This window comes from Rhipicephalus microplus, chromosome 5, assembly GCF_043290135.1.
Source record: "Rhipicephalus microplus isolate Deutch F79 chromosome 5, USDA_Rmic, whole genome shotgun sequence".
Classification (NCBI taxonomy): domain Eukaryota; kingdom Metazoa; phylum Arthropoda; class Arachnida; order Ixodida; family Ixodidae; genus Rhipicephalus; species Rhipicephalus microplus.
In genome coordinates this window covers 166,240,607-166,312,695 of record NC_134704.1, presented here as the reverse complement: position 1 = coordinate 166,312,695, position 72,089 = coordinate 166,240,607, and the positions used below count along the sequence as shown (strand labels likewise).

Here is a 72,089-nt window from a genome sequence, read left to right as displayed (position 1 = left end):
ATTCATCAACCCAGGGAACCACCAACGTTCCATGGCTCATCGTTTGAAGACCCGGAAACCTGGCTAGAAACATACGACCGTGTGGCCGCCCTCAACCACTGGGACAACGAAGAAAAGCTCCGTCGTGTGTACTTCTACCTGGAAGACACCGCAAGGACCTGGATAGAGAATCGGGAGTCCACGCTCCGAACGTGGGATGTCTTCTGCGGCGCATTTCTGCAAACGTTCGCAAGCGTCGCTAGCAAAGAGAGGGCCGCTGCTCTACTCGAGACCAGGGTTCAGCTACCAAATGAAAAGGTTGGAATTTTAACAGAGGAGATTACCCGCCTATTCCGTCACGCTGACCCAGACATGCCTGAGGAAACAAATGTTCGTTTTCTCATGCGAGGGGTCAAACAGGAGCTCTTCGAGGGACTAATGAGGAATCCACCGAACACCGTCCAAGAATTTGTATCCGAGGCGACCACCATCGAAAAAACGCTGGACATGCGCACCAGACAGTATAATCGTCGCCTGACTCCCGAATGCGCTGCTGCTCAAGCCAGTGACTCCGACGACCTGCGTGAAACGATCCGAGCGATCGTGCGGGAAGAGCTGCGCAAACTGTTGCCTTCGGCGCAGCCTCAAGTGGATTCGATCGCCGACATTGTGCGAGAAGAAGTCCGGCAATCGCTTCGAATTCCCGAAACACCGCCGCCCGAGCCAGAAACTATGAGCTACGATGCTGCAGTGCGCCACAACGCTCCTCCCCGTCCACGCCAAAACGCCACCCAGTCACACTTCTGTCGCCAGACGCCACTGCCGCCACCACCCCAACCGACGTCCTACCGTTCCCCAGCGGGCCAGCGAAGTGCACCGAGGAAAAAGGACGTTTGGCGTGCACCTGACAACCGCCCGCTCTACTACCACTGCGGCGAGGCCGGGCACACATACCGCCGTTGCCAGTACCGACAGAAGGGACTGCGTGGCTTCGCCGTCAATGCACCGCGTCCGCAGCCAGGAGATCGGCCACGTGACATCGCCGACTACCTGGCAGGAACTCAATGGACACCAAGAAGTCCTTACCGTTCGCCGCCGCCCAGCCGCCGCATGTCACCGCACCCCCGGCAGTTCTCTGGCCCAACGCGGGGCCGGTCTCCTAGCTCGTATCGGGGAAACTAAGGGCAGCAACCGATGGAGGTGCGGTTGCTGTGCGACGAACTACCGAAGATCCTTCGACGACGACGCCGACGCGACGGAGCTTTTTGAACACAACACCAACCAGGCAAAGCCCTGAAGGCAGAAGCTCACTTACCGAAGGTGGCCGGACGACGCAACAAGGAAGCAGCGGAACAAGCCGACGCAGCCGTGACCCGACCCCACGCCCTAACTGTAATGCGAGACGGCGAACTAGCGACCTCGACGTTCTTATCGACGGCCACAGTGTGACCGCTCTCGTCGATACTGGAGCTGACTATTCTGTCATCAGTGGGTCGTTCGCCACGAAGCTAAAGAAAGTTAGGACAGCTTGGAAAGGCCCTGAAATCCGCACAGCCGGAGGTCATCTCATAACGCCTGCAGAAATCTGCACAGCGAGAGTCACCATTAACGGCCGTGTTTATCCTACAGACTTCGTAGTCCTACAGCGTTGCTCGAGAGATGTCATCCTTGGCATGGACTTCTTATGCCTCCATGGTGCTGTAATCAACCTAAAAACAAAGTCGATAACGTTATCCACAGAAGATGCACTACCGCCACGCACGCCGTCAGGACACCATGCCTCTAATGTGCTGGAAGAACAAGTCACCATTCCGCCTCGGTCAAGCGTCATTATTTCAGTCGGCGCTCCTAATTCACCTGACTTGGAAGGCGTCATTGAAGGCAGTCAGCATCTGCTGGTCACCCGAAATATTTGCGTCGCAAGAGAAATTGCAGAGCTGCGGGGAGGCAAAGCAATGGTTATGCTCACAAATTTCAGCAATGAGTACAAACATGTGAACAAAGGAAGAACGGTCGCATACATCGAAGAAATTGTCGAAGCCACCAGTGTTTCGCCCTCGCCGATTCTGCGGAACCTGCGCAGAGGAACGAAGCCCCTCCCATAGCTTTCGACGTCAATCCCAGACTTCCGAACGATAAGCAAGAACAGCTCAAGGCCCTGCTCCTGCAATACAAAGATTGATTTTCATCGTCATCAAAAATTCGGCCGACCCCAATCACGAAACATCGCATCATAACCGAAGAAAATGTCAGACCATTCCGTCAGAGTCCGTACAGGGTTTCGACGCGAGAACGTGAGGCCATGAAGAGACAAGTTGATGAAATGCTGCGGGATGACATTATCCAGCTGTCCAAGAGTCCATGGGCATCCCCCGTGGTGTTATTGAAGAAAAAGAATGGGACCCTACGTTTCTGCGTCGATTATCACCGCCTGAACAAAATCACAAGAAAGGACGTGTATCATCTCCCACGAATAGATGACGCACTTGATCGGCTCCATAACGCCAAGTACTTTTCGTCAATGGACCTCAAGACTGGCTATTGGCAAATCGAAGTCGACGAAAGAGACCGAGAGAAGACGGCGTTTATAACACCGGACGGCCTCTTCGAGTTTAAGGTGATGCCCTTCGGCCTTTGCTCAGCGCCTGCAACTTTTCAACGCGTTATGGATACATTACTGGCAGGATTGAAGTGGCAGACTTGCCTTGTGCACTTGGATGACGTCGTCGTGTTTTCCTCGAGTTTCGACGAGCATCTTCAGCGCCTTGAAGCTGTACTTCAAGCCATCAAGACGTCCGGACTCACACTGAAGCCAGAAAAGTGCAGATTTGCGTATGAGGAGCTCTTGTTTCTGGGGCACGTTATCAGCAAGTCTGGAGTTCGTCCCGATCCACGGAAAACAGCCGCCATCACCGACTTCCCGCCGCCCACTGACAAGAAAGCCGTACGCCGATTTCTGGGCCTGTGCGCCTATTATGGGCGGTTCGTGAAAAACTTCGCCCGCATCGCCGATCCTCTCACTAACCTTACCAAGGCCGACGTGGATTTCAAGTGGGAAACGCCAAAGGAACACGCTTTCCAGGAGCTTAAACATCGCCTCCAGACGCCTTCGTTACTTGCCCATTTCGACAAATTCGCCGAGACAGAAATACATACTGACGCAAGCAGCGTAGGTCTTGGCGCCGTTCTTGTGCAGAGGGCTGACGGACTTGAAAGGGTTATTAGTTACGCAAGCCGATCGCTATCCAAAGCAGAAGCAAATTATTCCACAACAGAAAAGGAGTGCCTCGCCATCATCTGGGCTACGTCGAAATTTCGCCCCTACCTCTACGGCAGGCCCTTCAAAGTTGTGAGCGACCACCACGCCTTGTGTTGGCTAGCCACCTTGAAAGACCCTTCAGGTCGCCTCGCACGATGGAGCCTGAGACTTCAAGAATATGACATAACTGTCATTTATAAGTCCGACAAAAAACACTCCGACGCCGACTGTCTCTCTCGTGCGCCTGTCGACCAACCGCTACCCGACGACCCGGATGACGACTACTTCATGGGAACGATAACTACCGACGACTTCGCTGAACGACAGCGGGCTGACCCGGAACTTAAGGCCCTAATAGAATACCTCGAAGGCAGGACTGCCGAAGTACCGAAGGTATTCAAGCGCGCACTTGCGTCGTTCTTTCTACGAAACGGTCTTCTACAAAAGAAAAAATTTTCACCGCTTCGAGCTAAGTATTTCCTTGTGGTGCCTTCAGCTCTGCTACCAGAACTCCTGCAGGCCCTGCACGACGATCCGACGGCAGGGCACCTTGGTGTGTCTCGCACGCTCGCGAGAATACAAGAAAGGTACTACTGGCCACGTCTTACCACCGACGTCACTCGTTATGTGAGAACATGCCGGGACTGTCAGCGACGCAAGACACCGCCGACAAGGCCAGCGGGACTTCTGCAGCCCATTGATCCACCTTGCCGACCTTTCCAGCAGATTGGTATGGACCTACTGGGGCCGTTCCCGACGTCGGCTTTCGGAAACAAGTGGATCGTGGTAGCTACCGACTACCTCACCCGCTACGCCGAGACAAAAGCCCTGCCAAAAGGCAGTGCATCCGAGGTAGCTAAGTTCTTCGTCGAAAATATCGTCCTACGTCACGGCGCCCCGGAGGTCCTTATCACCGACAGAGGAACGGCATTCACTGCCGACCTAACTCAAGCGATCTTGACATACAGCCAAACAAACCACCGCCGGACGACAGCGTACCACCCACAGACCAACGGCCTCACCGAGCGGCTTAACAAGACGATCGCCGACATGCTGTCGATGTACGTCGATGTCGAACACAAAACGTGGGACGCCATTCTTCCGTATGTGACCTTCGCATACAACATGGCGATGCAGGAGACGACGCAGATATCTCCATACAAATTGGTCTACGGAAGGAGCCCGGCAACGACGCTCGATGCCATGTTACCCAACGTCACCGACGAAGAAAACCTCGATGTGAGCGAGTACCTTCAACGCGCCGAAGAAGCCCGACAACTTGCCCGTCTCCGTATCAAGAATCAACAGACGACCGACAGCCACCGTTACAACCTTCAACGACGCTTCGTGGAATACCAACCCGGTGAACGTGTTTGGGTGTGGACGCCGATACGCCGACGTGGACTAAGTGAAAAGCTTCTGCGACGGTACTTCGGACCGTACAGGGTGGTTCGACGTCTCGGCCCACTTGATTACGAGGTTGTCCCCGACGGCATCACGAACTCCCAACGACGCCGATCGCGATCTGAAGTCGTGCATGTCGCGCGCGTCAAGCCGTTTCATGCGCGTTAACAAACTGAAACAGTGTTTTTTGTATTATTGTTGTATTGTAATTTATTCACTGTACTTTCTTGCATTATTACTTTACCTTCATTTTTACTTAAAGCATCGGGACGATGCCTTTTTTTAGAGGGGGGCAATGCCACGTTCCATTTCCCAAGTTTTTGTTATCGTCCCAAAACACCACACGATTCTCAGCGCAAACCGCGCCTGCAGTTTTCCAGAAGGTTCCGGACTGTAGTAGATCATTTCGATAAGATCACGCCCACTATGCGAACGGTACAGATTGTTCTGGAACCTACGCCACCGCCAGCGATAACGCTAGAACATTCGACGGCAAGAGTATAAATGCCGACGCGCTTCACCGCTTGTCATTAGTTGATCGTAGGCCGACGCTCCGTTCGCCGCTATCAGTCCGAGACTGCTATCTGTGCGAGACTGCTGCTGTAATTGGACTTTCCGTTTAGCGGGCACAGGTTCGCCCAAATAAACAGTTAAATCTCAACCCGAAGTCTCCTGTCTTCGGCCACGTCACGACCCCGTGACAATACGGAACTACATTAGGGTCCACGTCAAATCCCTCTGCAAGGACTCACGTAGCATTCGCAACGGTGTTCTCAAACTCCTGACATACACAAACTCTGCAGGGCTAAAACCAGTGCTCTCATGAGGAGCTGATCTCAAAGCCAACCTAGCGGGAGGAATACACGCTTCCCAGTCGCATTTCTGCTGGTAGCAAAGAGCTCTCAGCATCCGTTTCAGAACGGAATGCATACGCTTTACAGGATTAAATTGTGGGTGACAGATCAAGCTGTGCACTACTTTTATTCCGCATTTATCCAAAAAGGTAGAGGCAAGGCAGCTGGTGAAAACACTACCGTTGTCGCATGGCATTTCAGAAGAAAATCTGACGTGTGCAAATATAGATAGCAGTGCATCCACAAAATGAGCGGAATTGAGCTTCTTAAAGAATATCTCTTCCGGAAACTTTGTGGCTACACAGAGGGCCGTCAGGATGTACCAACAACCTTGCTTTGACTCTGGCGATGGCCGGACGATATCAATTATTAGGTGCCGAAATGGTTGTGTGATAATTGGTACAAGCTTCATGGGCGCCTTCCACTTGTCTGTAAATTTCCTCGCCCTCTGACAAGTGTCGCATGAGCGTACAAACTCTTTGATATCCTTCCATCATTTTAGCCAAAAAAATTCAAGGGAAGTTCTAGCCTTGGTCTTCTTTATGCCGAGATGCCCTGGCCATGCATTTTCATGTGCCAATTCCAAACGTTCGTGATGATACATTTGTGGCATCAAGAGCTGCTCATGCTCGCGACCTTGCACATTTGTGTAGCTTCGATACAGGAACCCTGCCTTCGCAAAAAAAAGAAACTACCCTTTTCTTTTTTTCCAACTTTACGCTTTCCATTAGCGCTTTAATCGAAAGGTGCTCACGCTGCTGCCGAATGAGCATTTCTCGACTAACCCGCGACAACTCTCTCCAACATTCCACTACAGGCGAGAGCGTTGCACCCCTCTCGCTCTGACTCAATGGAGCCATGTCGTCTCCTCCACCGACAGAGACCACGCCAGTCGCTTCGGTGACGGGCCGCTCGAGTGACGGCTCAAATGGCTCACACGAGAAATTTCCTGTCTGAGGTTCCGTCGACTCGCCACCAAGGTCACGCAGATCTGCAGCTTTTGCAGGTGGTGTTTGACCACATTGAACAAATTAAGATACTGCGAAAGCTTCCGCGTTTTCGATCGCGTGAGGGCCATGTACACCCTGCTCTTTGAGAAGGTGCTCTGAGTTATTAGAGAAAAGATAAGGAAAACAATCGGGAAGCGCGGCAGACAAAGCCGCTTCGGTGCGAAGCTTACCGAACGGGCCTTCAATGACAACCATAGCACTCTGCTCCTCGGCGACTTGTCTGATCCACGCGCATTCTCCTGTAAAGTCATCCGGAGACACCAACGAAGGATGGACGACGTCCATAGTTGCTGCTGAGTCTGGAAGTGCTCGACACGTATACCAATTAACACTAATTTCTTGGAAATATGGTTCTAATAACCGCATGTTCTTTTCCGATTCTCGGATTATTGTGAAAGTGAACTTTTGCTTAGAGTTTATCGTGATGTGACCTTCCTTTTTGCAGTTGTAGCAGATTAGTGGCTTCCGTGATTCAAAAGCCCGTGTGGTAACAGTGCGTTGTTGAAGAACCTCACTCAATTTCTCCGCTTCCGTTTGCCCTTCGTAAAAGACAGGTCCTTCGTTAAATTATGGTGCGGAGTGTGTTTCCGTTGGTCAGGTGTTTTTTGAAAAGCTCTCTATCTTTTCATCCTTTTCAACGCGCACTGCCCTGCTATGCAACTTTCGGTGTGTGTAATACTCCTCAGCTAACTCTGCTGCCTTGTTTAGCTGTACTTCGCCAAGCTTGTCCTGCAGCCAAAGCTTGACATCCTCCTCGAATCAGCGGTAGAATTTCTCCAATGCAATGCATTATACCACTTTGTCGCGATCGTCATAAACACCTTTGCCCTTGAGCCATTCAATTAAATCGGCTTTAACACGAAACGCGCAGTCAACGTGTGACTCATTCCCCTTTTTAGCATACCGGAACCTTTGCCTGAAAGCCTCGGGTGACAACTTATAACTTCTCAAGAGCACTTCCTTAACCTCGTCATAGCTCTCGAACGATTCCCTCGACAAGCACGTTATCACGTCGGACACATCGCTGGGAAGAAGAGCTAACAGGTTCTGCGCCAAAAGAGACCACTGCAAAGCATTTATTTCACAGACGCGTTAAAACTTGGCGAGACACTTCGCCATGTACTCTACTAGGAACGGCGGCAGTTGGTCACGAATTCTCTGACCGCTGACCTGAACTGTCGCAGAAGCTACGCTAGGCGCCTGCAAACACTGTGATGGCGCCGCGACCCCGCAGCTGCCATCCACTGTTACGAAGGCGCGACGCTAACACGGTCCCGAAGGCGCCACTGCTCTGAACTACGCTGCCAAAGTCACCAGCCATTTAGTAGGGTGTGTTACTCAGCTCGCGACTGCACTGCGCAGAGCTGATAGACGAGCGGACGAGACGACGGTGAGTGAAGGCAAGTTTTTTGTACAGCATAGAAATTTAGGCGTTATATATTCAGCACTGGAGCAGACAGCTTAGGGTCTCGAAGAGCCGAGATGTCTTCTCTCACACATAAGTCAACTGCTGGCGACGCGCCGCTTGGCTTTCTTTATAGGCACCGGATGGATCTTTTGCGTCACCATCGTTCAACCAGAAGCGCCGCTGGCCGTAATGTCTGAGTCATTCAATGGGGACCCGCCACTGGGCTGCGTCGTGATAATCAATTCCAGAGCCGCTGAGCGTGGTTGCACCCAGGGACGAGTCGCGTTGCCTCGCGTTGCGTAAGGGTCGCCAGACTGGAAGGCGCTCATTGCTTCATCGGGCTCGTGGGCTGAGGGAGATTGTTGTGCGTTGCGTAAGACAAACCGGTGCCACCGCTTGATGACGCCATCGAGTTGATCGTGTCAGGCGGTCTCGATCACTGGCCTTGATACAGATATCCTTTGCAGAGGCATTGACGTTGGGTGTGGACTCCCAGGCGTAACAACACACAAGGGGAGATTTTGGAAGATCAGGCTAACACCCTCGGAGAACACTTCAAGCAGGTCTCCAGCTCATGACAATACAGTGAGGCGTTTCGACGACACAAAACCAGAATAGAAAAGCTTTGATTAGAGCGCAAACACACAACACATGAGGCATGCAATGAAACTTTCTGTTTGAGTGAGCTATAAGCCTCACTTATCTGCTGCAATATATATACCCTCAACCCGGACCGTGTGGCATATGAAATGTTTAAACTCCTGCCCACTGAAACCCAGAAAGCTCTCTTCTCCCTGTATAATGCGATATGATCTTCCGACGAGCTACGCTCTGCCTGGAAGGAAGCTATTGCTATCCCAATTATAAAACAAGGCAAGGACCCGTTCTCAGTTTCTAGCATACAGGCCAATAGCGTTAACCAGCTGTCTATGCAAGGTCTTTGGGATAATGATTAACCGGCGCCTGATGCACTTACTTGAAACTAATGGCCTACTTGACTCATACCAGTGTGTGTTTTGAGAGGCTCGGTCCACCACTGACCACCTTGTCCGTATCGAGGAACCAATTCCCGACTCTTTTTTATAAGCAGTTTTTTCTGTGTTCCTGAATATGGAAAAGGCATGTGATAGTACGTGGGACTTCGGCATATTGCGAGACCTGTCCCATTTAGGGGTGCGTGGTAGAATGCTGACAATCATTGCAAGCTACCTGTCTAACCGGACATGGCGTGTCCGAGCTGGCACTGTGTTAACTAAAATATTTGTCCGAGAAACGGTGGTGCCACAAGGAGGTGTTTTGTCTTAGCGGATACGCCATGTCCGGTCAGACTGGTAACTCAATGATTGTCAGCACACTTTCCATAGTTATTTATTTGCACTTGTCTTTCCCACGCAACGTTTTTTACTGTATATACGTCGATGATCTACAGGCTGGTTTCAAATGGTGCCACATCTCAATGTGCCAACATCGGGTTCAACTAGGGTGGAACAAGGTATCTAAAGGGGCAGACGAGAATGGTATTACAATCAACCTGCAAAAGAGCACTTGCGTCTTGTTCTGCCGAAAGAGAGGCCTTCATTCTGACCCCGACTTTGACCTGCATGGTCAACGTCTCTCTGTGAAGACCGAACACAAGTTTCTTGGACTGATATTAGAAACAAAACTAACCTTCATCCCACACATCAAGTATATAAAAGACAGGTGCCTAAAAACAATGATTATTTTAAAAGTGTTGTCACGCTCTACGTGAGGTAGTGAAGGGAAATGTCTGATGAGTTTTTATAAAAGCCTCGTACGCACGCGCTTAGATTACGGTGCTACAATCTGCCAGTCTGCGACACCATCAGCCTTAAAAATTCTCGACCCTGTCCACCATCTAGGCATTGACCTCTCGACGGGTGCTTTTCAAACTAGCCCCGTGAAAAGCCCGTACGTGGATTCGAATTAATGGTCACTCCGCCTACAAAGATGTTACTTGTCTTTTGTGTAATATCTGAAGGTGGCGGCAGACAAGCAGCACCCCTCTCATTTCGCGATCAATGATTTGTCTAGTTCTGGCTTGTTCAAGAACCATTCTTCGTTGAAGGAACCCTACTAACTCCGTGTAAGGGGCCCCGCTGAAAAAACAGGCGTACCTCTTCTCGAACACAGTTTGATGGCTGCTGCTGCATATCTGCCGCCATGGTAGTGGCAGTTTATAGACTGTGATTTCTTTTTTGTGAAAGTCACAAAGCACGCGCCACTGGCACACGTCCATACATACTTCCTCGAACTACAACATAAGTTTACGCGCCCTGGGTTCTTTACCGATGCCTCAAAGTCCAACATTTCTGTGGCATATGCAGCACGGTAGGCACATTCTATTCGTAGGCCGGCATTCTTCACCCTGATTCAAGCATTTTCACAGGAGAAGCTTATGTAATACTGGTGGTCGCAAAACACATCAAACAGAAAAAACTACAAAGGGTGATATTATACACAGATTCCTTAAGTGCGGTAAAAGCTCTGGAAACTCTTAACAACACAATAACCTCGTGCTGGTGTCGCTTTACTCACTTTTGTGCACACTGTACACATAAAAACAACATGTCGTCGTCTGCTAGGTGCACTGTGACATACAAGGAACGTTTTGGCAGACTAGCTGGCTGCTTTCGCCAACGACACCACTTCCAATGCATCAATACTGATTCCTGCACTTCACCTGAAATTTTTTTTTAAAAAGAAAGCTCAGGGTGTGTCGGCAGAGCACGTGGGATAGACACACAGATAATAAGCTACATGCTATTAAGCCGCAACTAGGTAATTGGCCGCTTAAGCTTTACGAATGGTTTAGCGCACTTTACAACTGACACCCGACGCTCACGGTGGCTAATAATTTATTTAACCGCGAGAGAACGGCCAAAGTTTCCTTTCCAACCTCGGGGAAGAATGAACAAGTTGGGACATTTGCAAGCGCGAACTCATCGACATCTTTGGCAATCTCATTGGGCGTCGTTGTTCGGCACGGAAAGAACTCGCGTGCAGAGAGCAGTCCTGAACCGAGTCATACGTGACGCACATTCAGGATGTGCTCGCCCTCTGCAGCGTGGCTGACAACAAGATGCCGGAATTAGAAATGGTCGCGCATATCCTCAAAGGAATCGCAGATAATGCCTTCCTTCTCCTCGTGTTCCACAACTCTGTCAATAATGAATGGCAATGCTGTCATTATTCGATGACAATGATTTGTAGAAGGAAAAAGTTGTCGTATTACTACCCAACTTTTGCGTCTTCCAAACACGGCTGCCACATTTACCTACGAAGACGCCCGTCTCTCTTCAGCCGCTGCTACTTGCGACAACAATGTGCGCATAGTCCACCATTAAATCGAGGCTGGACCTCCTATTGGTGAATATGCCCGTGCCACTGACAATTCTCGTGCAGAGTTTTTTAATCCAGACCGTCGTGCACCAGGAACTGGAGAACGCCCGGCTACAGACGCTCTGCACAGTTAACAGACCCGACCGGCTACCTAGTGTACCTGATATATCCCCTGGCGCGTACAACCATCAGGTTACCAGAACATGGCTTAATGGTGAACCTCCGATGACAAAAACTGCTTCTGCTGCGGACGAGTAGGCCATATTTCCCCTCATAGCCATAATTCCTGGATTTGGCAGCCATGGCCGCACTACGCCAACACCCGGCGCCCACCAAATGGTTCCCGCATGCCAATACACGTTGATCACGACAACGCTTCACTGCCCATGCCCGCTCAGCCAAACCACTCGACGTCGCCATCCGGATGCCTGTCCCGCTTACCTAACTTTTGCCGCTCCCCTCTCTTTCGTACCAACATCAGTCCTCAGAAAACTAACGGCACAGCTCCTAGAGGTAAGCCTGCCTTGACGACCCTACTCGCAACTCCTCGGCACATGCTACCCGGACGCAATAACTTGATCAACGTAAATGTAGACAGCACACCTGCAATAGCACTCACTGACACTGGCGCTCACATATCAGTAATGAACCCCAGCCCTCGTGCGCGGCTAAACAAAGTGCTCACTCCTGCTCCATTCACTGCAGTCCGAGTAGCCGATGGAGCAACGTCAGCTGTCACTAGGATGTGTACCGCCCACGTAACTGTGGCTGGATGTAATACTTCTCTTCTGGTTTACGTCCTAGACCACTGCCCACATGAAAACATTCTGGGATTAGACTTTCTGTCGCAACATTGCGCCCTAATTGACTGTTCTGTTGGTGTTTTAGCTCCCTATACCACACGCTGTTGACCCTTTTGCTTCCGCACCGCCAAGGCTATACTCCGTCGACTACGTTCGCGTGTTCTGTCAAGCTGTGAATTATATAAACGTATCTTTCGAATTTCGTGTGGGCGACGGATATTATGTTGTATCACCTAACGCTGCCGTCCTGTGTTCGCTCCATGTAGCGTTCCCGCTCACGATTATAATTATGAAGAGCAACGTGGCTCGTATCCCGATTGTGAACTTTGGACTTTGCTCGCAAGTACTGCCCCGAAAAATATGCCTTGTAACACTTGCCCAGACAGGCGACTACCATATTTCCGCCTTAACAGAGGATACTCCGTCACCTGCCAGTATTGAGTTGGGCACTCCACGAGATGGCATAACGAAAATGCTCGCCTCTGATCTCCCGGCCGAGCAAGGGCACGCGCTTCGTGGCCTTCTTGCGTCGTATCGAGACATCTTTGATCTCGATGACCAACCACTAGGCCAAACTACCTTCGTAAAGCATTGGATTAAAACCGACGATGCGAATCTAGTACAACGGCACCCCTATCAGATATCCTTCACCGAACGCCTCGTGACCAAGAAAGAAGTCGGCCAGATGTTTGCTCGGAACATCATTTAGTCTTTTTCTAGCCCTCGTGCTTTACCTGTCTTCCTTGTCAATAAGAAATATAAGAGCTGGCGTTTCTCTGTCGACTACAGGAGTCGTAACAAGGTAACAAAAAAGGCGTGTATACCCTATCACAGATAAATGATGCTCTTCACTGTCTTAGTGGAGCAAATTATTTTTCTTCCATCGACCTCCGTCTGCTGGCAGAAAGCAGTTGATGACATGGACCGTAAAAATACAGTGTTTATAACTTCCGATGACCTCCATCAGTTTAATGTAATGCCGTTCGGGTTTCGCAAAGCCTCAGCTACACTCAAACGAATGATGGACGCTTTTCTGCACGGTTTTAAATAGCTGATCTGCTTGTGCTGCCTTGATGACCTCATTCTCTCCTCACCGACTTTTGACACGCACCTGGAGCGTCTCTCGACCATTCTTTCTGTTTTCCGCAAGGCAGAGCTTCAGCTAAACTTGTCGAAATGTCACTTCGGCCACTGCCAACTCACTGTCCTCGGTCACTTTCTTGACTCCACTGGTTTTTTTTTGGCCTTGAAAACATCCATGCAGTCAAAGATTTCTCTCTGCTGACCTCCGCGAGCGACGTTCAAAGCTTTCTGGGCCTCTGCTCCTATATTCGCAGATTTGTGCGGAACTTCGTGACGTCGCACGCCCACTCACAGAAGAAAGGTGTGAATTTTGCGTGGGGACACGAACAAGGTTGAGCATTCGCTGAACTGACCACCAGACTTACGACGCCACCGATTCTCGGCCACTTTAATATGTCCGCTCTAACTGAAGTGCGCACCGATGCAAGTGGCCATGGAATCGGAGCAGATTTGGCACAAAAACAGCAAGGCTGCGAGCACGTCATCGCATACGCTGACCATCTGTTATCATCAGCGGAACGAAATTACTCAATCACAGAACGCGAATGCCTTGCCCTCGTGTGGGTAGTGGGTTCTCACAAGTCCAGTTAATTAGGGAGGCGATCGCCGGGCTAATTCCAAGGGCCAAAATATCGGCCCCCCGAACCGCACCACAAAAGCGTGGACAATTTAGAAGTGGTCCTTTTTGGCGCGCCAGCGGACGCCGGCTGTGGCCCAAAGAACAAGTCAGAGCCGAGAGTTGATAAACAAACAAAATTATATTCTCAATAATGGCAGATCAAAAACAATACACAAGTATGCACACTCCACAATAGTTGAGTACAATATCTCCCCAAACAAACAACGTACTACACAGTACAATCAGCCACACTCGAAACAACGGACACAGACAACAATACGCACTACAATGCAGTCGCATGCATTGAACAACCAAGACACTTAAAGACTAAAGAGATAAAAAACCTATTCAGTCCAAAGTTCTTGGAACCAAAGTCTAGATGATACTCTTCCGAGAATCACTCACTCAAAGTCCAGCGTTGTTGTCGTTCCGCTGCCCTCGAAGTTTCTCTTCCAGGAAAGCTCGCCGAAGTTTCTCTTCTAGGAAACCTCACGTCTTCAATAGGCCACTCTCCAAGCTTCAAACTTCTTCGCCCGAACACGTCGGCTTCACACACGCAGCTGTTGCCACGCGTTTTCGCTCGATAGTGGTAAACACACACTCTTGCCTGTAGCTCAAGTCGTCACCCCTCAGGTGGAAATCATCTTCTTATCCCGCTTTGTCGCTATGGACAAAACCTTCGCCGACTACACGGCGGAATCCCTGCGCGCTCTGGCGCTAACTTCCGTCTTCTCCTGATCTCTCGTCTCCGCTGCTCGGTTAAATACCTTCCGCACGACATTCCAGAAGGTTCTCCTCATTTTGTCGGCGCGATGCGCAGCGAAGGCTGGGGGATAGCGCGAGACTGTACGAGGGCCGTCCCCGACAGATGACTCAACCCGGCATAACACGTCCCTTTCCTTCTAGAAATTTCCAGTGCTTGCTCGGCCACCTATGTGGGGTCAGGAGGTTCGTCGGCGAAGCCACGCTTCCGAGAGGAGAGGCTCGCGTGCCCGGAGAGCCTTTAGATGTTCGTTTTCTTTTTCTTTTGACCTCACGGCGTCACTCCGGCGTTTCGTCGCGACAATTTGGCGGCGCGCCCATTTTTAGCGCTCGTTCTGTGACATGGGTAAATTTTGGCTATATCTGTATGGACGTCTATTATCAGTTGTCACTAACCATCTCGCCCTACGCTGGCTATCGTGCTTAAAAAATCCTAGTAGACGTGTCGGCCAGTGTGCTCTACGGCTACATGAATTCGTATGCAGTCGCTTACAAATCGGGCTGTCATCACGAAGGTGCCGGCTGTTCGTCGCGTAATCCAGTCGACCCACCAAACATTCCTGAGCATGGCAAGTGTACTTGCGTGTTGGCACTAACCGCCTTCAACAACATCGAATACTTGCAACGTGGTGATCTTCACTTGAGAGATATCATTCTTCATCATCCTTGGGCTGACTGGTCCCACACCTCCTTTGTCTCTGCGTATGTTCCTGCTCCGAGACGGTGTAGTATAACGCTACAGCATGCATCCTGATGGACCTGAGCTACTACTGCTATCCCAACATGTGCGTCAGACTGTCTTCGCGCATTTACAAGACATTTGAATGGCCGGTCACTTCGGGGTCTCAAAAACTTATGACCGCGTTAGGCGTCACTTCTTTTGGCCTGGTATGTACCGATTCAGCCACCGTTACGTCGATTGTTGTAAATCCTGTCCGCACCGCAAAAAGTCAACACCGTTTCTAGCGGGATGCCTTGAGCCCATTGAGATACCATCGGAACCATTTTAAAGGGTAGTTTCTGACCTACTTGGAGCTTTTCCTTTATTGGCCAGTAGGAACAAGTGGATATCTGTTGCCACGGACTACACCACTCGGTATGCCACCACACGGGCCCTTCCTACCACTGTGCAACCGACGTCACCAAATTTCCCCTAGAAGACGTCATACTACATCACGGTGCCCCTCGACAACTACTCACCAATCGATTCACTACTTCCTATCCCAGGTTATACAAGACATATTGCATTCTTGCGCTATAAAACGATTTCAGTTCTACCGACGAGAGCCTAGGCTACCTTTAGGCACGCTTTTTTCTACCGTTACTCACACATCGGACTACGCCCGCGATGTTAACTCTAGACCTCTACAGGCACGTGAAATTGGTCGATTGCGCCTTAGTCATTCGCAAGAACGCCAACGACTGCTCTACAATGCCCGCCACCGCGATGTCAACTTCTAAAGTGATGACACGGTTCTTCTTAGCACGCCATCACGGTAAGTTGACCTGTGCGAAGAGCTGAATTCGCCGCACTCGGGACCGTACCGTGTCGTGCGCCAAGTAACCGAAGTGACCTGTGAAATTGAACCACTTCACAGCGCCACCACGCGCTCGTATTCTCACATTGTCCACGTCTCTCAACTGATCGATGCCACTCGAAGCAACCGAGCACCGAGACGGTGCCTTCGCCACCGGGGGTAATGCTTCGTGGCGCCACACATGAACTCGACAGGGTAGAAGACGATGTTTTAGCTTTCGTGCAGACTGGGTTCTATTTGGTATGCCTGAGTGTATATCCGTAGTAAACATAATCTTCAGACACTTTTAGCCCGTAACAATATATATATATATATATATATATATTATATATATATATATATATATATATATTATATATATATATATATATATATATATATATATATATATATATATATATATATATATATATATATGTGTGTGTGTGTGTGTGTGTGTGTGTGTACACGTGAGCCAAAGCTTCGAGCCATACAGCTGATCTTAGTGTGTCCATTTCTGCTCGTTTAAACCGGTACAACTTTTTGCTTGTAAGCTCATTCGAAATACCCGCTTGAAACTCTAGCGGCAGCGTTATTTCTGCTTTCAATTACGCTGCAAATTGATCATGCGTCAATCGGTGGCCATTTGTGACATTTGCGTTTTACTTCTGACGGAAGGTTTTTTTGGGGTCCTTTCAAAAGCAGTATGGCTCCCCACCATTCCTTGAATGATTAGTGCACGTGGCTCACAACACATGGGATGGAAACCTAAGTATAGCGAGTGCATAACGCTCAAAAGAAACGAGCACTGACTGGACAACGACATGCAGGGCACGCGCAAGCGACCGCGCGAAGGCGTCAACATGGCGCGGAAGCTACCATCCAAGCCGACGAGGCGGCAGCTTCAATTCCAAAAGCAAACGTCACTCAGATTAGTGCGCTTGCACATCGATGTGGCAATACTTCTTCAAAAACTAGTAAGTGGTCTGCACTCTTTCCTGTCTTCCTTCCTCGTTTTCCCTTCAGCTTCTACAGCAAGTCGAAATTTCAAGCATCTATGCACTTTTATCTGCTCTCCTCCCCCCTACACCTTCCCTCTGTAGTCAGGCAGTTCTGGTGTGAATAGTTTGTTTTCTTCACCATGGCATGACGTATTCAGTTGCTTCCATCATTGGTTTCTTTAATATTCATGAACGCTAGAGTGGCAGCACATTTTACACTGCTTCCCCTCAGATATACGAGTATATCGCACATGCACTAACTTCGCTCATCATTGTTTGATCTGAAAGAGTTGTTTTCGGTACGAGTATAAGTGTTTCGCTCATTCAGAGTTGAGCTCATAGCTCATGATCTAACTCGGACTTGGCGCGTTCAAACAAAGCTCTCTATTTCAAGTTCCTTTGCCTAGTGTGTCTTGCGAGGTCTGTATAACCGATACTACTTACTTTTGCGCAAGGCGTTTGTTCTATAAGGCCTAATCGCCGTGCAACCTTCAGAGCACTCGAGTCTTACATGTGCTTCATCATAAGTTCCTCCACCGCGGTGCACACTGACGACAGCGAGCTGATTACTCAAGCATTGTCATGGAGATGAGGCACTCAGAGAATCCACAGAGAGCGACCTTTTCAACACGATAACGCATAGCTTGCTGCAGTAAGTGAATGCACAAACGTATTCAAAATGTCCTGCATCTTACCTGAGGTTGCGTAGTCATTAACACAACTGCATCTTCGAAAATTTCCCGGTCTTGAGCGTTCGGTTGAGCTGTTTTTCTACTTAAGGGGCACTTAGCATGACGTGGAGAAAGCTGCCGGGTCCTCTAGTATAGCTGAGAAACCAGTGAGAACACTATGTATGGACGCACCGTGAAGATGTGAAGCATTTTAGGTAGGCTGCGAAAATCTGAGCCAACTGGCGCTATCAGAGAAATGAAAAGCCGGCGAACTCGTCATGTAGTCAGCGTAACACTATGAAGGAAACAGGCTCAAGGTGACCAGTAAGGCAATTTTCACCATTAAACATGGTTTGCCATGTCGATAACTATCTCGCTACAATACGGGTCTTAATTATAGACAATATAAACACCCTAAGGTTAAACTTATTCACTGTGGGGGGGGGGTGGCAAAGCTTCGAAAAAATCTTAGAATGAAAACACATAAAAGTATTTCATTACTTTTTTCGAAGTTTATTTAAGCTTTGTGCATCATCCTGCAACAGACATATACTAAGGTCTTTCACTCCGGTGGCCACACATTGTGTTCATTTCTTTCTGTAAAAATTAAACATGAAATATTCACTTAAGAGTCATCATATCTTAAAGTGTCTTGCGCGGTCTCATCTAGTTTCAACAAGGTATGTTAGCTTTACAAGTACAATAAGAAACAACGGCTTGGCACAATATCTTCCTAATGAATACAGAAGAGCTTTTCAGGCAATGATAATGCCCTTCTTTCTCTTTCCCGATTTAACAGTATCGCAGTGTCAACACCTCTGGGTGTGAAAAGCACCAGTTGAAAAGAGAGCATTCATGGTTATTAATTTTTTATTTGCACGCAAGCGGCATCACTTGTGACTCTTTATACCTGCTTCAATATGTGGATTTAGGTTTTGATAAACATCGTTTTCATTAAAATAACACTTCGCCCATAAACTTCACGTATGACACCACTTATGATGCGTGACTATGTACCCTTCATTCTTCTTATCTGAGAGCTGTAAGATGAATCGAGGACTCACAATGATGATGCAGATAGGATACCGAATCAGGCTTTGGGATGTAAACCCTGCAAGCTTATTAGTGTACTAATAATAGATCAACCAAGAAGCGGAGCTGAGGATTTGTCCATAATACACATTTATTAATTTATTCCTCTGTCGGTATTCTAACCGAGGCACATGCACTAATTGGAATCTTGAACCAGCAGGCTTGAACAGAGCTTTGAAAAGGCAATGTGCGTAAGCTGCGACGCTACTGTACGCCCATATTTTACACTACAACAATTAGTTTCATTGGTGTCCAAGGCACGCACCGGGAAATATTGTCCACCCAACGATACAAGTTTTAGACGTAAAAGCCTTTCTTACGTCGATGGTTCACCTCTGCTTCCATTATGCACTTACGTATCTGTCTATAAATGAAACCATACTGACGAGCCAGTTGAGTCGTAATGTGTATGAAAAGCGCCATGCAAGCGCAGCTGTTTGATATGGTTTAATTGAGGCGCATCAGTGCAGCTATTTGGAAGCGCAGTGCGGTGGCGATCGTCATTCTTATGAGCCAGTATATTTAGAGCCTGCGCATTAACTTGAAGAATTCAGATTTTTACCAGACACGTTGGACCATATTGATAAAAATTGCTTCTTTTGTGAAACTATTTTAGCCCTGAAGCATAAATGTGCACATTCCGATAGTTCTTAAATATTTGTGGGATTTAGGATTGGTGCTTGAGTTAAAAAATATGCAACTTCCTATGACCATATTTTTAACGAAGGAAGGCGATTCATCAAAGCCACTTTATTTTTGTCGAACGCAAATGAATGAAACCAGCAGGCAAGTAAATAAGAAAGGCAAATGACCCATTTTTTTTATTCAGTAGGTGTTGTGTATCAATTACAATAAGCATGTAATAAAACTTAACTGAACGAAAATACAACATCGTGACGAGCTACTTCGGGGAATAATGGTCTTAGGGTTACAATGAAGAAAACAAAAAGAAAGCCCAGCGAAACGAATGGACGGATCACTGCCGCTTCTGCTCAATGGGCAGAGCATCAAATGCGTCATCCAGAGTTCCCTTCAAAAGCATGTTTTGTTTTTGGTAATTCTACTTTTCTTGCTTTTATGTTATAGTTACTGTCCCACGGTTAAGGAGAACAAATATATACTCTTGTACGATCTTTCCCTTGAGTGCCTGTAGGTCTCACCAAGTTATGTAAATATGAATATAGAATTGCATTGAATATATATTTATATTAAAACTAGATAACCGTCAATTATATTTGCTAGTACAGCAGCTAATTGCTTTCTAAGAGTTCAGCGCACACGTCCACATGACAATGCGGAACATAATTGTGGAATGCATCATGCAATGCCCAAAGTATAAGATTATCGCACAAGCTGAGTGAAATATCGAAGCTTCATCTGCGTTGAATACAACGCCTTTATATGATTACCTCCAAAGCATGCATCACCATTCAGCGACTTCATCGTCACTGCAAAGTGCTTTCCCGTAAAGTGGTATGCCAGCACCACAATATTTCTCAAACTCATCCAGGCACTTCTGAGGTAGAGAGTTCTTGCTTTTTTCCGTGCTCCACAAAATGCACTCTGAGAAGACAAGCGGTACACAATTATAGTAGTCGTTTTGCACCGTTAAAGCAGACGAATATTAATGACACCCATTTTTTAAAAGCAATCAATTACAATCATTATCAAAGAATCGGCCAACTATCAATATAATGCCCTTTACATCTTACGTCAGAGCTAGACGCGTTGTTTGAGGATTGAGATTATTTTCTGATGAAGCCGTGGCCCGTCGCGCCATGTACACCAGCTAAGCGGAACCTCAGACTACGAGCTTGTCGATTGTTTCTCCTACTTCTCCATTCTAGAGGTGCAACAAATTGCATGGGCATTTTCCACACTATGCTGAATTGAATTTAGATTATTTTCTCCTGTTTGCGACAGAAAAGAAGAAGAAGCTAAAAGCAATTTGGCCTGACGAAGGCCAAATCGCCTGCAACAGCTCGACACGCAGGCCGTATACGTAACACACACATCAATGCAAAAATATACTGTACGAACGAGATCAACGGAAATTCTCACCACAAAAAAGACATTTGTACACACAAAAAATTTGAAACATTTGACAGTCCATGAACGTAAAGTTGTGTTTACAGGATTACTTGAAAAAAATTCACATAATTCAGTGAAAAAATATTTTGCTTTAGACAAATTAAATCTAGATTTAAGACAAAGGAATTGACAATATATAATGGACTTTTCCCACACAAACTCTTTGCTGTGAAAAATGAGAGATGTTTTGAACGAGTCATACGACCCTCCATAACCTCGCCGTGAAATTCGCGTAGTCCAATAAGTAGTGAGTGCGCTTGATAACTGTGTAACTGTTTCCCGTAGTTTCTTCTTATTTTCGTTGTTCTCAAATGATTTTGCCGAAAGCTAAGGCGAGGATTAGAGGGTACAATTATAACCTAATATGTTTTGTTTTGTTTTATGTGTTGCATTAACTGTTAGTAGTACATCTTAATGGTTTTTAACAAAGAGTACGCCATAAAGAAAGACTTCGTTTTCAAGTTTTGTAAAGGTCCATGATAACGCTCAAAGGCACGTAGGAGTATTTTTCGCAGTACTGTCATCTTGTATTTCCTTTGCTTCGTAGTGCCCCAAATATTATAAAATAGGTTAATTGATAGTAAAATACGGTGCAGTATAACGTGATTTTCAACGAAAAGAAACAGGGGTACTAAACTTATATAAGCAATCAACAGCTCAATTCTGTTGCAATTTTATCCATTTGTGTGTTGCAGGCCAAGACCATCTGAAACCACACCCAAAGAATTTTGCACTCTTTATCTTCTCAACTACACTATCTTCTAAAAAATAGTGGAGTTGTGATTTCGCGGTTTATTAGTCGGAGTAAATATCAACCATTTTGTTTTGCAAGTACTTATTTGCGCCTTATTGCGTCATAACCAGGAAGAGAGCTGCTTCATGTTGTTGTTAACCTTTACCATGAGATCTGTTTTAGTGCTCGCTCTAAAGAACAATATATAAAGCAGTGCTTTTTACTATTGCGCTAAGAGGCATACATGCGCTTACAGCTTGAATTTAGATAGTTCCACAAATGAAAAGAATGCCTGTCGCGTTTTCTAAAGCGAGACTTGTTTCTTTTCGCATAAGACGCGAATTTATACTTTAATATACAACGGCGTTTCTCCCCGAAGAGGAGAAAAGCGAAGATGTACATCATACGAACTACGGGATCCTTCACTAGTTTGCGTGGTTATTGAGAGCTCTAAAGGTGTTAAAATTGACTAAAATTTTTAATGTAATTTTCGCGAACCTAAAATGCACCGATCCACCTTCATTTGTAGAGCACTCCTAACCCAAGCATGGCGTCATACATCATGGTTTGGGGTTAATGTCCAGCAGCAAGTGGCCTCCGCGATTAGTTCCGGCAACTTGCCGTAGGCGGAGGTCGCCGCGGACACCACGGGCATCGTGGAGCATTTGCCGAGGGACTAGCGACCCCTGCTGACTGGTCAAAGTATTACCAGGAGTGGCAGGCTCGAGACGTGAAAAAGGAATTTCACTGGAAGACGAGAGTTGAGAAAACCTATCATACCGGCTTTTTATATTAGCAAATGATCGAAAAGGGCAAAACAAAAGTTGTCAACCACAAATGCCCCAATTCAAGGGAAAGTTCAATGTTGAGCGTAAAATGGCTCGCCTGTATAGGGCTATCAAAGTATATATCTCTTGTCAGCGAAGCATGGAAGGGGACTTTTATTTATTTCTCAGTAGATTCTCAGGTCACAAGAAGTCAACTAAAAACAGGTCATGCATTTTAGGGGCGAAGCTCCTTATGTCAAGACCTAGCTGTTTGTGGAGCGGCGTCGGTCCTCAATTGTCAACCATGCTCTTTACCTAGTAGCGTCTTCCTGGTCATACAATAGAGAGTGCTGTTCCATAGACATCCATGCAAACTGCAGTTGGGTGACGCTATACTCGATGGAACTGTACGCATGCTATTTATTGTCTCGTTTCCCAGAGGGCTCTATTTCATAGACATGCGTACAATATGGCGGTGCGCTGAAAGTACGCTAAACGGCGTTGGCGGTGCAACTCCTCTCCAATTCGCGAATGTGCAGACTGCACTGCACATGCACATGCACGCCCGTTATTTATCAATTTCCTGGATCATAGCCGTACGAGTGTGCTTGCCAGATTTTGTTGCTTGGAGGACCATGAACAATGAGGTCCGAAAGCCCACTGGGAAACGCGCTCGTCGGTAGGATCCTGAGGTGCGGGTGGACGCATGCATGGACGTACAGGCCGAAACACGGACAGACTCGTGAACGACAAACGCAATGATGAACGCCCCACTCATCATTATTTATTCCGTTGAAGTGCTGCAATTTTTTTAATCTGGTACTATATATTTATAACTACCTGGAGAAAATTTTCGTGGCGCCCTAAAAAACTGGGTCAAAGTAATATTGTTTTCCAGTCCTTTTATACTGAGCCTAATACAAAAAAGGGAGATTTCAAATGACTAGGTGCGTCTGAAAGAAAAGACGATACGTACTTTTTTGATAGTCAGTTTCTGAGTGCCATTGAGGAAGCGCTGTGTGACGACTGACAACAAGGAAAGGCAAAAAAAAGCGCTAGAGGTAACAGAAATGAGGATGTTTGTTTTTAATGTCTTTCCTCTGAATATGGGGTCATCCTCAAATGCATTCTTCGTATTTCTCTACACTTTCAGTCATGGTCATATAAACTTGTGAAAACGAGGTGATAAGTTATTCCTTGTATTGTCAATTCATAAAATAAGCTATTGCTCAACTAACAGCACACGTTTTACTTTTGTTTTCAACTGACTGCTGTGACGGAGCGATCAACCAAGTTGTTTGTTCTATCATTCGTGCTAAATGCTTTTGAGTTGTATCTGAATCCCCTGTTTTAGTTAAAATCCAGTTTACAATAGTCCCTAAACCTGACTATTTTTCGTCATTCTTCTGAAAAGCGTAGAATTTTGTGCCAGTTGTTCATGCAGTGGCTGAAGACGGCGAGGACCTATGCATGAACTGGGAACTAACCTATGTGCAGTTTGCAATGAACCGAAACAATAGATCACTTTCTTCTCGCATGCCGCCGTTTCGCCTTACTCCACCAAATAATTCTTGAGAGACCAATTGGTATGCTGGGATTGGCAGGTAATACATGTACCCTTTTATCGCTTGGAACCAATCAGTTGGGTACGGGCCGCAGTGCTAATCTGTCAGCGCTACATAAATTCATTCAGGTAACGTGAAGGATATGCTGTTAGCGCTACCGCCATATAAACATAAATTTTAAAGACGATAGCCTTTTGGGGACCTTCGACGAAAAAATTTTGGTCTGTCTATCTGTACTTTTGTCTGTTTTTCCGCCCTTAACCATGTCTCAAACGGCACCAAACAGCCAACCTCATCCGCAGTGCCCATCAATATTGCTCAAGGTTTAGCGTTCATGGTTGTGGGATTGTCAATTAAAAAGCAATTATTGGGCATATATGAGGCGCCATAACAACACGTCTATGTTTTGCATGTCTGCCTTTATACTAGAAGAGGTACACACAAGTAACTAGGAGGACTGTAGCGTTTATCGTGCTGCGCTGACAGTGCAACATGATGTTCAAAAAGGTAAGAGTTTCCAATGCTTTGCTACGACGACATGGTGGTGTACCTGCCCGTCGCTTTGCGTTCTACACCTTATCACCTCCGAGACTGGTGCGCATCTTTCTCCGCGGGCGCGCCAGCCTTCATTTCCGAAGATAATTGCCAGATAGTGCTCGTGTCTAACGTGCTTCGATGCGCTCGTTCGTCTCTGCTAAATGCTCTAGCACTCTAACGCTGCGCCTCCAGAATGCCTTTCGTCGATTTTCTTGCGCAGAACATCAAATAAACGTTTTGTTCACTCGCTCCAGACGCAAGACTATCGTCTTTCGACGACATTTGAAATGCAACATGCAGATTCGGGCCAATTTTTGTTCCCCTTCTTGTTTTTTGCAAATTTTTTATGAATTTTGGTTTATTGATTTCTTGTGCCCTTTTCGCCTTTTTAAGGAACGTTATTATTGTTCATATTTGATTTTTTTCTCTTTAAGCAAGCATTTTATAAAAAAAATTACAATATATTGTACAGTCTGGTCAATCCCCCTAGTGGATCTTAGCCAAGATCTTGTAAGTAACAAGTCAAGACAATTGAGTATGCACCACAGTTAACTGCTGAACGAAAAGAAGCTTTTGCAATGAGTTGGATCATTGGACGTCCCCCCCCTCGTTGGGCTATTCGCAATGTGTGATGACTACTTGTTCTTCGCTGTTTTAGAACGCTTTATATATCGTATTATCGCGATTGCTTGTTCAACATCATGTTTGCCTAAGACAACTTTGCCAGAAGTCCGAAGCACCGGCATGGCTCAGTAGTAGAATACTGGGCTGGCGCACAACGGAACCGGGTGTGAGCCAGACTGGGTCAATGGTACTAGGTGCTTTTTTTCTAATTTCGCGTGATGCGTTAACAGAAACCAGCACTCCGTAAATAAAGTTAGAAGCCGCAACATGGGGCCACGGGTGAATGCAGACAACGCCGCCGAAGCCGAATTGCTACTCGAGAAATTTCCGCCGTAAGCATACGTCAACCGCGGCAAACCCGTTTCTGCCATCGCCATGTTGACGCTACTCTGCCTCTAACGCTGTGTATCGGCTCGCCGTTGTCGCTTCGTGTTGGCTCAGAAGGCTGCCGGATCCTCCATGCAAAGTTGCTGCTTGCGCATCACCACCCGGGCCTGTTTTTGTTCCCTAACTGCTACATAGGCCCGGGGAAAAAGAATACTCTGACCAGGCCTCTTCTTGTTACCGGACTGCGACATCAGCCCGGGGAACAACAATACTCTGACGAGACAATTGTCGGCCCTGTTTTTTGAACGTTGTCTGCTGTTCGGGTGCCCGTACGGACCCTGTGCTCCCCATTTTCAAATAGTAAGTTGAACCTTATTGTAACCTTCATTATATTCAATGCTGCTCAACGTTTTGCTTAATTTTAGGTATTTCGCAGGTACGTATACTGATGACCTTTTACATCAATGGTCTTTTAGCTAATGCTATGTTTCTTTTCATCTAGCATGTACAGCGCTCAGCTTGACTGTCTATAACGACGGAGCGTCACGCGTGTAACAGCACGAGCAACATCTGCAGTCGCGAATACGCCATATCTGAGCTTGCGCGGCGCCTATAATGTGCCGGCCCTGCAGTTTTCATCTTTCTTTATCTCAGCGGCCGTGATGACTCTTTTCGCCGTCGAAACGCTGTCAACATTACAAAATCGAAATTAACAATAACAAAAAAAAGAAATATTCTTGCTTCGTGATGTCACATCACAGCAACAACGGTTTTACTACGTCTTTCTTGTTTTTTCATCAAATTGCTTAGAGCGCTTTTGACGACCCAAGCGGTAGTTGCATACGCGGCGATAAACAGGGATGAGCATTGCAAGGCAGGCACATAACTGGCACCGCGCATGCTAACATGTGGCGTATTTGCGACTGCAGATGTCACCCGTGCTGTTTCGCGCACGATGCTACGTCGTTGTTGACAGCCGAGTTTAGCACTGTATGTAATGGTGACACTGTACATAATAGTTTTTTTTTGCGCTTCCGTGTATCGCCACTCCGCGCTCTTTTGCGCACAGACCTTTTAAGGGTGACAGACTCCAGCACAAGTCCCCGACAAGGTGAACCAGCAGGAAGCCGTCACGGCAACCTTGCCATCGGTGTCCACTCATCAGCAGCAGGCACCGTCAAAGCCTGCGCGCGGGAAGCGCAAACCCCGGCCTCAGAAAAACCACAGCCAAGTCGCTACGACCCTCTCCCAGGCTCTGAGAGAAGGGAAGGTGACTCCCGGTTTTCGTCCTGTCCTGCCCCGACCGTGGCTTCCTGCAAGGGACGAACCTTTCGCAGCAACAACGAGACGAAAATATCCTCCACCTCTAGCTCCTCATGGGAACATCGCACTCCAGCCTCATCGACGTCCAACACCCTGGACATGACGTGGGAAGAAGTCAGAAGTCCCAACTTCCACTTCCACGTCTTCAACCCACTCGCTCTTCACCTGGACGCCGACAAAAACCAGCTGTACTCCTACCACAGCTCCTAACCCTTCTGCTGCTGCAGGAGAGAGCGGTTGCACTATGCCTCAGCTTGAAGCTGTCGCACCAGCGGTGTCCTCTCTTATTCTCCTCTCCTTTAAAGTCGCTTCGTTCTTTCCAAGATTTGCTTATCTTTCACTGAGGTGACCTCCACCGCCGTCACTGTCTGTCGCGTTGAGAAGTCGTCCACTGGTAGAAATGGTTGCGCGCTGCACAATGAAAAAAGATATTCTGTATTTAGTATTTCAACGCGCAAATTTTAATTTGTTTGTCTTTCTGTTTGTGTGTCTGCTGCACAATTCAGCCACGCGGCGAGATTTTAAGCCCTTCATCAACGTCTTGCCGTCTTGATTTTCTGGCTGCGTTGCTACTTGTTAACAATGTCAAACAAAAAGCAAATATAACACATACCTGAGGTGCGACAGCAATTCGTAAGTATTACTCTGTTTCTTTAATAAAAAATGCACAAAGACGTAATTCTAAACACCGTATTGTTTCTCGAGACGCGTTAACATCAGAATGAAACGGCAATTAAATGACACCAACTTTGGTCTGCCGACTGCTTTTGTGAGCATTTTTTGTTTTGTCGTCGTAGTGTTTAAGGCGCGTTTCCACTAGAAAAACACAACACCATATTTAGTCTACCGACTGTCTTTAGGAGTGTATTTTGTCTTGTCTTAATGTTATTTACACAGCGACGATACAAACAGTCCGCAGCTTCTCTCTGGAAGACTCCACCCGCGCCTTGCCGTGCTCACAGACTTTCACTGGCCAATTCTCTAACTACACTGTAGGCACGCAGGGAAACACCGACTAAACTGCAACACCGGTACCTCATTTTAAGACCATGCTCCCTCGCTGCCGTTGTCCCTCTCTAGCTAAAAAGGCAAAGCCCCCCCCTCCCCATAATCCACAGCGTAGAGAAACGGGGGTTGGGAAACAAAAATCGGAACCGAAGAAAAGACTTCCGTGGGGTACGCAAGATAGCAATTCAAACGCCGTAGAAACATTGGATAAGGCATTGTTATTTCACCAAGATTTCCACCTTCGTGGACGTTTGAACCAAAGCCATTGAAAATTTTTGCTCCCCCGTGGTTCTCCTGACGATGACACGACAACAGGTCTGCAGATGTGTTTCGACGGTGTTTTCGGTCGGTCATCATGTTAAACTACAACGCCATGCTGTCTTTTAAGGCAGCGTCGTCGACGTCAGCGTAGTGTGACCATGTGGTCTGGCGACTTCGTCGATAATGAGAGGTTGGCCAACCGCCTGCGTCTACCTCGTTTCTTCGTTGGGGTCGTGCCAGCGTCGTGTCTCTCTAGTGTAACTGTGTCTTTACACTGCAATGCCGCCAATAGTCAGCCTATCGGCTCTCGAACACTCCGTCTGTGCCTTGTCTTGCTTACAGCTATTCGTCGGTAATTCTTTGGTCAGATTGGATGCACGTTTGGCGACACCAGCTAAAATTTTGTGAAGAAAGTGAAACAGGACACCACCTGCCCTTCACATTCAGCCAACCTCCCTGCTCTGTCGTTGTACCTCTCGGGCTACGCAGCACAGTCTCACCACCCCCCCCCCCCCCGACTTCGAGAGACTGGGGTGGAAACTGACCAAAAAGAATCGAGAAAACGTGGGTTGCGCAAGATGACCGTTGAGTACCGTGCTGGGCCTCCTTATTTGTATACAGGTTCTCACCTTCGTTGTTTGAAGCAACGACAAGGAAAATTTTCGCTCGGCCATGGATCTCCCAGTGACCTGCCGATGACAAGTCTGTCGACACGTTTTGCTGGTGCTTTGGCTCGGTCATTCCGCAGCACTATGGCCTTGTACTGTCTTTCGAGGCGTCATCATCGGCCTAGTGTGACTAATCAGTCTGGTGGCTTCATCGACTTACCATCAGTGTATGCCTCGTGTCTGTAACGGTGTCGTGTCACTCCAGTGCAAACGCGCTTTACGTTGCCTTGACAGTTCGACGCTACAGAGGAAAAAGCGGCTCTTTCCAACACTTTGTTAAGATAGCACGGTGCTTCCCCCTACCAGGGGCTCTGTTTCCTGGATTTAATTGTGAAGCAAAGCTAAACGCACGATAAAAGGGAGTGGAAAGAGACACACGAGCCCTGAACTAACAACTGTTTATTTCCAACGAGGCTGGAAATCATGAAAACCAGCATGAATGAGCAGTGACATGAAGTTTTTAGTTTTGTGCCAGAGTTATTGCGTTTAGCAATTTCAGGCACCAATTGGCGCATTAATGAATTTTTCTTCAGTGTCTTTGCGTTCTACAGGAGCTTTCGTTTCCAGACATTCCTGCCAGATGGCGTCTATATGTCACGCAGCGCCAACTGAGACAACGACATTTCCTGCAAAGCACCCAAATACGCGGGCAATTTTACTTTATGCTTTTCTTTAATGCCACTCCGTTGCAGGTGATAAGCACGGGCTGGGCGCAATGACTGTGAAGAGTCACTAGTGGCAGTGCTTATGGCGTGCGCACTGGGACGTTCAGAACGACTAGCTCAAACAACTAGGCCCGAAAGCAGTTTTACTGAAGTTCCTTTTGAGTGCAGTGGGTTCCTCTTTCTGCGTGTCTTCCCCGTGCGTTTCTCCTTCTGCTGTCGTCAATGCACTCCTTTGCCACATTTGACGTGCCGATCTAGACTGTGTGGATTATGGATTCTGCCTTCGTAAGGGGTATGTGCCGACAGATGTGAGAGTGTTTATCGGCTCTGTGGCCACGTCCTAGACCCATGTCAAGAGACTGTGCAAATTAATACGTTCGGAAATATGGCGGCAACTGCGATTTTCCCCGGACTGGCTTTGGATGCTATGCCATGCAACTGATCCTGAGTGGCTGGCTCTTAAGAAGTACCACTCTTGTATCCCACTGCCGGCCCAACTAACGGGAGCGAATTGAAACTGTATGGTGAGAATTCTGCGCCGTTCTGGTGAAAAATCTGCTACTGGTGTAAAGAGAAGTGTCAAGGTGACTGGAAATACTAACTTGTCTGTTGAGCTAGAACACTTGTTGCCGAAAAGACGAAACTTTTGTATACCTTCGCAGGTTTCTGCACATGCTGTAATTGCAATAAAAGGAAAAATTGCTTTGAAAGCGAAGCAAGCGTTTCGCGATCAATTCCTACTTGAGAGCGTTGAAAGATTAGACAAATCGGTGCCAAAAGGCCCAGCCCGGCCTTCAGATTGTATTTTTAGGCGCATATTATCCCTTTTGAGAACTGAAGACCTCTGCTTTATGCAGGCTGATAAAGAGCAATGCTTTGTTGTAGTGGAAAAGTGAATTTTCAGCGAGAAAGCACTGCAGGCATTGCCAAAAACTGTGTTCGTGTTGGAAAGCGGGAGGTTCGTGTGAAATCAAAGTTTTTGAATTTTTTCGTAAAAAATTTAAATTACTATCGCTTGCGAAAACCATAGAGAATAGTAGAGGCAACACTTTTGTTGTGTTTTTCATGGCCAAGGCCCATAAGACATAAATACCATTTAGAACCATCGTCAGTAAATAGGGATGCTGGCAACAAACTGGTTGCCAGCTTTTGCAGAAGACAATGAAGTCGCTAGTGTAGAATGATCCATTTTGTACGAAAAATGCAGATGGTGTGGTGCAGTTCTTGAGTGGAAATACTAATGTGAGTTATGATTCCTCATTTGAAATCGAAAGTTTGTTTATTCTCTACCTCAGCATGAGCTCATGTTTTAAGGGCGAGCGTGCATAGGAATTTGGGGCTCTGCCTTTTCAGAAGAATTTTGTTAGTGTTTCTTTGAGCTATTACTTGATTCTTTTAGAGTTTTATCTTAAGGTCACTTTTATCGTTTATAATGTCAAGCCATATTTGCAGCGTAACGGCATATGTATGGGCTCCTGTCTGTCACCTCTACTTGTCGATATTTTTTTAGCAAACGGGGGTGATTCTTTAGGCAAATGCTTTAGCGTGGGAAAAATTCTAAAGAATTTTAGGTGCGTTGATTATTTTTTGGTTTATTATCTCCAGACTCCTCCTAAGAAGACTGCGTGACTAAGATTTTAGATGATTTTAGCCGACACGGACAAGGTTTTGTTTTTACAATTTAGCTCTCATGGAAGGGCGTTCTACAGATTTTAGAATTAGGGCTCTAGCTTTGTAAACCTCACGTGTGATGGTACTACCAACCACGGGCAAACAAAGACTTGCTACCTTTTAGGTCAGTTTATTTGAAAATTGTGAAAAGCGGAATTACGGTGTAGGCCATCGAAGCGGATCTTAGAATATCATGCACTCACAAAATGCAAGATAGCTTCGCAAATCATGCCAGCCGACTTTTGGCTCCTGGGTTCCCCAAGTCGCTCTTGAATGCAGCGGTGGAAACGCTCACTTAGGAAAAAAGATCCACCATGCACGTGGACGCTGTACAAGACAAATGGAGGCCTGTGGTGGTCCCGTATATGCGTCGGATCTCCCATCAGATCAAGAAAGTGGCAGACAGACATGGTGTAATTTTCGCGCTGTTGGCACCGAACAAGCTTTCTAAGCTATGCTCCCACTCCTGCGGTATGAGTAGAGGAGGGTGCAAAACTAGACACGGTGTGACCTGTGTCGTGTGCTGCCGGGTAGTTTACGCCGTCCCACTATCGTGTGGCAAGTTCTTTATCGGAAAAACTGAAATATACATAAACGAGCGGCTCAGGTAACACTCGCAAAAGGTTAGCAGGAATGCCTTCAAAGGAGCCTATCTTGTGATACTTATTAACACTTGCTGCATTTGTGAGGCAAGTTTTGAAGGGACGTGGTCTTTGGCAGAAGAAACGAAGAGCATGCGCTGCTGGCTTTTGAAGCTTACCATATTAGGAATAGTGCTAATTTTTGCAAAAGTGACAACTCTTTGTCATTGCACCAATCCGAGTTTGATTTTATTTCTTCGCGTATGTAATACACTGCTTCATTTATCAACTCAGATTATAATTTTTGTGTGTGATATTTGTCGATTGCATGACGCATGTGTGGTATGGCTTTCTTGGAAGTATATATGCAATGACGTTCAAGAAATCAAATCAGCTCTTAGTAAGAAAAAAACAGTGCTTGTGAGTGCCATCTCTTTCTTTGCGGTGTGTCTGTGTTTGCGCTGTAAAAGTTCCTTCATCACTAAGGGACCAAGAAATACTCTCTGGTGGACTAGTCGGTTCATGATTTTGTACTGGCTACAAAAACATGGCTGTTTGTGAGCTCCACTTAAACCCTTCGCATGCCGTTTCGTCGGGCAATAACAGTCATGTTTCTGTGGCCTATGCAGGAACTAACAGAGCCACCACTGGAGGCCTTTGTCGCTCCTCGGGGCGAACGATTTTTCATTTTAGCTAACCGTATAACGCTTTCGCTTTAAAACTACTACAAGAATTGTCGTTGAGACGAATGACCTGGAGGTCGAAGACACTTAGTTTCAAGTTGATACGTGCAGGAAACGCTACCCACTGCTGAAAGTTGAATGACGGGTTTTGGAATGGGCATGCTACCCACTTTTAAACCCACCATTCACCTTTCACACGTCTCCATTTCAATGCGCTCTTTGATGCCAAGGGTGACGTTGTCAAGTGGGGAAATGAAGTACTATAGCATGGCACTAACGAACGCCTATACAGTGCTCTTTCGTAGTTTCTGTGTAGAGTAGACTGCCAGCCCGTTTTCTACTGCCATTCTGTTGCAATGCACATTCATCTCCCTCCTCCAGCACGCGCCAACCCGGCTGTCAGTGCAACGCGAGAAACGAGCTTACTCGATTCTGTGTGAGTGCAATTACAGGATATGTCTTTTGTGTAGAGTCAGCGCGTATCATCTTACTCTAGCCCAATAAAGGTTCCGGAAACACAAACACGGTTTATCTGTCATCTGAATCTGTTAGTGTGATGGCACAGAATAAAAACGCATGAGGAGCCGCAGAAAGGCAACAAAGTCGTTAGGAAAATGTCAACCGTGTCAGTGCTTTGGTTCAGCTTGAGAAGAACGCTTTCGCGCATTCGACGCTGAAGCGACATGCTCTCCCACTCACGTTCCTAAACAGTTGTGTTGTATCTTTGACCAGTGGTGTAGGTTAGCCATATGCTGAGCCTCACACATTATTAACAATCTCCTGAAATAAAGGCGTTTTCCGCAATAGCATAATCAAGTAAGTACCAGTGTGTAGATGGTTTCATGATTGCAAGCGTTGTGCGTAAAAAAAAGCTTCCGGTCACCCCATTTACCAACTCATAACGTGGAACCTAAAAGACATTTAGCGTTTTTTTTTCAATGATAATACTAGTTTATTATTAGTTTTTGAGAATAAAAAAACGTCGGTAATGTTCTAGGCAATTTCTCGCAGTCTTTGTGTAGCTCAAAAAACATATATTTTAACATAATTTGCCAACTATGGAAAGGAAAGTATGTAAAATCAGCGGGCTATTTTTTAACGATCTTGTTACCCACCGTTGCTATTGAGGCACATGGGTGGACAAAACGAGATGTCATCAAAGCCCTGTGTTTGTAAACATCTTAAATGTCTATATGATACGCTTGTGGATGTCATATTTGCGTAGTATTTATAGTATGTAATAATGCGTCCTCGTGTAAGTCTAGCTAAGCTGCTTTTATTGATGACTGCTGTTAGTCTACAGGATGTAGTTGTGCTACCAGGCATAGGTGTAGGTGCGCCTATACTAAACAGTGCTTTATCAGTCGAACAAAAGATCACGTGCAAGCTATTATTCGTAAATGTAGATTAGGCACTCAATCGCTTTTGTACAAACTCGTTTAGCGTTCACGCTACACTAGGTGGTAGATAGAGAAATGAACCATGTTTTTTTTTCTACTCACGGCGTCCGTTGTATGGAAGGTCTAGGACCGCACAGTTCTCGTAGTCTGTGTAGTGGAACTTTGCTTTGCTTGAAAGTGCCTCATCTGAAGAAAGAAGTATACGCAATGTACGCGCTATATCGAAAATACCAGACCTCGTTATGTCGTGGAGTACATAATGTTCAATCGTACATATTGCACACAGCGTCATGTAATGCTAGAACACTTTTATAGAACGGTTGCTAATAGCAAGTCGCGCGTTCTAAGCTTAATAAGTGCATGCTAACATGGGTCGAACAAAAGATTCCTTTATAAAAAATTGTGTAAGCACATGAAAAATAACCACATTGAGAAACCACAAAACACCCAAACACTACAATATCTAGTTTAGCCAGTGCACTGGTTTCAGAATTTTCACCGCATAAAGCCGTCTGTTCATACTGACCTTTCTTGGAAACAAGAAATGAGGTAAATTTTAAAAGTATACTGCCATACGTAGGACGTGCACAAGGTGAGTCGCCTGAAACCAATAGACGAAGACATGAGCCCTTCAGTCGCAGTAATGCTTTCTTTATTTCTATGTTTCTCGCCATTTATATTCACTGTATAACCAAGTGGTTCATCTACACGTATGTTCCTTCAAAACCCTAACGTTGAATAATTAGACACTACCGTTATTAGTTTAAGACAAGGCATTATGAATCAGATGATCACGACCAATTGCGACAGCCTGTGATAAGCTGAGAAGTGTGAAACCGAAGCAAATGCTTTTTGTTATTTTCGCGTCAATAAAGTCTGACCATCGGGGTCATGGCTCTGTCCTTGAATTTGTATTCAGGACGTCAAGGCCGTACTGTAGGGCAAAATATATTCGCGGTATTACGCAGTATCTTGTTACTTTTATTGCAACTCTTGTTACCCAATGTTTTGCTAGTAAAGCTACGGAAGTACTAGATGACGGTGAATGTGAAAGCAGAGTTCACCAAAAAGTATTTAGCATAAATCACAATTAACTAGAATTGACATTTTAAGTGGTTCAAGGAATGTGTCTTAAATTTAAAACAAAACTAGTGAAATTCCATATTTGGTTCGTGTCTTCACAATTGGTTTTTAGGAACGAAGCTCCTTCTGTGGGTTGTTGCTTCTCCCTTATTCATCTAGTATGTATGTAGCCACATCTAGTTTATCAATTAGTCACAAGATTGCTATGTGTACATAGGTCATTGAAAATATTATCGCTAGAGTACACTAGTGGTTTATGTAAAGTTAACGATGAGAGAGGATAGATGGTGCTGTCAGAATAAAAATTGCACGGCTTATCCAAAGACTGAAGGATGAATGGAGCGTAACGTTCGTCTGTCGGATGCGTGCTCTAGTGTGGTAAGAGCGGACCGACGGATGGACTGACAGATGGACGGAGAGACACAGGCCAACGGACGGGCAGGCGGACATCAAAACAGACAGTTGGACGAAAGCACAGACCGACAGACAGACGGTCAAAACGACGGATTGATTTGTCACCCCACTCGTCATCAATCACTTTGTGGATATGCTGTGAAATTTTTTCGGTAGTAGGAGAGATATTGTGATAGTTAAAAATGTCATTTTGTATATTAAAAAAGAACGTTAGCTATATGTAACTTCTAGTATTCAAAACCACGTAATGATTATGGGAGACATCGTAGCGTCGGATTACGAAAACTTGATCATAACGTGTTCGTTATCAAGCACAAACATTTAAATAACAATTTCAACGCTTATGTCTAATGAGAAAAAAACGACGTTTATGCCAAAAGCCGATCGGTGCTTTGAGATAGAGCAAAAGTCATGTTTCACCGCAAGAGTGAAGCAATGAATGCCATAGCAACGAATTGTAATGTCACGCGAAGAACAGAAACCAGATTGAAACGTGCAGCGCGCAACTCACTACGCACTCAAGACAAGCGCAAGCTAACAACGTGTACAGCTTGACTCTCAACACACTGCTCGAGCTCGAAAGACGCGCGGAACGCACACACACAAGAATACATAAGATGAACGATAACTATAATGTCACGCTTGTTACTTCAACTTGTTTGAAAAGCACGCTCCATTCGCAAACGGAGAGACTGAAGCGAGTGATGTATGCTTCGCGTGCCATGAAAATTCGACGCAATCGTTCCGGTGAAAATGCCCAAGAGAAGCGCGGGCGTGCAGGATCCCCGCTCTGTAGGTGACACGAGTGTACCGCGGTTACTCTGATGACGGGCATGTGCTTTCGTGGCTCATTGCCTAAAGCTGCGAAAGGTCGTAAGCTTAGTTCAGCGTGTTGGAAAATCTTTTTGTGTATTATTTTCTTTCAATAAATATATGAATGAAACTGCGCCCATCTGCATACATTTGAATGGAACCACCCTCCTGTCAACAATGCCAGCAACCCTGATCATGCATCATTCAAGACTGGCATTTCTGACTTGTAACACCCCTACTCTTTGATATATATATATATATATATATATATATATATATATATATTATGACGACTCGGTTGTAGCGAGTTTTATAGGCCGTGAACTCGGGAACGAACAAGCGCAACGGACCCGACAAAGAAGCGCTCGTGCCAAGCAGATGATGATTGTCAGCCAGAACATATGATGATGATTGACTGTTGTTCAGATGAGAATGAAGCGCATAATAGATGCCTACACTGATCCCCCCCCCCCCCCCGTGGAAGCGGCCAGCCTGGCCGCTGCGGGCGGGTAGTCAAGGTGACGAGGAACGTCGTGTGAAAAGCTTCATGCGGGAAACGTGTACAATTTCGGTGCTGCGGTAACGACGCTCAGTTGGCACGACAAGAGGCGTCACACGATAGTTGACAGGTGAAGTCTGCTTTAAAACAACATATGGGCCGATGAATCGAGGCTGCAACTTGTCGCAGAGACCAGGTGTGCGAATTGGTGTCAATAGCAGCACCTCGTCTCCCGGTCGGAATGATACCACACGATGAGAGGTGTCGTAGACGGCCTTCCTTGCTTGTTGCGTAGCTTCCGTGTTCATACGAGCACGCTGGCGGCACTGGGCAAGGCGAGAAATATATTCTTCGCAAGAAGATGGTGATGTAGGGCCATTGCTGGTGAAGAAGAAAACATCGATAAAGAAAGTAGGTGAACGTCCGTAAACGAGATAAAACGGGAGTAGCCTGTTGTGCGCTGAACAGCGGTGTTGTAGGCGAAAGTGAGGAACGGTAGAAGTTTATCCCAGTTTCTGTGATCCGGTTGAATGTATACGGCTATCATGTCGGCAAGGGTTCGATGAAATCTCTCAGTCAGACCATTTTTTTGAGGATGGTAGCTAGACGCCATCTTGTGTGTGGTACCAGAAACGCGAAGAACTTCACCTAAAAGCTGTGATAAGAACACCTTTCCACGGTCACTCAGAAGTACACGAGGTGCACCATGACGTAGTATTATGGCCTGAAGGACGAAGTCAGCAACTTCCGATGCTGAACCAGTAGCTACTGAAGTTGTCTCGGCGTAGCGTGTCATATGGTCTACGGCGGTGACTATCCATCTATTTGCAGCACCAGTAACAGGAAGGGGTCCATAAAGATCGACACCGACGACCTCGAAAGGTGTTGTAGGGCACGTCATTGGCTGTAACTGACCAGCTGGGGGAGATGTCGGAAGTTTGCGAAGTTGGCATGGAGAGCAGGAACCCACGTACTTTGCTACGCTGGTAGAAATCCCAGGCCAATAAAAGCGGCTTCGAATGCGGTCGTAGGTTTTGTGAAAGCCTAGGTGGCCAGCAGTCAAATCGTCATGAAAGGCGTTAAGTACATGATGTTGGAGAGCGCGTGGCAGAACAGGTACCCAGCGTGTGCCGTCAGGATTATATATGTGACGATACAGCACACCGTCCTGAAACTTGAAGTGCTCGAGTTGTCGACGAAGGCGTGCATTGGGTGGACGCGTAGCTCCTGAAAGGTGGTCTATAATGCGCCGACAATACGGGTCAGCCTGCTGGTGAGAACTGAAGGGTTGTTCATCGTCGATTGGCGGTTGGTACAGCGAGGCGAGCAAGGCAACAGAAGTGGGAGTCACGTCCGCACTGGTGTCGTTGGAGGTGGCAGCTGGAGTGTCGAACGACGCTGTAGGTAGTGGGCAACGAGAAAGAGCGTCGGCGTCTTGATGTTTTTTGCCCGATTTATAAATAATCTCAAACTGATACTCCTGTAGGCGTAAAATCCAACGACCCAAGCGTCCGGACAAGTTCTTCATTGTAGAAAGCCAGCATAAGGCGTGGTGGTCCGTTACGATGATGAATTGACGGCCGTACAGATAAGGACGGAACTTTTGTATGGACCAAACCACAGCGAGGCACTCCTGCTCAGTGATGGTATAGTTTTTTTTTGGTAGAAGTTAGCACTCGGCTAGCATATGTGATGACCCTTTCCCGTCCAGAGTTATTGCGTTGGAGGAGAACAGCACCTATACCGCAGCCGCTGGCGTCGGTATCCAGGAGTGTTGGGGCGGTGTCATCAAAATGGCAGAGTACAGGTTCTGACGTCACAGCTTTCTTCAATAGGTGAAACGCCGACTGACATTCCTCGGACCACACAAAGGGTGCATTAGATGCAAGTAGTTTGTGAAGTGGCGCAGCTATTGAAGCGAAATTTTGTATGAAGCGACGAAAATATGATGCGAGGCCAAGAAAACTTCGCAAATCCTTAAGTCTTGTGGGGCATGGAAATCGAAGGACGGCAGCGATCTTTTCGGGGTCAGGGCGAATACCATCCTTGCTGACGACATGACCGAGAACCTTGATGAATTTGGTGGCGAAACGGCACTTCTTAGTGTTGAGCTGCAGACCCGCACCGGCGAGGCATGTTAGGACGTCATCCAAGCGGCTCAGGTGCTAAGAAAACGTTGATGAAAAGATGATAATGTCATCAAGGTAGCAGAGACACGTCTTCCATTTCAGACCACGCAGGACGGTGTCGATCATGCGTTCAAACGTCGCGGGCACATTGCAGAGCCCGAAAGGCATCACGTTAAATTTGTATAGGCCATCGGGGGTTGCAAATGCCGTTTTTTCTTTGTCGTCATCGTGCATGGGAATTTGCCAATATCCCGAACGCAAATCAAGGCTTGAAAAGTATTCGGCGCCTTGGAGTGAATCAAGGGCGTCGTCGATGCGTGGCATGGGGTATACGTCCTTGCGTGTGATGTTGTTAAGTGCCCGGTAATCAACGCAAAAGCGCACGGAGCCATCTTTTTTCCGTACCAAAACAACAGGGGATGACCAAGGGCTAGTTGATGGACGAATTATTTCTCGTTGGAGCATGTCAGCGACGTTTTCCTCGATGATTTTTCGCTCAGCGAGAGACACGCGGTACGGGCGGCGATGTACAATAGATGTTCCTTCCGTCTGAATGCGATGCGCTGCAGTGGTAGTTCGGCCCAACGTTGAAGAGCAGGTGTCGAAAGAATCGGCGTGTTTTGTTAATAACGCAAGCAACTGCTGCGCCTGCATAGCTGTTAAGTCATCACTGATAAGAGCTGTGAAGGGAGAGGATGAGGCAGGCTTACTCATAGAACGGTCGTTGGTAGAGGTAGGGTTAAGTGGTGTGACGCTGACAGGCTCAGCATCCACAACACAGGCTACTGCAGTGCCCTCTGGCAGGAGAACTTTCTCTGGCGTTTCATTCGTAGCAATGACGAGCGCGGAGCCAAGGTGAAAGCGTACGACACCTGATGCAAGGGCTATGCCTTTTGCGACGCAAGTCGACGAAGGGGACACCAAGACGTCACCGTGGTCGATGTCCTTAGAGATCAGGGTCACAATTCGTTCTTGGTGTGGCTGTAGTTCGAGATCTTCGCGAGCGAACAGGCGTAGAGGCTTGTAGACGCCTTCGTCGAACATGGAGTCAGTATTAGTTAGGTGCAGAATCCGTTCACCACAATATATAGCGGCTGAAGAAGAAGATAGGAAGTCCCACCCTAGAATTAGCTGGTGAGAGCACCGGGTAAGCACAGTGAACTCGATGTAATGCAAAATGTCATCAATAAACACACGAGCAGTACAAAGAGCAAAAGGGCGGATAGCGTTCCCCTGGGCTTCGACTAGATTGGGTCCATTATAAGGTGTCATTACTTTCTTCAGGCGTTTGCACAAATCATACCTAATCACAGAAACTGTAGCACCGGTGTCCACCAAAGCGTCCATGAGAACTCCTTCCACCGTAACAGAAACCATGTTGAACGGGCGTGCTGGAGGAATATGAGTCCTACTGTTACATGCAGTTTCTCCTCCGAAAACTGCATCATTCAGTTTTCCGACCGGTTATCAGTAGTAAACGAGGCTGGCCGAAGAGGAGAGGAGGAGCGACGGAAGGGCGAAGGTGATCGGCGTCGGCTTGATCGGTAAGTGTTCCGCATCTCAGTCGACGCGGGCGGAGATGGAGACCGCTGCTGTCCAGATGAATAATGCCGAGCGTAAGAATCCCCTCTGGAAAAGTCCCGTTCGCGCATGTCGTACCCGCGACGCTCGTCCTGCTGGCGCTTGCGGCAGAAGCGCGATATATGGCCACGATATCCACAGTAAAAGCATGTTGGGCGAGACGGGCGCCAAGGCGGGTAGTAGAGGTCGTTCGGCACACCGGGAGATAGCGCACTCAAGTGGACTGACGGAGGGTCGGGTGGGATTGGCCGGAAGTGGACCGGTGGTGCAGCAGCAACCGGCGTGAATGATGGCAGCGGTGAAGTAGAGTTTACGTTGTGAGGAGGCGCGGCCGCAACTTGCGCGTACGTTGGAGGGCTAGACGGAGGTGGCTGGACGTAGGCTGGACCGGTGAATGATGTTAGTTCCTCCCTTACGATGTCACGGAGGGCCATGCTTGAAGGCTGTGTGACAGATGGAGAAGGTTGTGAGATGCCCATTGATTGAAGTTCTTCTCGTATGATCTCCCGTATCATGTCACGCAGGTCCTGGTCTGCGGTACGGTGTTCACTATTGCCCGACTGAAGGCGAACAGAATCAAGTTCATCGAGACGCTGACACGTAGAGACGACGTCCGTGACAGTAGAAGGATTCTGGGCAACAAGGGCATTGTAGGCAATGCTTCCGATGCCCTTCAGGATGTGGCGCAGCTTGTCCGACGCGGACATCGAAGAATTGACGCGCCGGTAAAGCGCAAGGACATCCTCGATATAAGATGTGTATGACTCGCCGGGATGTTGTTGGCGAGTATCTAGGGCCCTCCTCGCTAGAGCGGATCGAACGGCTGGCGTGCCGAATACTTGGCGAAGCTGCTGCTTGAAGGCAGGCCAGTCGGTGAGGTCGATCTCATGGCTCAAGAACCATGTCTTGGCAACGCCCGTGAGATTAAGCGATACTCGGCGGAGCTTGTTAAAGTCGTCCCAGTGATTAGTTGCGCTTACCCGCTCGTAGTTATCGAGCCAGTCCTCCACATCTTCGCCGCGGAGACCAGCGAAGATCGGAGGGTCACGCTGGTGGTTTACGATGTAAAGAGGAGGGGCTTGCGGCGCAGTGACGGCTTGCGGCGCAGAGACGGGAGCCGAAAGGGCATCCACTCACTCACTCTGAGACATGTTGGCGGACTGAGGGTCCAAGCGGCGGCCTGAACGGAGCTCCAGCGAGTAGGCGTTGTAAGTAGAGGTACTGGGAACGTCAATCCACCTTCACCACGTATGACAACTCGGTTGTAGCGAGGTTTATGGGCCGTGAACTCGGGAACGAACAAGCGCAACGGACCCGACAAAGAAGCGCTCGTGCCAAGCAGATGATGATTTTCAGCCAGAACATATGATGATGATTGACTGTTGTTCAGATGAGAATGAAGCGCATAATAGATGCCTACAATATATATATTTACATATTTATATATATATATATATATATATATATATATATATATATATATATATAGGGGAATCGAGTGTATACCTAAGGGCTCGTTTTTCCATGGTTTGACACAATATCAATGAGATCTAACAGACAACAATGCCAAGAAATGTATAGGGGAAGTTATTAGAACCAATGTAATATAAATAGAAAGAAAGAAAAGTAGGTGAAAAAAACTTAATTTTTCACCCACTTTTCCTTGTTCATATTTACATTACATTGGTTCTAATAACTTCCCTATACATTCCTTGGCATTATTGTTTGTTAGACCTCACACACATATATATATATATATATATATATTCTTTACTTGCCTATTTTTATACATACATAAACTGTACGGCGCATTGCTGCGGAGACAAACTGTGACGGCGAAAATCAGCTTAGAGTGTCTATGTAATTGCTATTGCAGTGGAAAGCTTCTTCCAGTGATCATGTAATGAATTTATTGCTATTCTACGGCGCAACGCAAAAATTTCAGCTGAACAAGCACCCACCCAGAAAGATGTCACTATTCGAGACAACGATTACGAAGGTGTAGTTCTTAAGCATTCGTTGATGTTTTTCAGCTGTACGTAGCGCAACCCCAAGTGCAGCCGGTACGGCCACACAAAGATGTGTAGGGGTGATAAACGACGCTAACTCATTTAAGACGTCTCAGAAGAATGGGGGGGGGGGGTTGCGCTGTTCTGAGTTTTGGTTTCAGTTTTTTCGCTGAATTACTCTGTATTTCATGAATTCAGAACTATTACTAGATACTGCCATTCCGAAACCTCAAAGCTGTATGTGTTCAACGTATAAAGGGCTCCAATTCACCCATTTGGCGTAAATTACTGCCTCCAATAATGTGACAATGAAAAGTGAATTATTTACCTTTTCGCTGCCCATCTAACTTATGTATTTACCCATATGATGAATCCTGCAGCTGCAGAGAAATAGTGACACTATCGAACATGCACCACACTCTCCTTATTTTTTAAAACTTCCGACTAAATTCTTGAGATAATACCAGGTATGTTTGTGCACGTATATCGTATGTCTCATATATATATATATATATATATATATATATATATATATATATATATATATATATAATGTTTTATGGGCTTGCGGAACTCTGGTACGTGAACATGCTGCGGTTATGCAGCGTTTGAAAAAAGTATTAGGCGATAGGTTTGGTTTCGCAGCAGTTTAGGTCAAGTTAATGACTGTATATTCTGTTGACTACTAAATTTGCACATTCAAAGGCAATGAAGTAAATTTGAATTTCAACAGTGTCCGTTCCGTGAAACTTTCCCCACTCTGTGCAAGCAGCATGAAAACTAGTTTTTAACGTCTCCATCTCCACGTTTATGCTGATGCACTCATGGCAATTTCATTCACGTGCCCTGCTATAAAACCGCTCTCTCAGGGCAAAGCTCACCACTACAAAAGCTAGTTATATCTCTGTGTTATGCAGAGTGCTCACGTAAATTTCAGCCAGAGTTTAAAAATATGTTGAGGCACACAATGACGACTTGATCAAACGTTTGTTGCTGACTGTCCTGGATTGACTCAGATTATTCTTTGGTTCTGAATATTTGCCTAATTAAGTTACTCTCATTATCACACTTTTTAAAGCAACAAAAATAGTCCGGACTTTCGAATTAGAAAGTTGAGCATTGGTTTGCAAAGGGTGCGATCAGACAGTTTCGAGCTTAATGTCTATCAAAGGTTAGTATTTTTCACTAACAACAAATGCCCGCGAATTGAAAAAAATACCACGTGACAAGCCCGCTTCCGCACTGGTGCACACGATGATTATAGTGCTACATAAGATTTCACATAACAACGACCATAGCGTTTGCCCGACTGTGCTGTCTCGACATGGCCGCAACGAAGGTGGTGGCTTTGCGAAGAACACGTTTCGCCATCGGCCACAAAATTGATAACCGCTGTGACTGCTTACCACTATCATGAACCTGTGCGAAGGAAGCTTATGGTTCGTACGCGGAGTGTTAGGGACCATTTACTCTAGCGGTTTATGCCTCGCCGTTTGACGTTTGACGTTCTCAGGCAGCTGTGCGTGGCTGTTTCCTTCGCGCACGTCTTCCGATCTTTGGCGCTCAAAGAATGAGTCTGAAATCCATTTTTCGCCGTTTGCCGTTTTCTGCAGAGCAACGTAGGCAATCAGCGATGAAAGAGTGACATGTCTGGTCCGCGTCATCTACTTTTGTCTTTCCGCATTGTGTGCGTCTGTTGCGGGACGCTTCGCGCTGCTTGCTTTTTTCTCCCCTATTTTCACGCCACGTCGTACGTGTTGTTCGCAGACTATGTTCCAGCAGTGAATAAAGCACTTTAGCTTGTCCTCTAATCACAAGAGTGCACAGCCGTTCAAAATGACGTCTCCCTAAGGAGACGTTTGGACAAATGGCGCCAGCTACCTAGCATTAGCAGCCACTAACAAACGTGTAACGTAGGCATTCCTAAATTCGGGAAGGCTTTCCTAAGCCTACAACATCAGATATTTGAGTATGGCTCTGAAAAACGGTGCCAAATTGATTCGATTACTGCGTTGTCGAAGCTGAAAAACATGAATCTAAAGCGAATAGAAGCATCAGCTCAGAGGTTACGAGCTAGAGAGCATGGAAACCGCTTGACTGAATCCAGGTCCTTAACAACTGCATTTAGAAGGGCAACCACGGGGGTCGGACGCTGAGATGCGTCGCTGGTGAAGCCTCCCGTGCATTTTGAAGAGCACTTTAGCGGACAGCGGGCGCTGATGGTCTACGGCACTGCACCGCTACGGCAGGTTTGCCGCTTGCGTGATTCGGCTTTTAGAACCAGAATCAAGGCGGGCGTAGGTGCGCGAGTTACATTGACACGTAGTATTTTTTTTATTTCCAGAGCACTTGTAGTCATTAGAAATAATACTAGCCCCGCCGCGGTGGTCTAGTGGCTAAGGTACTCGGCTGCTGACCCGCAGGTCGCGGGATCAAATCCCGGCTGCGGCGGGTGCATTTCCGATGGAGGCGGAAATGTTGTAGGCCCGTGTGCTCAGATTTGGGTGCACGTTAAAGAATCCCAGGTGGTCTAAGTTTCCGGAGCCCTCCACTACGGCATCTCTCATAATCATATAGTGGTTTTGGGACGTTAAACCCCACATACCAGTCAATCAATCAGAAATTATACTAATAGTTGACAAATATAAAGTTAGAAACTGCCTGATCACAAGTTTTTCCAACCTATCTACTACTTTATCATAAAAACGTTTGACCCATCTTTGTTTCTGCAGAAGTAAGTTAGTTAAAATTTTGTAACTGAACAATTGATCGGAACACAAAAAGCAGTCGGCTTCACTCCTGACAACGATCGGCAACAAGCATTTGGTCGCGTTTTAATTGCGGGTGTCGGCATATTTTTAAACTCTTGCTAAACATAGGCGGGGCACCCTGTATGAGTGCCTTTACGAATGCAATATTGAATTATAGATTCTAAGTTTAAAGTGAGTCGCGGTAAAGCAGGGATTTTGCCAAGACACATGCTGCAGCGGTTACATGCAATACACGCTGGAAAATAAAGAATGTGTTCCATTGTGTCATTCGATTAATGAACTACTCCACCCTGTACATTCTTGAACCAGCTAACGAAGTTAGAAAGTGAGGCGTGTATTGAAGAAGCTCTTATCACGTTGGTTTCTTACACATGGCGAACACAATGCTGCAATAAATGTGGTCATTCCTCATATGCTTTTCTTTGATTGGTCCACCATTAACAGATGCGTTGTAGAATTGTCATCTCTAGGTTCCACTTAGTTTTCTTTTATCTTTCTATAACGGTCGTTCCACGCACATTTTTGTAATAGTACACAGATGCGACCATCCTTTACTATGTTCAAATAGAGGGGGTGACCCAACAGTACAGTTTACAACTATGACAAATGTTCCACACTGGGATTTAAGAAGTGACGTCCTGCTTACCTGAGCCCACTGTAAAAAGGAATGTGTCGGGGCTGGTTCCCTTGAATACATAAAAGCTGATGGTTCGCCTAGAGAACGAAAAAAAAGATAACATTAACAGTCGATGATGCAGGAGAGAAGTATTGACAGGTCGAGATTAGACGGAAGTTAGTTGTTTCTTTTGGTGTATATTTAAATAAAGCACATTGCCCCACCGTGGTAGTCTAGTTGCTAAGGTACTCGGCTGCTGACCTGCAAGTCGCAGAATCAAATCCTGGCTGCGGCGACTGCATTTTCGATGAAGGCGAAAATGCTGTAACTGTAGGCCCGAGTGTGAAAATTTTAGTGCACGTTTAAGAACTCTAGGTGGTAAAATGTTCCGGAGTCTCTTACTATGACGTCTCTCATAATCACATCTAGTTTCGCGACGTTAAACCCGAATTATGAATTTATAAATCACATTGAAATTGCCGCTATGAAAGCGTATCTTTTCCTACACCTACTCTATCTAATTTTGATTATACTGTGACATTTTTCGAGCATCGCATCAGACATCACTGTACTAAAGAAGCACAGTTACCTGGTTCTCATTCGAGCGACTCTAAATAATTATGAAAGAATTTCGTCAAAACAGGATCACTTATCGATAATATTATTAGTAACATTGGTGTTAAGTTAGAGCAATACGTTTACAGACATACTTACTTCAGAAAGCGCTATTGCAAGTGTGTCCTCTAACTACCACCATCGTAGGTCAGTAAATTAGAAATTTCTCAGAAATGTGTATAAATTATGCAAACAATAGTCAACATCCAGTTCAGATGAGTTTCACCTCCAGCGAGTTTCGCCAGGTCGTTTCCCCCCTTCAGACACAGCAAGCAAGTGCAAGCGAAGTACATGCGTGAGGAGAAACTGTGGGCCCTAACCCTTTCGGCACCAGAGTTCGCCCTACAGAGGTTGGAAAACGTTTGAGCCATTTCAAGCTAATACTGTTCGTTTTGCTGCAGAATATAGTGTTTAAGGTTAAGGTTTGTCATTTTGAACTAGTTTTTCAGTAATAATAACCTTTTATAGGCCTATATTTACCACTTGATTGTGAGCATATATAGCCACATTATATCTCTAAATGTACAAGCCAGCTCCTGAATAGCTTTGCACTTTAATACAAGCGTGATAAATGACAGTGAGACGAGGTACTAAGATGACCACTAATAAGCATTCTTCCTGGTTCTGAGCGTCTCTTCAAGGTGCCGACAAATTATAAAAAATTACTGCAACACCAGCCCTTGTAGTGCATCCTACCTTTTATGAGGAAAACACTTCTACTCACTTTCGGTTGTCATGATTCCCTTGGAGAAACCAAACGTATTCGCCCTTTTTTTCTTCCGGCTTTATCCACATTCTTCTCGTTGATAGACATTCGTATACATTGTCGTTGTCAGAGTCAGAGATGGCGACGGCGAATGGGAAGCTTTCAAAGATCTGCGTACACAGGCATGAGAAGCGTATGTTTCCTTATTACACTGGTGAGTCATGCTAAACTGTGGTGGTGTGTGACCAATTGCTAATTACATAACTAGGCAGGCTGGCCAGGTGAAAACGAAAAAAATTAACCAAAATTAGCAATAATAATTCATATTCACGAAATGAATTACGACGTGTGGGTGAAGCTCCAGGTTTTGTATCGGTGAGTAACGATACGTTATCCAAGCGTTACCCTATAATGTAAATTGAGTGACGTACGGTGTATATAGAATGGTAAATTTATTCTTCTTCCAAACATCTAATTGAATTCATGAAGGATTTAGAAAGCTATAGAAGTAGAGGGTATTCCACGCAAATGATTCCAAGATCCTGTTGTCTTATCGGTTGGAAGATCCCTTTTCAATATCGGTATTTTTTTGCGACATCGAGTGCTCGTCATACGCCTTTGTGTTAGAAGTTTCTTTGAGAAGTTTAAAACTGGGCCCTTTATAGTGGAGCTGAACTCACGAATACTCTTCCTGGTAGACTATTTTCACGTGGACCATTGATCTTTTACCTTATAGTTAGTGAATGTCTCAGTTGAAGGCTACCGTAAGACCTTTTTTTATTGTGATGTGTGAGCCCATATTTCAAATTTAACAACGGTTCTATAGCACGACCTCAGCAAAATGCAAGGCTAGGTCCTAAGAATTTCGGTCTTTAAACAAGAACAGGTAAAAAAGCAGCCACTGTACTTCAAGTGAAGCAAACTATGCCAAAAGCAGCCGCGTGTGTGAGAACTGCGACATTTTGTTGGACTGAATAAATCTAAAAGCCTTCTGGCGAAAAAGTGAATAAATACAATGGGAACACCTTAAAATAAAATTACCGGTATTCAAGGATAGAGTTGTGACTATAGTAAACACTTCGGACATAATATCACAATTTTTTTTGCTGCCTTTCACATTTAACTTCCTTACGTGCCTTCTATACCCTTCCTAAAAATAACCAGATGAAACGGCGTAGAGGCTGACAAAAATGCTTGAAGGCATTCGAAATCTCAGTTGAGTAAACTGAAGCAAAGAGTTTAGTCTGTTCAAATGAGTTCTTACGTGATGATGAAGTTCTAATAAGTAATTTTCCTGTCTTACAAGCCAAACGTGAACCTAAGGTTTTGCGAAAGTGGTTGGTGAGATATCCAACTTCCAATGACGGTGTGCCCAAAACATTTGAAATCCGTAGGTAATGAATTTTTACAAACGTTTTTTTTGTATGTAATTTATTGTGCACACAAGTGCTATGTAATAATTTTATGCAAGGTTCACAGAACTGCATCAGTGTCAGGAAGCTTCAAAGGGGAGGCTGGAAGGTTCAACCCCCTCCCGGCTGAGAATTCTCAATTTTTCTTGGGTATATATTGTCACGGGGTCGTGACGTGGCCAAAGACAGAAAACTTCGCGTTGCGATTTAACTGTTTATTTGGGCGAACCTGTGCCCGGTAAATGGAAAGTCTAATTACAGCAGCAGTCTTGCACAGATAGCAGTCTCGGACTGATAGCGGCGAACGCAGCGTCGGCCTTCGATCAACAACTGACAAGCGGCGAAGCGCGTCGGCATTTATACCCTTGCCGTCGAATGTTCTAGCGTTATCGCTGGCGGTGGCGTAGGTTCCAGAACAATCTGTACCGTTCGCACAGTGGGCGTGATCTTATCGAAATGATCTACTACAGTCCGAAACCTTCTCGAAACCTGCAGGCGCGGTTTGGGCCGAGGATCGTGTGGTGTTTCGGAACGATAACAAAAACTTGTGAATTGGAACGTGGCATTGCCCCCCTCTGAAAAAAGGCATCGTCCCGATGCTTTAACTAAAGATGAAGGTACAATAATAATGCAAGAAAGTACAATGAATAAATTACAATACAACAATAATACAAAAAACACTGTTTCAGTTTGTTAACGTGCAAGAAACGGCTTAAGGCGCGCGACATGGACGACTTCAGGTCGCGATCGGCGTCGTTGAGAGTTCGTGATGCCGTCGGGGACAACCTCGTAATCAAGTGGGCCGAGACGTCGAACCACCTTGTACGGTCCGAAGTACCGTCGCAGAAGCTTTTCACTTAGTCCACGTCGGCGTATCGGCGTCCACACCCAAACACGTTCACCGGGCTGGTATTCCACGAAGCGTCGTCGAAGGTTGTAACGGTGGCTGTCGGTCGTCTGTTGATTCTTGATACGAAGACGCGCAAGTTGTCGGGCTTCTTCGGCGCGTTGAAGGTACTCGCTCACATCGAGGTATTCTTCGTCGGTGACGTTGGGTAACATGGCATCGAGCGTCGTTGCCGGGCTCCTTCCGTAGACCAATTTGTATGGAGATATCTGCGTCGTCTCATGCACCGCCGTGTTGTATGCGAAGGTCACATACGGAAGAATGGTGTCCCACGTCTTGTGTTCGACATCGACGTACATTGACAGCATGTCGGCGATCGTCTTGTTAAGCCGCTCGGTGAGGCCGTTGGTCTGTGGGTGGTACGCTGTCGTCCGGCGGTGGTTTGTTTGGCTGTATGTCAAGATCGCTTGAGTTAGGTCGGCAGTGAATGCCGTTCCTCTGTCGGTGATAAGGACCTCCGGGGCACCGTGACGTAGGACGATATTTTCGACGAAGAACTTAGCTACCTCGGATGCACTGCCTTTTGGCAGGGCTTTTGTCTCGGCGTAGCGGGTGAGGTAGTCGGTAGCTACCACGATCCACTTGTTTCCGAAAGCCGACGTCGGGAACGGCCCCAGTAGGTCCATACCAATCTGCTGGAAAGGTCGGCAAGGTGGATCAATTGGCTGCAGAAGTCCCGCTGGCCTTGTCAGCGGTGTCTTGCGTCGCTGACAGTCCCGGCATGTCCTCACATAACGAGTGACGTCGGTGGTAAGACGTGGCCAGTAGTACCTTTCTTGTATCCTCGCGAGCATGCGAGAAACACCGAGGTGCCCTGCCGTCGGATCGTCGTGCAGGGCCTGCAGGAGTTCTGGTCGCAGAGCTGAAGGCACCACAAGGAGGTACTTAGCTCGAAGCGGTGAAAAGTTTTTCTTTTGTAGAAGACCGTTTCGTAGAAAGAACGACGCAAGTGCGCGCTTGAACACCTTCGGGACTTCGGCGGTCCTGCCTTCGAGGTATTTTATTAGGGCTTTAAGTTCCGGGTCGGCCCGCTGTCGTTCAGCGAAGTCGTCTGTAGTTATCGTTCCCAAAAAGTAGTCGTCATCCGAGTCATCGGGTAGCGGTTTGTCGACAGGCGCACGAGAGAGACAGTCAGCGTCGGAGTGTTTTTTGCCGGACTTGTAAATGACAGTAATGTCTTATTCTTGAAGTCTCAGGCTCAATCGTGCGAGGCGACCTGAAGGGTCCTTCAAGGTGGCTAGCCAACACAAGGCGTGGTGGTCGCTCACAACTTTGAAGGGCCTGCCGTAGAGGTAGGGGCGAAATTTCGACGTAGCCCAGATGATGGCGAGGCACTCCTTTTCTGTTGTGGAATAGTTTGCTTCTGCTTTGGATAGCGATCGGCTGGCGTAACTAATAGCCCTTTCAAGTCCGTCAGCCCTCTGCACAAGAACGGCGCCAAGACCTACGCTGCTTGCGTCAGTATGTATTTCTGTCTCGGCAAATTCGTCGAAATGGGAAAGTAACGGAGGCGTCTGGAGGTGATGTTTAAGCTCCTGAAAGCTTGTTCCTGTGGCGTTTCCCACTTGAACTCCGAGTCGGCCTTGGTAAGGTTAGTGAGAGGATCGGCGATGCGGGCGAAGTTTTTCACGAACCGCCTATAATAGGCGCACAGGCCCAGAAATCGGCGCACGGCCTTCTTGTCAGTGTGCGGCGGGAAATCGGCGATGGCGGCTGTTTTCCGTGGATCGGGACGAACTCCAGACTTGCTGATAACGTGCCCCAGAAACAAGAGCTCCTCATACGCAAATCTGAACTTTCTGGCTTCAGTGTGAGTCCGGACGTCTTGATGGCTTGAAGTACAGCTTCAAGGCGCCGAAGATGCTCGTCGAAACTCGAGGAAAACACGACGACGTCGTCCAAGTACACAAGGGAAGTCTGCCACATCAATCCTGCCAGTACTGTATCCATAACGCGTTGAAAGGTTGCAGGCGCTGAGCAAAGGCCGAAGGGCATCACCTTAAACTCGAAGAGGCCGTCCGGTGTTATAAACGCCGTCTTCTCTCAGTCTCTTTCGTCGACTTCGATTTGCCAATAGCCAGTCTTGAGGTCCATTGACGAGAAGTACTTGGCGTTATGGAGCCGATCAAGGGCGTCGTCTATTCGTGGGAGAGGATACACGTCCTTTCTTGTGATTTTGTTCAGGCGGCGATAATCGACGCAGAAACGTAGGGTCCCATCCTTTTTTTTCACTAACACCACGGGGGATGCCCACGGACTCTTGGACGGCTGGATAATGTCATCTCGCAGCATTTCATAAACTTGTCTCTTGATTGCCTCACGTTCTCGCGTCAAAACCCTGTACGGACTCTGACGGAGTGTTCTGGCATTTTCTTCGGTTATGATTCGATGTTTTGTGATTGGGGTCTGCCGAACTTTCGATGACGACGAAAAGCAATCTTCGTATTGCAGGAGCAGGGCCTTGAGCTGTTCTTGCTTATCGTTCGCAAGTCTGGGGTTGGCGTCGAAAGCTATGGGAGGGGCTTGGTTCCTCTGAGCAGGTTCCGCAGAATCGGCGAGGGCAAAAGCACTGGTGGCTTCGACAATTTCTTCGATGTATGCGACCGTTGTTCCTTTGTTCACATCTTTGTACTCATTGCTGAAATTCGTGAGCATAACCGTTGCTTTGCCTCCCCGCAGCTCTGCAATTCCTCTTGCGACGCAAATATTTCGGGTGACCAACAGATGCTGACTGCCTTCAACGACGCCTTCCAAGTCAGTTGATTTAGGAGCGCCGACTGAAATAATGACGCTTGAGCGAGGCGGAATGGTGACTTGTTCTTCCAGCACATTCAAGGCATGGTGTCCTGACGGCGTGCGCGGCGGTAGTGCTTCTTCTGTGGATAACGTTATCGACCTTGTTTTTAGGTTGATGACAGCACCATGGAGGCATAAGAAGTCCATGCCAAGGATGACATCTCTCGAGCAATGCTGTAGGACTACGAAGTCTGTAGGATAAATACGGCCGTTAATGGTGACAATCGCTGTGCAGATTCCTGCAGGCGCTACGAGATGACCTCCGGCTGTGCGGATTTCCGGGCCTTTCCAAGCTGTCCTAACTTTCTTTAACTTCGCGGCGAACGACCCACTGATGACAGAATAGTCGGCTCCAGTATCGACGAGAGCAGTCACACTGTGGCCGTCGATAAGAACGTCGAGGTCGCTAGTTCGCCGTCTCGCATTACAGTTAGGGCGTGGCGTCGGGTCACGGCTGCGTCGGCTTGTTCGGCTGCTTCCATGTTGCGTCGTCCGGCCACCTTCGGTAAGTGAGCTTTTGCCTTCAGGGCTTTTCCTGGTTGGGGTTGTGTTCAGAAAGCTCCGTCGCGGCGTCGTCGTCGTCGGAGGATCTTCGGTAGTTCGTCGCACAGCAACCGCACCTCCACCGGTTGCTGCCCTTAGTTTCCCGGATACGGGCTAGGAGACCGGCCCCGCGTTGGGCCGGAGTACTGCCGGGGGTGCGGTGACATGCGGCGGCTGGGCGACGGCGAACGGGAAGGACTTCGTGGTGTCCATTGAGTTTTTGCCAGGTAGTCGGCGATGTCACGTGGCCGATCTCCTGGCTGCGGACGCGGTGCATTGACGGCGAAGCCACGCAGTCCCATCTGTCGGTACTGGCAACGGTGGTATGTGTGCCCGGCCTCGCCGCAGTGGTAGCAGAGCGGGCGGTTGTCAGGTGCACGCCAAACGTCCGTTTTTTCGGTGCACTGCGCTGGCCCACTGGGGAACGGTAGAACGTCGGTTGGGGTGGTGGTGGCGGTGGCGTCTGGCGACGGAAGTGCGACGGGGCGGCGTTTTGGCGTGGACGGGTAGGAGCGTTGTGGCGCACTGCAGCGGCGTAGCTCATAGTTTCTGGCTCGGGCGGCGGTGTTTCGGGAATTCGAAGCGATTGCCGGACTTCTTCTCGCACAATGTCGGCGATCGAATCCACTTGAGGCTGCGCCGAAGGCAACAGTTTGCGCAGCTCTTCCTGCACGATCGCTCGGATCGTTTCACGCAGGCCGTCGGAGTCACTGGCTTGAGCAGCAGCGCATTCTGGAGTCAGGCGACGATCATACTGTCTGGTGCGCATGTCCAGCGTTTTTTCGATGGTGGTCGCCTCGGATACAAATTCTTGGACGGTGTTCGGTGGATTGCTCATTAGTCCCGCGAAGAGCTCCTGTTTGACCCCTCGCATGAGGAAAGGAACTTTCTTTTCCTCAGACATGTCTGGGTCAGCGTGACGGAATAGGCGGGTCATCTCCTCTGTGAAAATTCCAACCTTTTTGTTTGGTAGCTGAACCCGGGTCTCGAGTAGAGCAGCGGCCCTCTCTTTGCGAGCGACGCTTGCGAACGTTTGAAGAAATGCGCCGCAGAAGACATCCCACGTTCGGAGCGTGGACTCCCGATTCTCTAGCCAGGTCTTGGCGGTATTTTCCAGGTAGAAGTACACACGACGGAGCTTTTCTTCGTTGTCCCAGTGGTTGAGGGCGGCCACACGGTCGTATGTTTCTAGCCAGGTTTCCGGGTCTTCAAACGATGAGCCATGGAACGTTGGTGGTTCCCTGGGTTGATGAATGACGATCGCGGGCTGGGACGCTCCGGTTGTCATTGTCGCTGCAGTCGAGGTCATGGTCTTGGTCTTCCGCGCCTTGTCTTGTAGCAGGCCGTACTCCGGTGGGAGACCTTGCTGTCGGTGGCTCGTTCGCTGCTCTTGGTTGGCGTCGGTGTCTTCTCCGCGAAGGGGGCTGGGTTCACGGCTTGACGGGGGCGTCCGGTACATGAACGAAGCAGCACCTCCACCAGATGTCACGGGGTCGTGACGTGGCCAAAGACAGAAAACTTCGCGTTGGGATTTAACTGTTTATTTGGGCGAACCTGTGCCCGGTAAATGGAAAGTCTAATTACAGCAGCAGTCTTGCACAGATAGCAGTCTCGGACTGATAGCGGCGAACGCAGCGTCGGCCTTCGATCAACTAATGACAAGCGGCGAAGCGCGTCGGCATTTATACCCTTGCCGTCGAATGTTCTAGCGTTATCGCTGGCGGTGGCGTAGGTTCCAGAACAATCTGTACCGTTCGCACAGTGGGCGTGATCTTATCAAAATGATCTACTACAGTCCGGAACCTTCTCGAAACCTGCAGGCGCGGTTTGCACCGAGAATCGTGTGGTGTTTCGGAACGATAACAAAAACTTGTGAAATGGAACGTGGCAATATACACGATCACACACAAACGCACCCATGAACATACATGAAGTATGCTTCAACACCCCTACCCCTCTCCTTCCGAAAAATTGTTCGCAACGTCCCTGATCTGTGTGTTCTCCCCTAAAGGGGTATTTTATTTTTTAAACAGCAGAGGAAGATGACAACACACTGATAACCCACTTATTGCTAATAAAGACATTTACCTAAGCATTTACCTACGCATTAAATTTTACTGTTCGTTTAGTTTGATGTATTTAAAATCTCAGCTGTGAGGCACAGGTGCATATTCATGTGGGTGATTGAAGCAATGATACAGTTAAAAGATTGTGACGATGTAACGCGTTTATTTACAGAATATAATGATTGCGATACGTACTGCTCACAGCCAGAAACACAAGACCGAGCTGCTTGCGAGCCAGACCCGCTTCGACCTCGTCCTCTTCATGAGCCCATCTAGGTGTGTCAATTGCCCGTTCGCAGACGATGCCTACTGAGTCAGTAGGACTGTGTGTGTTCATACGGCTTGAGGCGCGCTACGTCTGTAAGCTGTATCTTGCTAGAGCGCCGACAATTGCGTGTGACGCCAGAGATGACGTAAGTAACGTAACTCAGGTGGTCTAGAACTACAAATGATTAGAAGTAGTGGGCCAAGAACTTTTGGCGCAAGCCACATTTGCGGACAGGTGTCCACAACAACACCAGGTCACCTTTTGTGTAAGCAATGGAATGGTGGTGGGCTTCGTACCTAGTCTTGGAGTGCTGTTGAGATGCAATGGTTTGGAGGCGTGCGAAGCGACGGGCTTTTCAGCGCTGCATAGTGACTCGGCAACCGGTATTTCCCCATCTAACGTAAAACGCAGAATAGTGTCGAGACAACTGCAAGGGGAGCAGGCGTAGAGCAGAAAAAAGGGCGAGTACCCTGTCGTCTCGTGCTTCGTGGTGTTGCATGTGTATGCGATATAGAGCAGTACTTCGTCCTTGTTTTTAGAGACAATAGTTTTTCTTGGGGACCTTCGACGCGAAAATTTTGGTGTGTCTGTCCCTTTTGCTGTTCGTTCCCCCGCAATAACTTCGGGTACTCTAAACGGCTTCAGCCGATACCCAAAATGGCCAACTCCTCCGCAGCACCCACCAATGTTGCTCAAGATTGAGCGGGTATTGATTGTCAATTAAAAAGCAATTATCGCGCATATCTGAGGCACCATAACAACACTTATATATTCCGTATGTGCGTCTTTTACTAGAAAAGGCATACATAGGAAATTCTAAGAATTATAGCGTCTGTCAAGCTGCGCCGAACATGCAACGCCCTTCGAAGAGGCAGGTGTTTCCAACAATCGCCCCGCCGCGGTGGTCTAGTGGCTAAGGTACTCGGCTGCTGACCCGCCGGGCGCGGGTTCGAATCCCGGCTGCGGCGGCTGCATTTCCGATGGAGGCGGAAATGTTGAAGGCCCGTGTGCTCAGATTTGGGTGCACGTTAAAGAACCCCAGGTGGTCTAAATTTCCGGAGCCCTCCACTACGCCGTCTCTCATAATCATATGGTGGTTTTCGGACGTTAAACCACACATATCAATCAAGCAGGCGTTTCCAACGCTTTGCTAAGACGACATGGTAGTGGCAGCTACCCGTCGCCGTCCGTTCTAAACCTTATATTCTCTGAAACAGGCACGCACGCCCGTCTCAGAGCCGCACGCTTTCTTTTCCAAGATAACTTCCAGATAGCACTCATCTCTCACATGTGACGTCGCTCAATGCGCTCGTTCACCTCTGCTGCACAATCGAGGCACTCGAACGCAACGCCTCCAGAACAGCATTACCCAATTTTCTTGCGCAGAACATCAAATAAACGTTTTATTCACTCTCTCCAAACGCAAGACTATCGTCTTTCGACGACATTTACAGATCAACATGCAGATACGGGGCTAATTTTTGTGCTTGGCATCAAAATAAATTGACATGTTCGTTAGCGTCTTGTTCGTCTGCTCTACGAGGCCATTCGCCTGTGGGTGATAGAGTGTGGCGTGGCGGAACTTGCTGGCAGACAGGCGCAGGATCTCTTCAACGACGTCAGCGATAAACTGATGTCCCTGGTCACTACCGAAGACTCGTGGAGGGTAATGACGTGGAATGATAAGCCGGAGCATAAACTGCGACATGTGAAAGGCTGCTGCAGTAGGTATTGCAGCACTTTCTACGTAGCGCGTCAGGTTGTCGACGCACACGATGACCCACTGATTGGCAATGGCTGAACGCGGAAACGGGCCTAAAAGGTCGACACCAACAATCTGGAAGGGAGAGCTAGGAGGTGGTACAAGATGAAGAAGTGCGGATGACGTAGTCGTGGGACGTAAGCTTGTGACGTTGACATTGTTCGCAACCCGCTACGTATTTTTCCGTGTCTCGTCGCACTTTGGGCCAGAAAAATCCTTGATGGATGCAATTGAATGTTCCGGCGAAGCCCATGTGTCCACTGGTTGCGTCGTCATCGCAGAACCGAAAAATTTGAGGACGAAGAGTGCGTGGAGCTACTAAAAGCAGGCGGGTGCCTTGATCAGAATAATTCTTCTTGCAAAGGACGTCGTCGTGAACTACAAAACAGCTTGAATCGAAGGGGTCATTCGTAGAGGCAAACAGGTCATCTAAGGAACGATCCTCGTGCTCTGCTGCTCGGAAAGCCATGATGTCAGGAAAATTAAAGTCAATAGGGGTGATAAAATCGTTAAAGTTGTTAGCTTTGCACTCAGTCGTTGGTAAAAAAAGCCGTGACAGGCAGTCAGCGTCTGCATGGCGATTACTGCTCTTGTAGCGGACCGTGAAGTCAAATTCTTGTAATTGTAAGGCCCATCGCTCAAGTCGATCAGATAGATCACGTTGGCCATCCAACTAGCAAAAGGAGTGAAGATCGGGGATGACTGAGAAGCGACGACCGTAGATGTAGGGGCAAAACTTGCGCACGATGAAAACGATGGTGAGGCACTCCAGTTTAGTAACTGTATTTTACGACATGCCTTGCTCAGCGACCAGCTTGCATAGGTGCCGACGTTATTAGCATTGTTGTGGTGTTAAATGACCACCGTGCTGAGACCAACTCCGCTGGCATCGATGTGGATTTCCGTGGGAACAGAAGAATCGAAGTGCCGTAGTATTGGCCCGGAAGTCACAGCGAACTGTAGGTGCTTAAACGCCGACTCACAATTCGGTCCAGTAGAAAGGGACGTCTTTGTGCAGCCAGTCATTCAGTGGATGGGTCTTTTCCACAATATTAGGCAAAAAGCGGAGAAAATTAAAGCATATGCTCTGTAAGCTTCGCAGCTAGTGGAGACACTGCAGCTGCTTGAACTAGCTGACGGTGTCAACTTTCTGCGGGTCCGGCCTAACGCCACCTTTGTTCACAAGGTGTCCTAAAACCAATGTTTGCCGTTAACCAAAACGACGATTTCTTTAGTTCAGTGTCAATGCAGCTTCTCCAAACAAGCTAGAAGAACGTCGAGGTGGACGACTATCATGTTCCTCAAAAGTTAGTTCAAAAGTAACTGCATCATTCAGGTATCATAAACAAATTTCCTATTCAGGCCCTTCAAGATGGTGTTAATATAGCGTTCAAATGTTGCCGTAGTGTTACGCAAGCCGAACAGCAGAATATTAAAGTCAATTAGAGCGTTTGGCGTAACAAAAGTCCTCCTAATTCACTTTATCCGGTGAATTCTTATGAATCTACCAATACATGGATTGCAAGTCTACTGAAGAAAAATAGGAAGCTGAATGCAGGCAATCAATTACATCATCAATGCGAGGGAGGGGATACACGTCCTTTTCGGTTATAGAGGTGAGGCAACGATAATCAATACAGAACCTCCAGGACCCGCCTTTTTTTACCAAGATAACAGGCGCAGTCCACGGACTTGACAATTCTTGAATTACACCACTGGCTATCATCTCGCCAACTTGTTCAGCGAGAAGTTTGCGTTGAGACACGGAAACGTGATAGGGCTTTTGTCGGAGAGGATGAGCAGAGCCAGTATCAATCTTGTGACGAGCGTGCCTGGTCGGTATCTGAGCCCTATGCACCTTCCCTGCAACATCAAATGCTTTAGCTTGTCTCGCCAGCACTGCAACCAGGGCTTTGCGCTTCTGGGAGGAATTACGCTTGCTAATCATTTTTGACAATTCCGCTTTCACACCAAAAATTTCATTGGGATCCATTTTTGCAGGATCGCATAAGGCTCCAACGCAGGTACTATTGTGCTTCAAGAACGGGGCAAGGCGCATACCAGCTGGTAGTACAACCGACTCCATTGAGCTGCATATCACCCATAATTGAGCCTTATCGCCTGTGACAGATACAACGCAGCGTTGTACAAAGATGTTTTTCTTGACACCAGCTACGGGCATGCGTTCAATCAATATGGCACGTGATGTCGAACTCGAGTCGGTTTCCGAAGTGGTCACTTGTATGCTGGCCGTGGACCACGCCGGCAAAAGGGCATCCATAGATACAATGTGGTTACCTTTCTCAAAACATGGCTGCTGGGTAAGAGTAGACAACAAAACCTCACCTGCTTCACAATCCATGGTCGCACAACACTCTCGCAAAAAGAGTATGCCAAGTATAACGCCGTCCGTTTACTGAGCCAGTACTGTGAATTCCACCTTGAACGTTTTATCAGCAACACTAACACACACAGCGCAGAAACCTAATGAATGCGAGAATGCACTGCTCACTGTCTGAAAAGTGGAAGGTTTGTCCCAATGAAACATAACCTTGCTGCCAAGTCGTTGCTTAAAAGCTGAACTCATCACAGAAACACTTCCGCCAGTATCTATCAATGTCATCGTGGCAACGTCGTCAACAAGTACATGAACCTTATTCTGAAGCATAAAAACTGGTGGAGGCATACTTTGATGAAAATCAGTGCGTCTATTGACCTCACCTTCGTCGGCCACGCTGACTAATTTTCCGGGGGCGGAGACAGCCGTGACCAGTGCTGTGGAGACGAAGACCGAGGCGTACGTGTGGTTGGCGGTGTTAAGCTGCGCGCAGACCTGGTCGTATCACTCCGGTTGATCTGTTGGTAGGCGTGCCGCTAGTCAGTTTGGTTGGGGGGCCAGTAGGTGTAGTCAGGCCGTTGGCTTCGACGTGCGAATGTCACGGACGGCGAAGGGAAGGTCGAACGTGGATTACGTCGCATTGGAAAACTTCAGGCGATATGTCCACGAGCACCGTACCGCTAGCAGACGCGCCCGTTCACGAGGTATTGAGAACATCGCTTGATGTTGATGGTACGCTGCGCTCTGTTCCCACTGAGACGCAAAAGTAGGCGGATGGCTATTGTAGCCGTTACGACTGCGGGGAGCATAAGGCGGCTCTACATTGGAACCCTTAGCTGAGGACCGCGGTTGGGATAGCTGCGATCGTCAAAACTCACAGCATTACTGCTTGTGAACGATGTATTACACGGTGGTTTTTAGTATTTCACGGGTACAGAAACGTGACGACAAAGTTTCTTTCGTTTACGACAGGTTGGCAGGCGAGAATTCCTGGCACACATCGACAGTGGCGACGGTCGTAACATTGGCCAGTCATCCGAACATCGTAGGCACCCTCACGATCGGCTGCTGGATGCCGCCGTTCATGTTCATCTCTTGCGGTAGTGGTGGCAAGCACTTTAGTTGACGGCTGCGGCGATGCTCGTGCTCTTTCGGTTCGTAGACGGCTGCTCTCCGGTCTCGCTTGACAGAGTTTTTTTTAAAGAACTATACTTCCTTAGTGCGAAGAAAAGCTTTCAGAAGGAAGATAGAGCCGAAATATAGGACAGAGCATAGAATGCAATGGTATTGCAAAATACAAAAACAACCAGCCCAAGTAGCCACTTTTTTGGCAGTAGCTGGCTTACCCAGCACCTTTCGCCACAACTGTGACGACGGAACGCGTTTATTTACAGAATGGAATGAATGCAATAGATACAGTTCAGAGCCTGAAACAGTAGGCCGAGCTGATGCTGATGCCGATGACCTCAGATGAAAGGCGCTTACCCACAAAGGGGATGGGCCAAGAACCGGGTGGCAGGATACCTAAATGAAACTAAAATGAAATTACAGTCAATCTGAAAACTTGTTTAGAGATAAAACTGCCAATAAACAAAAATGGCTGCTGAGCAAGCGGTCAAACTATCCCTCGTTCCTGACAGACAAAGATACGAATTATAAGCTCAAGATCTGGAAAGGTTACGGTTCTCTAGCACGGTAACCTTTCAGTCGCATTGATGTAGTCAAACACAGTGGAGCATATATTACTGTGGCAGTAACCAAATGCTGCTCTTGTCTTGTCTCGTCTTGACGCCTAGAAGTTCTTGGCTCATACAATGGGAATTGGCCACACTGCATTTTTATGGAACTTTTTTTAAACAACACTTGCTAAATAAGGGAGAAATTAGATAAGAACAACAATAATGTTCCTTTGAAAAAACGTGAAAAAGTGCAGAAGGTTATATACAACCAGAATATATATAAACCAGAATATATAAACAAATTAGCAAGAATAAAGAAGGGGGACAAAATTTGAAATATCTGGCAGTACCACAGGGGGCGTATCCTTTCGGTTGCCAGAATGACTTTATGTGGCTTGAAAGAATAGCACTGCGGCCCGCACCCAACTGACTGGCTCCGAACAATTATTGGTTGATTTTTGGGGTTTAACGTCCCGAAACCATGATATGATTATGAGAGACTCCGTACATAAGGGCTCGGGAAATTTGGACCAGCTGCGGTTATTTAACGTGCGCTCAAATCTGAGCACACGGGCCTACATTTCCGCCTCCATCGGAAATGCAGCCGCCGCAGCCGGGATTCAATCCGACGACTTGCGGGTCAGACGCCGAGTACCTTAGCCACTAGACCACCGCGGCGTGGCGGCTGGCTTCAAACAATAAAGTGGTGGATGTATTACCTGGCAATCCGAGCATACCAATCGGTCTTTCAAGAATTATTAGGCGCAGTGAGGCGAAGTGGTGGCATGTGAGAAAAAAGCGATTTATTGTTTCTGGATCATGGCAAACTGCCCCTAGGTTAGTTAATGAGAACCCTGATTTGTGGAGATAAATATTTAGCCGAGGGACTCTACAGCGAAAGCTTGTGAGGGTCACATCACATTGACGGAAAAGGCAGTTCGCGGTGTTCCATGTGAACAGAACACCGCGAAGAATGAGATGGTCTTACCAGCAGATACTGCCACAATTCATAATCACGATTTGTTTGTAAGCCACTTGAAGCGATTTTCATTATCAGAGCCATGAACCATGTACTATGTGCGCTTGCTTTGTATTTCTTTTCCGTTTATATTTGTTTGTTTGTTTGCTTTTTTACCGTTTTTTGTTACATGCCCGCTCTTGACTGTGTTTGCTCTTGAATCGAAATGTACTCAACACATTGTTCTCCCCCCCCCTTATATAATGCCCTTCGGGGCCTTTAGGGTATCTGAATGAAAAAAAACTGCAAGTGCCGAAATTGTTCAGATTTTAGAAGCCTTGTTTTGTTGATTTTCAAGATTAACAGGCGTATGAATAGTTCGGCAGTAGTAAAATGAAACTGTGGAGGTACGAGTACCACAGGAAAATTCAGAGACGGGAAAGCGAGCGCGTCAGCAATTTCTATTAGTGGAATTCCAGCATGCCCGGGGATCCAAATAAACCGAACTTCTGATAGGCTACGCGGTACGAAAGACTAAAATATCCTGAGAAGAGGAGACTGCTTTGCGGGTGTTAGATGTGTACATACAAGCAAAGCGTCCAAAATAATAATAGTTCTTGATTAATGCGAACTAAGTTTTCGAAAAGCCAATGTAGTAGACAGGAATTCAGCGGGATAAATTGGCGTGAAATAAGGCAATCGCAGCGCAAAAGGCCAATTAAGCTGGTGAGAAAAAATATCTACTCCATCCTTCTAAAGGTTTTGCGTTGCATCCGTTGAAATTACTGCCTAATTAGGAAAAAGAATGAGATGGTCCTAAAGGAGGCCCTCCAGGACATGCTTTTGAAGTAACTTGGCATTTTCGGGAAGTTTTCATTGAAAGTTAAGTCTACTGGCACCAAACATAGCGTTTGGAGAGTCAAATGCTGGAAGGAAATGTGAAGATTTGATAACAGAGACACATCGAAAATGACTTGTGGTTCCAAATAACGACACCGCGGGAGCTTTAAGAAAGAAACTGGATATTTGATGAAAACTGTCTGTGAACGGGAAAGGGGCGCATCGTAGAGTTTTAAAAATGTTTGCACAGTGAGCTGTCGCAATCTAGCATCAAGTGGAATGATTCGAGCTCCAAATGAAGCACGCTAATCGCGACACACCTAGGTCACCCAAGAAACAGCCGTAGAGGTTCCCTTTATAGCAATATGAGCTAAACCCGCTTTGACCTCGTCATCTTCATGCGCCCATCGAGGTGTGTCAATATAAAGAAGTTATTCCCTTCCTGGCTTTTTTGCAAATAAACAACACGCATTTTTGATAAGATTGATACCTTTTTCACTGTTTTTTTTTTCACTCGTTATACTTTAACATAGAGGCCCTATAAATTTTGTGTGGCACATTCACGCATTCATTTTACCTTGAAGCTGTCCGGAACTTCGTTGGTTTCTTCAGCCATGGCAAAGGATAGGTGCAAAGCAACGGTAACGGCCAAAAAATAGACGAGCGCCATGGCACCTTTAAAAGCGTATTTGCTGCATGGTAAACTAGACGTTTGGGTCTTTTATATTCTTCCATATATTCTTTTTTGGCCAGAAGGCGGTGAGAGCATCCTGTGCTTGCAGAATATCTGAACTTTGATTGGCACCTGTATAATAAGAGAGACACCTCACAAACGTTATTGCAATATTTGTGTTATCAACGAATACGCCAATCATTCATAAGCAGGTACATTCCATTATTCATGTTACTAGCACATCAAATGCCTGATTAAACAGGTGAGCCATAAAAAAACAGGGTGAAAAAGCAATTATAATTTAATATATGCAACCTTATGAGAAACATGAATGACTGTGGCGTATGAAGCTGGTCGTTGGGTTTATGAAATTTGAAATGCATTTTCGAAGGCTGTCGCACTAAACTGCTACTCAACCGCTCAAAAAAATACGTGCTTTTCAGCTTTGTCAGTTGCGGTCATTGTCTGCTGCCTGTCATTCGCTGTAACAATAAGATAGCTTCTATGACATAATGAAAAGTTCAGCTCTACTGAAGTAGGAAACTATAACTGGCATCCGAAATAACCCTTCAACCAGGACATTAATCCCACCACTCAATCCAACACCACTAACGAAGTGATTCAGCTGAGTGAAGTGTCCGTTGAATAAATCGTTAGTGACAGCAAAGTTTCCACAAACCAAGAAGAGCAGTTGTGTTACAGGGCTAACGAGAAAACATCTCTATTTTCTTTATATCGCAGGGGACTTGAACTAAGGTGCATTGTGCTTTCGGAATTATGACCCCATCAATCACATTTCTGACTACGATTGAGAGTTCGTAGTACTTGTCACTATTTGTTAGACACATTATTGATGCAAACTAAGACACAACAAGGACGTTAAGGTAAGTATAGGTTATTGATCCATTTTTCGTTATGTGTCGGCCTGACCATGAAACGTTCGTTCACGTGTTTTTTTCGGAGAGCGTAATTTTTGACAGCGACTGTGAAATGACACACGAACACATCAAGATCTATCTATCTATCTGTCTGTCTGTCTATCTATCTATCTATCTATCTATCTATCTATCTATCTATCTATCTATCTATCTATCTATCTATCTATCTATTTATCTATCTATCTATCTATCTATCTTTCTATCTATCTATCTATCTATCTATCTATCTATCTACCTGTCTATCTATCTATCTATCTATCTATCTATCTATCTATCTATCTACTATCTATATAAGATGAAAGCTGCGTGTGCATGTTCTGTTCTGTTCAGGCGTTTCTTCTTCATTGGAATGCATTTTTACTAATCAGGGCTCGTGGTGTTAAGTACTCTTCTTTGTGTTTTTGTCACTAGCGTTATTTGAAGCAAGAACCAATTGCAAGTGGCCCAACTTGTGCTTCTGATAACGAACATTTATGTCACACAGCGGGGGGGGGGGGGGGGTCTATAGCCAGGATGTGTTTTTTAAGACCACCTTGAAGCTTTCGGTGACCGCTGCGTCTCACCAGACTTTGGTCGTCAATGCAAATATATCAAGTCACGCTCTGAAGTTCAATAAGCGCCCGAGCAGTCCAGCTGCAACTGCTTTCGCAAGGAATAATTAAGCCCAAGAACGCCATCTGCATAGCTATGTGAAGTACCGATGTAGTACGAACACGTTGTCCGTTGAACTCTCCCCCCCCCCCTCAAACAAAGCGGAAGAAAAACTTGCTGCTGAAATTTCGTTGCTCTGAAATGAAGCCAACTGCTGAAAAAATTACCAGGCCCGCACAGACAGCATTGCACAGCCACAGCGAATCCTGGAAGAGTGGCCATTTTAGTGCACATTGTAGACTCTTATTTGGCTATAAATAAAAGCGTACCTGCAAGATGTCCACCACGCCATCAGTCACATTTTTGTTCAAGCTGGTAAGACTCATAACGCCATTATTCGACATTCTCCGTAGAAGCGAAGTATCTGCTACACACTGGTAAATCATTTTGAGCATTTTATTGATACTATGGCTGATGGATTCATAGTGAAACTTTATTTAGATTCCTTTAGACTTGTGAGGTATGGGCTCGTTCCATGTTGGGACAGGAAGGCTAAGGCTGACCGCTGCATCGTGGGATTTCTGTACAGCTCATAGCTGATACCCATTTTTGGAGCTTCTGATTCCGGAGTACAACTTGTGTTGGTTGAGCAGTAGGGGAGCAGCTTAACCTCCAGAGTAAAGATCAAGATGATAGACGTATACAACAAAAAGCACCTTCCCAAATTAGTTAATGCTACTAGAATGTGCAAGGAAGGAACTCTGAGAGTTTTTTCGCTGTTAAAAAAAACAATCTAGACGTACCATTCAGGTGTTTCATAAGTGAATGCGGTAATTGGACGCAGAAAGTCTATTCATATTTCAGTTGTTTATTTTAAAGGCCTTTATTTGTGTGGCCTCCTTAACGCGAAATTCGACTGACATTATTGCCTTTTTAAAAAAACAGACAGACAGAGAGACAGACACACAAACACACAGACAGACAGACAGTAATACAGACAATAAACTCTAGTGACGAACAGAAACAATGCAATTTTTTATTTTATACTGACAAAGAAATTTTTTTACTACGTTACGTGCAGAGCTTTTAAGGTATGTGAGAGGTTGTCTTGAGTTCCGTGGAACTATTGCCTCTCTGAATTCAATGGTAACTGCAATACGTAAGGAAACGTTTGGCCCTGTTCGAGTTTTACTTTCGCTGCACGGTGGTGTCTTTTTTACGCAGGCTTGTTTCTGAAAAAGAAAGATATGCACATGAACTTGTTTTGCCCTACTGCTATGCAACACCTTTCTATCTTCGATTGACCTGAATATAGAATCCATCTTTTACAAAGGCACTGACTGTTGAATATTAGAAGAGAAAAGTGATGATGGAACTAGCGCGTGGCCTAGCAGCGCGGACCTTGACTGATTTGGATCTGCCGACAATAGACGCGTTTATACAACGGTGCTCTGGGCTGAATTCGGGGCAATAAAGTGGCCTGTTTCCATATTTCCAACAAAGAGGCTTTCATTAATTTATATTTTATGACACCTAGCTAATTTCTGACTCAAGCGACGCGGAAACTAAAGGGATTTCCACACCAGCGAAACTGGATGGGTTCAAGGGCAAATGCAAGCCCTAACGAGCATTAAATACGCGTCTCTTTAACAAGGCTAGCCAACGTATTGCATCGAGCCAGTTCAACGCCAACGCTTCGATTTCTGCATGACAGACTGCGGAAGTGCAGCAACAAACCACGCGTGCTAAACCAATAACTGAAGAGACTCCTCACGAACGAGCAAGCAGTCGAGGACTACCTAACGGTCTCTAAGTATATACACAACTTAGCAGCAATGTTGTACGTTCTCTCGTATCACATTGAGCAACTTCAGCTTGAAACAACGGTGAAGGGAGGTTTCCCGATACCAAACAATGATGTGACTGCAATTACGGCTTCCGGAAATCGTTTCATTGCTAATGTGTCAAGATTACCGAAGCTTGACGTTGTTCACTCTAACGTAGCAGCTCTACAGTGGCAGCCGTTCTGGGACACGTTCAAACATGCCGTTCAAACATGCTGGCCTTACAAAGACCAACAGATTTCATTACCTAAAGTCTCTTTTGGTTGGAGCAGCGGCAAAAGAAATTGAGAAATTTTAGGGGTGTATTCTGCATTTGCAGATGCTACCGAAATCCTGACCAACCGCTTCAGAAACACGAGGATAATTGAGCAGGAGTACTTGGAGAACCTTAGAACGCTTAAGCCCGTAAGGTATTCCACTGACGTGATCACCATGAGGAATCTTCTAGATACGGTGACAATCAACGTGAGAGGTCTCAAAGCTCTTCGACGGTCGGAGCTTCTAGGAGCTGAGATGTTTCTCGAAATTCTCACAAAGTTGATCCCTAATGGCATCGGGGTGGAACACTACAAGCGACAGAACTCACTAGAAAGACCCAACAAGACTCATTTGTCAGAGACAGAGCGACAGCAGCAGTTGGACCGTCAGCGGCTGCAGGTAGAAGCCCGTGAGAAAAGCGTGCCACTCGACTTGGGTGTTCACGACAAACCTGAAGAAAAGCGTAGGAGGAGACCTAGTGCGACGCCTACGGCTTTCGTATAGCAGAGCTACTCCAAGATGACTCCGAAGAATGCAGAGACAGCATTGTAGCCTCTAATGAGGAAGCCCAAACGAAGGCAGAGCGAGAAGGCTGATGCTTCAAGGCTAGTAATGCGAAAAGAAGGAAATTAAGAAAACTCAATAAAAAGAGCTGCAAGAGAACATCAGGGAAAAGTCGGCATAATCTGTGTTTGTGGCAAAAGAAACCGAGCATCGAAAGCACAAGTTCACTGAAGGCGGCTAATTCAGAAGCATGAGCATGACACCAGCGTCAAAAGTATCGATGGAAGGGCAGGCGCAGGAGGAAACCCGGACTGTCACAAACTGATTCACCTGGACATGGTACGAACGGCTTTCGGTTGTTAAGGCCTGTACATACAAAACTGCACCCTTTAAAGACCACCACATCAGGCCCCGGAGTGTGTTGAACATCAGAAAAAGAAAAGGACGATAATGTTAGGAGAGCGTGGAGCGTGCGGTGAGCGCCTTGACTGATTAGGAATGGCCGCGCGCTTGTGCAACGGCGCTCTGGGCAATAAAAGGACCCTGCTTTCCATATTTTAAATGAGGAGGCCTTCTTTATTCGACACTGCCCTGTGAACTTTCACAGACGCTGTCGATTCTGTTGTATTAAGTACCGACTTCAGCGTAGCCTATGACAACACTGTTCAAAGCGCATTGTGTAGCTTAGAGCTATGGAAAGGCCCAAACCGTACGCATGAGCACCCGGCGAGAAATTTTCTGAAATTGTTAGAGATGATTATCAAACGTGTTGCATTACACGTGTTTTAAATGGACTTCCCTAGAGCTAAGAAATAATCCTTACCAGATAGAATGGAACACACGAAAACTATCAGGAATACCATCGTCAGTCTTTGCCTTGAATCTGCCTTGACGACATTGTGTGAAGATATATTGAAACCATCTTTAGGCTCCAGAATGACTGACTAAAAACGTCTGCTTTCGAAGATCTGTTATGTCGGCTGTAGCAGAAGCTTTGCTACAGCGGAAACAGCAAGTGGGTATCTGTACGCACCAAGCTGCACATGTCCTGAAAAACATGGTTGATCCCTGCGTTATAGGGATCGGTGTAACAGTAAAGTGCGACTTGTCCATACAAAGGTAGTTGAATGTTTACAGTGATGTTACAGAGCTGGCACAATGTATCTTGATATTTACAGCTATAGCACCGTTTAACAAGGGCATACCCATGTTGACACCAAATTATTCATCCAATTCTGCCAAATAACTTCCATGCTTAATAATTAAAGAAAGTGTGTGTGGCCACATATGCTCAGGATAGCTGTCGTAGTGATAGGTTACATTAGAATCGCAAAACGCGGATGGAGAGTCTGGAGAGCCGTAAGTGAATGAACGTCCAACTTGGGCTACGGCCGCGTACTCGCCGCATGTTAGAGTAATGAAAGCCATTTCCCAACTAGAGAGAAACGCAATGCACGTCGTGTGTACGCTGTGGGCCGGTCACTAGTTTTCACGAAGCGATCGTAGGAGGAGAACGCGGAGTTACATTGAGTTTTACATTGACCTGCGTCACAAGGCCACGCAAAAACTCTTTTACGTAAATGGTCTTTTACAAAGTTGCAAGATTTTAACATAGAGGCGTTACTGCGCAGGCAGACGAGATTTTTTTAGGACACTATTGAAAGCTTGGCGCTTGCAGTTAAGAGAGAAGCACTTGAGTTTAAACCACTGTATCTCAATATGCGAATGAATGACTTGTTGCATTATTTCTTTAAACAAATCAACCTACGAAGAAGAGATGAAAAATCCCCAACCTGAATGTTCATTACAAACATTAAGGTAGCTTTCGCAGAACTAGCGAGGTGTGAATGATCGTCTAGCGCCACTACAGATTCATTTACCATATTTGCATTATGAGGAATCTTTCTACGTTATGAGCCACCATACCGAAGAAAAAAAGTGGTCCACATCTTCGCACAGGCAGAACTCGAGTAAATTCATCGCCGAGGGTTGGGGGGAGCATCAAGTGAATTTTTGTAATTGTGTGTTGTTTGAGAATGCCTAATTGTGTTTTCGTCTTTATTCTTATTTATTGAATGAAGGAGAAGCATTGCCTTCAACGAGTGGTGGAACGCTCGTGTTGGGTTTCGTCCTACTACTGATTGTAGATACGGTTGCTTCTGTCGCATTTACTCGATTCAAGCAAAGCGTCAATGAAGCGTAAGCCAAGTGAAGGCGCCTTGACTAAATTTAAAACGCGTATTGCAAGGCAATTGAACAGTTGGGAACGTTTCGTTCGCAATTACGCATTCGCTATTCTAGGTGCTCTCTTGTCTTTTTCTCAATTTCCTGCGTATGTTCATTTTTGGCAGGATATTGTTACGAGGCAGTGGGCATGGCGCCACCGTCGTAGACTAATCGAAGAGGAAGAAGCGGACTGAGCGCGGGAAAAGCTGGCAGCCCTGGTGGTTCTCACCTACTTGTAAATCATGGTAATACACTTATTTCTTTCTTCCGTGTGATTGTAATCCCCTCAACAATATATTTTCTTGATGCTATTCACAAATTATCCAAACAAAGCGCGATAATGTGCTCCTAAAAAGCCAAATAGCCAAATGTCTGTTTGAAATCATCCTCAGATTAAACTTTCTAGTAATTGCCATGCGCGTCTTGCTCAAAACTGAGGAATTATTTATCTCGTTTTACTACTACGGCGACATCTATAAGCATATGTGTAAAAATAGAATCAGCAGTGCAACGACGGAAGAACAGTCTAGTGTAAAAAATTGACGAGATTGGAAAAACATTCTATTAGTCATTCTATCATCTACTCCGAAGTACTGTTGTTTCAGCCGCATTATTGGAGAGATAGGCATTAGGGCTGGAATATAATTGAAGCAAAATATAACACCGGCATATCAAACTCATCAAGTACAATGAACCTTATGAACAATGTGTCTCATTTTTTTATGCATCTGCATCCACAGCTAGGCTTACGTGTATGAATACATGGCAATGCTATGATACAATACCGTGAAGCACACACTGCTGCAGATTTCTCTCATTTTTGACTCCCCCCTCTCCTAGTCCTAAAAAAGATGGTTAAAAGTTACAAATGCAAATGATATTTATTTTTCTGGGAACATTCTTTCCCTGGCCCAAAAGCAAGATGTCACCAGAGTCACACGTCAGAATAGCCAACAGCTGAGGCGAGTAACATTTTTGCAGAGTCAAAGAAGGGTTCATAGCATATATGAACGATTCCTTGTGCTTTCGTCTTCAGGTGATATTTTTGATATATTCAATATTATCATTTTTTTCAGCCTACTGTGGAGTACCCCAGGGAGGTGTTTTAAGCCCCACATTGTTCAATGTGGCCCTCATTGGTCTGGTGAATGTTCTGCCAAAGTCGGTGTGCCTATCCATATACGCCGATGATATTTGCCTCTGGAGTGCTGCAGTTACTCGCCCTCAGGTGCGTGCACGAATACAGCGGGCAGCAACCCTCACAACAGCCTACCTTCAGAAACAAGGCCTAAATATATCAACTGTGAAGTGCGCGTTGATGGCATTTACACGCAAACCAATGACGCCATACCCTGTTTACATCAATGGGCAGAGTGTCAAATATGCACGGACGCATCGTTTCCTGGGCGCAATAATCGAGAGAAGTCTTTCGTGGAGCCCACATTGTGCGTACATGAAGAAGAGACTGCTATCTATTGCGCATATCATGAAATTTTTGTGCGGTAAAGCATGGAGAACGTCTGTGGCATCCATGCTACAGCTGTACAGGGCCCTATTTCTAGGTCTATTGCGCTACAGCTTGCCGGTATTGACTAACACTTGCAAATCGAATACTCATTCATTGGAGAGTTTGCAGGGTGAGGCACTGCGTATCTGCCTAGGACTGCCCCGATGCGCTTCTACTTATGCCACAATCATGCTTGCCAAAGACCATCCAGTCAGGACATATATAGTTGTGGATTGCCTCAGAGCACACATTCGACATGCTAGCCGTATCCCCGACCACCACTTGGTCCTTCTACCGTCCGGAAGACCACGTGCTACGTTTTCAGACGTCATAGCCAAGCACCTAAACAGCATTCCATCAGGATATACGCCAGCTGTGAGAACGGCATGCCCTTTGTGGTGCCTCGACCAGCCACAAGTACCTCTAGAAATTCCGGGAATCAAAAAGAAAAGCAGTCACTCCAGAGTAGCATTGAAGCAAGCAACACTGCTATTATTACATGAGTTGTACTTAGACCGAACGCAGATATACACTGATGGGTCCGTCTCATTCAGCAGCTCTCAGGTGCCGCTGTAATTCCGGCTGCAGAAATGACAATCAAGTTTAAGTTGTCGCATATGACTACATCTACGGCATCAGAGCTTGCTGCTATAAGGGCTGCTTTACAATATCTCGTTCAAGAACGTCCAGGAAAATGGGTCATATTCTGTGATTCGAAGGGAGCGCTTCAGAACTTGCAGTCTGCCATGCGTAGGAGGAGCCATGACCAACTGGTACAAGAAATAAGACATTGCCATCACGAAGCTCTAGCACGAGGGCATGATATTTTATATCAATGGCTGCCTGGACATATCGGTATTACCGGAAACCAATTAGCCGATGATGCAGCCCGCTCAGCCCATGAAGAAACCCGTGTAGTCCCGATTCCTCTATCAAGAAATGATGCAGCAAGACAACTCTACCTGCTGGCTCAAGATCTCACACGCACGTTCTGGTCGTCTACCAGCTTCCAAAGGT

General features: G+C 46.6%; 1 protein-coding gene across 5 annotated transcripts; it reads right to left on the bottom strand.

Moving 5' to 3' along the window:
• Nucleotides 1-18,220: 18,220 nt before the first annotated feature.
• LOC119182538 (uncharacterized) lies at nt 18,221-63,216 on the bottom strand. 5 transcript variants are annotated; one of them, XR_012895477.1, is made up of 7 exons: nt 63,109-63,216; nt 46,981-47,132; nt 45,672-45,739; nt 34,253-34,327; nt 33,829-33,912; nt 26,538-27,200; nt 20,232-20,385 (listed from the first exon to the last, which is right to left on the bottom strand). XR_012895477.1 is itself a non-coding variant. In XM_075896178.1 (6 exons), the coding sequence occupies exons 1-6, from the start codon at nt 63,199-63,201 to the stop codon at nt 18,293-18,295; spliced, it is 507 nt and encodes a 168-aa protein (XP_075752293.1). In that variant the 5' UTR covers nt 63,202-63,216; the 3' UTR covers nt 18,221-18,292. The 5 variants fall into 5 exon arrangements, 4 of the variants coding, with proteins under 4 accessions (XP_075752293.1, XP_075752294.1, XP_075752291.1 ...); XM_075896178.1 differs by lacking the exons at nt 20,232-20,385; nt 26,538-27,200 and adding an exon at nt 18,221-18,327; XM_075896176.1 differs by lacking the exon at nt 26,538-27,200 and having other exon boundaries at nt 19,618-20,385.
• Nucleotides 63,217-72,089: the final 8,873 nt, after the last annotated feature.

Bases quoted from the DNA above. Each gene is read 5' to 3' on its own strand.
- LOC119182538 (XM_075896176.1), bottom strand. From the start codon at position 63,201: ATGGCGCTCGTCTATTTTTTGGCCGTTACCGTTGCTTTGCACCTATCC. The intron at 47,133-63,108 runs GTAAAATGAATG...CTGTGTACGCAG, and splicing joins AAGTTCCGGACAGCTTCAAG to ATCTTTGAAAGCTTCCCATT. The intron at 34,328-45,671 runs GTAAGCAGGACG...TATTGGTTTCAG, and splicing joins CCTTTTTACAGTGGGCTCAG to GCGACTCACCTTGTGCACGT.